This window comes from Gossypium raimondii, chromosome 9 (genome assembly GCF_025698545.1).
Source record: "Gossypium raimondii isolate GPD5lz chromosome 9, ASM2569854v1, whole genome shotgun sequence".
Classification (NCBI taxonomy): Eukaryota; Viridiplantae; Streptophyta; class Magnoliopsida; order Malvales; family Malvaceae; genus Gossypium; species Gossypium raimondii.
The window spans coordinates 30,734,382-30,806,470 of NC_068573.1; the positions used below are offsets into that span (position 1 = coordinate 30,734,382).

At 31.5% G+C, this 72,089-nt stretch overlaps 6 protein-coding genes and 1 long non-coding RNA gene across 13 annotated transcripts in view; 1 reads left to right on the forward strand and 6 right to left on the reverse strand.

Moving 5' to 3' along the window:
* Nucleotides 1–465: 465 nt before the first annotated feature.
* Nucleotides 466–4,116, reverse strand: LOC105798954 (uncharacterized). The gene is made up of 5 exons (XM_012629223.2): nucleotides 3,777–4,116; nucleotides 1,997–3,332; nucleotides 1,590–1,859; nucleotides 1,134–1,289; nucleotides 466–833 (listed from the first exon to the last, which is right to left on the reverse strand). The coding sequence occupies exons 1-5, from the start codon at nucleotides 3,782–3,784 to the stop codon at nucleotides 714–716; spliced, it is 1,890 nt and encodes a 629-aa protein (XP_012484677.1). The 5' UTR covers nucleotides 3,785–4,116; the 3' UTR covers nucleotides 466–713.
* Nucleotides 4,117–18,255: 14,139 nt separating this feature from the next.
* LOC105797895 (hypothetical protein) lies at nucleotides 18,256–18,897 on the reverse strand. The gene has a single exon (XM_012627777.2). The coding sequence runs from the start codon at nucleotides 18,895–18,897 to the stop codon at nucleotides 18,256–18,258; it is 642 nt and encodes a 213-aa protein (XP_012483231.1).
* Nucleotides 18,898–36,293: 17,396 nt separating this feature from the next.
* LOC105798955 (F-box protein SKIP27) lies at nucleotides 36,294–37,676 on the reverse strand. The gene is made up of 3 exons (XM_012629225.2): nucleotides 36,977–37,676; nucleotides 36,819–36,893; nucleotides 36,294–36,736 (listed from the first exon to the last, which is right to left on the reverse strand). Exons 1-3 carry the CDS (start codon nucleotides 37,262–37,264, stop codon nucleotides 36,524–36,526), a joined length of 576 nt encoding a protein of 191 aa, XP_012484679.1. The 5' UTR covers nucleotides 37,265–37,676; the 3' UTR covers nucleotides 36,294–36,523.
* Nucleotides 37,677–48,120: 10,444 nt separating this feature from the next.
* Nucleotides 48,121–48,778, reverse strand: LOC128032693 (uncharacterized). Its single transcript, XR_008188964.1, has 2 exons — nucleotides 48,633–48,778; nucleotides 48,121–48,201 (listed from the first exon to the last, which is right to left on the reverse strand). It is a non-coding gene; the product is annotated as an uncharacterized LOC128032693 (long non-coding RNA).
* A 3,551-nt stretch (nucleotides 48,779–52,329) lies between these two features.
* LOC105798957 (vacuolar protein sorting-associated protein 28 homolog 1) lies at nucleotides 52,330–53,938 on the reverse strand. 5 transcript variants are annotated; one of them, XM_012629226.2, is made up of 2 exons: nucleotides 53,771–53,938; nucleotides 52,330–53,287 (listed from the first exon to the last, which is right to left on the reverse strand). In XM_012629226.2, exon 2 carries the CDS (start codon nucleotides 53,143–53,145, stop codon nucleotides 52,516–52,518), a length of 630 nt encoding a protein of 209 aa, XP_012484680.1. In that variant the 5' UTR covers nucleotides 53,146–53,287; nucleotides 53,771–53,938; the 3' UTR covers nucleotides 52,330–52,515. The 5 variants fall into 5 exon arrangements, with proteins under 5 accessions (XP_012484680.1, XP_012484683.1, XP_012484684.1 ...); XM_012629229.2 differs by having other exon boundaries at nucleotides 52,330–53,173; nucleotides 53,771–53,932; XM_012629230.2 differs by lacking the exon at nucleotides 53,771–53,938 and adding an exon at nucleotides 53,587–53,764 and having other exon boundaries at nucleotides 52,330–53,173.
* Nucleotides 53,939–66,532: 12,594 nt separating this feature from the next.
* On the forward strand, nucleotides 66,533–68,922 carry LOC105798959 (endonuclease 4). Of its 3 annotated transcripts, XM_012629231.2 has the most exons (9): nucleotides 66,534–66,729; nucleotides 67,242–67,422; nucleotides 67,530–67,640; nucleotides 67,711–67,766; nucleotides 67,866–67,949; nucleotides 68,084–68,176; nucleotides 68,297–68,364; nucleotides 68,455–68,528; nucleotides 68,667–68,922. In XM_012629231.2, the coding sequence occupies exons 1-9, from the start codon at nucleotides 66,631–66,633 to the stop codon at nucleotides 68,786–68,788; spliced, it is 888 nt and encodes a 295-aa protein (XP_012484685.1). In that variant the 5' UTR covers nucleotides 66,534–66,630; the 3' UTR covers nucleotides 68,789–68,922. The 3 variants fall into 3 exon arrangements, with proteins under 3 accessions (XP_052476629.1, XP_012484687.1, XP_012484685.1); XM_052620669.1 differs by having other exon boundaries at nucleotides 66,533–66,729; nucleotides 67,530–67,766; nucleotides 67,888–67,949; XM_012629233.2 differs by lacking the exon at nucleotides 67,530–67,640 and having other exon boundaries at nucleotides 66,533–66,729.
* LOC105797630 (secretory carrier-associated membrane protein) overlaps nucleotides 68,858–72,089 on the reverse strand; it is a 6,821-nt gene continuing 3,589 nt past the window's right edge. Inside the window, exons 9-10 of the mRNA XM_052620670.1 lie at nucleotides 69,142–69,207; nucleotides 68,858–69,050 (exon numbers count right to left, since the gene is read on the reverse strand). Coding sequence (XP_052476630.1) covers nucleotides 68,961–69,050; nucleotides 69,142–69,207 — 156 coding nt within the window. The 3' untranslated portion in view covers nucleotides 68,858–68,960. The remainder of the gene's footprint in view (nucleotides 69,051–69,141; nucleotides 69,208–72,089) is intronic.

Sequence of the window (72,089 nt, forward strand, 5' to 3'; positions counted from 1 at the left end):
AAAAAGGAAGAAGAAGAGCAACAGCAAAGGCTGTTAGATTTTTATGCATGGCGTTCGATGGTGGCGTTGGAACGATATTCCAACTTCCAGTACTATTGAATCAAAGTGAATATATTTCTTTTCATTTTTCCAACACTGAGCAGCAAAGCGATCGCGGAGCTCCACCCCCCTCAGTATATCGTCAAGACTCCTCAACCCTGCAGCCTGCAAAATTGTTTAAACCATGACGGTAATACTTGAACATAAGAAGCTAGTGTATTCAAAGATCTTGTGCCATATCATATACTGGCTACAATAGTGAATTACAACACGTGCCGGAAAATTCAGTCATCAATGGAGGGATAGCAGACAAGCAGATGGAAGAGTGGAGCATTACCAGCCTCAACCGTCGAATCCTACCAGAATGGTGATCCATTTTCATTCAAGGAGAAAGATAATGGTGCTTCAATGTGATAAAACAAATAATTTGAAGAAAAAGAATAGCTTTCTACACTTCATTTTCTCCGGTTTAGCCCTTTCTTCCACTGTTCTCTGTTATGGGAGACTAAGATATAAATATAACAGCAATGAATTGTTGAAAGTAACAAATAATTACAGAAGAGGATGACATTTCAGATTAGCTCAAAAATTTGCTTTTCAACACTAGGTATATTGTCTTAGCTCTATCAAAATTGTTTTATAGAAACAGAAACATATGAACCTAAAGATCTCTTTCATGGAGCCATCAGCCCATCGATGGTGTAGGAAAGAGATTTTGCCCAGTCCGCTTTGAGTAGCAGCGTCTGTAGTGTTTCCATTACGTCATATCCTGGATCAAGTTTCCTTTGCCAACCCTACAAATTTAAACGAGCATCGAAACATGATATAATGGAATTAATTAACATACAGACATTTCAGCAAGTCAAACCTAGGAGCAGAAGGAAACAATCCCGATATGGGAATACATTCCCATTCTTAACTTCCAGGCTCAACTAGTCATGATTTATTTTGTTTCCCTCAAGAAGACATAAAGTACAATGCATGACATGCAGACAAGGAATTCTCACAAGGGGAAACGGAGTTGAAAAAGACATCTCAATTGGTTGGTCAAAGGCTCTAAATGAAAATTTTGGACTTGCATGAAATGGAGTTACCTCAAGAACCAACATGGTGACCAAAACAGTGCATACGTTGCCATCAATATTGACTTTATGACGCCTTACTTTCTCAAGCAGTTGTTCCATGCATTCAGCTGGATGGACTAGATCACCCTCCGGGGTACCCCAAAAAGTGAATGCTTCATCTACTTCCTGTTAAAACAAGATATTAGAAAACTGAGCAGAGATAACACAGATATAGAGATGAACAAATTATATGGAAAACGAAGGGAGGTTGGATGGTAGAATAAAGATGTAACTTAAGACTTTAGAGGATAGATTGTTCAGAATTCATCTAAACTGACAAACCAGTATAGATAGGGAGCGTAAAAGAAAGCATTTGAAACGGGTAGACTAAATGGGAAAATAAGAAGATAACAAAGAAAGCATTTTCCAAACTCCTCAACGTCCTAAAAGCCTTTAGGACAACTCAGATTATGTTATTCACATCACCTCAATAAAAGCCTTTGGGTTTGGGCAGTTTTGTCGCTGTGATAATCTAAGTGTACACTCAGCAGCAGTCTGACCGTCTCTTCGAGCAACAGCCTTAAAAAATTCCAATAAATTTATACGATCACTTTTAGAAAGTTCAGCAGTCATGCCTACATCAAGGAAAATGATATGAGGCTTTGACTTAAAGAGCCGTTTTCGAGAAGCCTTGCTATGAGACACCCGAACAAGGATATTTCCAGGATGCATGTCAGCATGAATGAAGTTGTCGACCTGGAAGAAAAGACATAATCTTTTGGTTACCAGTATCGAACCATACTCTTACTTTTCAAATAAACAACACAATGGGAACCAATAATCATTAATTAAAATTTTACAGAAACATAAGTAAACCAATTCAAAGCAGTTACCAAAAGCATCTTTAAAAGCGCATGAGTTCCAATATGAGCAAGTTTGGCCTTAACCATATCATATCCTTCAAATTCATCAACATAGCGTGCAACACTTTCCCCTTGTTCGTACGTTTCCACTAAAACAGCAGGGTGCACAAGTGGATAGACAGGCTTAGGAAAAGAAACATCTTTCCAGCTTCGGAAATTATATATAAAACGGTTCAAATTGGCAGCTTCCCTGGCAAGATCAACTTGAGACATCATGAAAACAGCAAATTGCTGGACACTCTCATCCAATCTCAACCAGTTAAGAGTTGGAATGAACTTTGATAATTTCGCCACCAAGTTGATAATCATAAAATCTCTCCTAATTGATTCACCAACACCAGGATGTCTAACCTTTACTGCCACTAACATGGGCTTGACCCTTTTACCAGGGTAACGGAATCTCAAAGAAGCCCGGTGCACCTGAGCTATACTTCCAGAAGCCACCGGTTCCTCTTCGAAACTGTCAAATATTTCAGAAAGCTTACGGCCAAATGCTCTTTCAATAGTTTTCTTTGTGAAAGCAAAGCTGTGTTCAGGAGCCCTGCTGTGAAGCTCTGAAAGCTTGGTGCATAAATCTTTAGGGAAGAGATCTGGTCGCGTTGCTGCCCATTGACCCCATTTTATGAATGCTGGACCTGCCGTTTCAAGTGTGCGATGCACGACTTCAAGCCATATTTTCCTGAATTTGAGGCCACAAGAGTCGGCAAATGGTGCCATTATTATACTCGGAGAGAACAAAATTGTAAGATAGATAGCCCTCACTAGCAAGATAACACCTTCTATCACTGAAAGTAGTATAGAAGAAACAAAAGCATGACCATCTTGAGCACGACTATACAAAGAATTTGGTGATGGGTAATAATTTGTCTCTACTACCTTCCTCTGCGCCAATGCCAGTCGTCCGCCTCCCAAGCCAAAAATACCAGGAACTATCAAGTGAGAGCGGGACAATGCTAAGCTTACTGCTTGAGCCATCCTTATGTAAGGGAATGTATGACAACTCGAAGAACATTTACGGGTGAACTTTTTCCAAGCAACTTGTGCATGATGAGTCACTGCACTACTCGCGGAAAAGAATGAATGGTTCCGGGCAAAATAACCTCGAGATATCCCTTCCTTGGTATTCTGCAATACCCATGGAGCCTTTCCTCCAATGTTGAACCCATAATGGGAGTGCACTCTATACTGCGGCAACTGCAACCCGATAGTAACAACTGTTCCATACTTCCTAAATTCCGAATGGCTCGTTGTTGGGTTCGAAATAGCATATTGTGCAGCTTTCCTAATATTGGCAAACGTCAAAAATCTGCATCCCAACGATTCTCTCATCATTTAACAAGTAAATTCTATAAACCCTGGAAGCATTTCTAAATTCTTAATCAGAAAGGGCAAGTATTCAAACTCCAATTATCAAATTTCAGACAACATTGCACCAAGAATTAATCTTTCTTAATTTAATTCTTTAAATTCAACATACCAAGCTATTGAAAACAGATTTTCCAGAAGTTCAAACCCTCGATGTAACAATTCACTGTGAAATCCATTAATTAAGGTGATCATCACATAAACCCTAAACTCCCAGAGAAACCAATCGCATAAAAAGCTTCAAAACACATAAACCCTAAACTCCCACAGAAGTCAATCCCAGAAAAAAAAACTGGACCCAGGAAAAGTAACCCCGGCAAGAAAAGAAACCCAGAATCTTTTAATTAAAGAAAGCTAAAAAAATGGAAAGGGAAAAGAGATGAACCTGGACATGGAGATATAGGGAAATAAAGGTAAAGAAAGGTAGCTTTGAAGACGCTAAAGAGCGAAGACGTTGAATAATAGAATAGGAAGACGACGAAGAGGAAGAAGAAGCTGTTGAATGCATTTTCTCATGGATGTATCCCTTTCTAATTAACAGTCAAAGGTGGCACGCGTTTTCATATTTGCCCGAAATACCTTCATTCACTTTGCTTTGAATTTGGTAAAACCTAGCGGCGCGAAGAGGAGGAAGAAGAAGAAGAGATCGCGGCAACAACCTCAATGGGCTTGTAAGAATATCGAAGAAGAAGTAAAGTGGAGTACTTTTGGACCTAATTTTGATTGGTTCTTGTTTGGGCTTCACGCCATTGCTGTTATTTTGTCCAGCCTTGTCTTTAATTGTATTAAAAGCTAAAGTCTCTAGAAAGGCCTAGAAGGCAGATATTATATTTAAAAGGGTAAACTACCTAGGTGGGTCACCCAACTTTTAGACACTTTCATTTTAGTCCTCCAACTATTAAATTTCTAATGGTTGTTAATTGTACACTCACATTATGTTCACACTTTCATTTTGATCACCAAAAAAAATTATCTTTTAAAGTATTGATTGGGGTTAAAAAATTAAGAGTTAAAGTGGTAAAACTAGAATAATGCATTAAAAATTATCAAATTTGAACATTGTCAAAATTTTAATTTTTTTCAAATTTGAAATTTTAAATTTCAAAATATAAAAATCAATTGAATAAATTGTTTAATTTTTTATCCCTTGATAATGTTAACCGATTTGTTACTGTAATATTTAAATTAATTAAAATTTTACTTTATGTTTCCATATTATTTTAATGAAATCAACTTGATAACTCATATCTAAATTTAATAATTTTCCATGAAACTTAAATTTCATTTGGTTATATAATCCCGAATCTTCCACACTTAGTTAAAAACAAAGAAAAATCATTGCAATCAATTAAATTAATATCTTGTTTGGCATGGAAGATAAAATTAATTAATTTAACTAATCAATAACTTATTTAATTGATTTTGATGTTTTGAAATTTAAAATTTCAATATTGAAAAGAAAGAAATTTAGATTTTAGGCAAGAGGGTAAAGAAGTACAATTTGACAATTTTAATGTATTATTTTAGTTTCTACCGCATTTTCACTTTAATCTTTAATATTTTTACCCTAATCAATACTTTAAAAATAATTTTTTTGGGTGTTCAAAATGAAAGTGTGAATATGATGTGGTGTGTATGCGTAACTATCGTCAGAAATTTAATGATTGAGTGACTTAATGAAAGCATCCTAAAAGTTGAGTGACGAAATTGCAAGGATTTCATTTTAGGTGACCATCGTATTTAAAATTAGTTTTTTAAAAAGTAGATCGGTTTAAAAATCCAGCTTGATAATATAAGCCCAACATTCTAGATTTAACTCTAATTTAACCTGATCCATTTTTAGTTTTATGATACATTTTGACAAAAATATCATGGACGCCCTTATATTATGAGTTAAATTGTATTTTGCCCCATTTATTTAAAAAATAGACAAATTAGTTATTGTATGTTAGATCAAAGAGTAAATTGGTACTTTCTGTTAAAAATTACATCCATTTCTATTGTTAAAAATTGGTGTGCCTAATAGAATAACTAGACAGTTACAGGTAACGTGTCATGTGTACCTCATTCTGACGTATAGTAGTAATGGATGGAATTTTTATCAAAAAGATCAGTTTGGTCTTTAATCTAATGTACATGGATTGGTTTTGTTCTTTTATTAGAAGAATGACAAAATGCAATCCGACTCCTAGTACAAGGACCTCCATAATACTTTTAACGATATATTATTTATTTTATGTATCAAGTAATTTACATAATTTTAATTTTACATTATTAAAAAATTAATTTATTTATTTGTGCATTGTAATGATTGATTTTGATTATAATTATACATATAAATCAATTTTAAGCTAATTTGAAAGCTAATTTTCATTTCAATGAAAGTTTAATTATTTGGGATAAATCGTAAAATTATACCTAAATTTTAGTTTAATATGCAATTTTATATATGAACTTTGATTTTGTGCAATTTTATAAATTAAATTTTGATTTGATCCAATTTTCACAAATTATTAACACAATTATTCATGTAACTTCATTTTATTTTTATATATTACGTACACATATAATTATATTTTATCTAAAATAAAAAGTAAATTGATATATTTATTTGAATGTGTATGATTTAATTAAGATTTAAACTATAATTAAAGTTTCATGTGTACAATTAAATTAAATTAAAATTTATACATTAAATTAAAATTTATGTATAATTTTAAGATTTTGAGAGAAAAATTGAGATATATTAAGCCGTTGGAAGAGAAAATAAGGAATTTTCAATATGTAAACAATTGAATTTAATTAAAAATCCAACAAAAACATAATTGTTGTGTTATTGGTTAAGACATATGTAAATATAATTGGACCAAACTCTGTTTCAGGACCAATCTTATCAATATAATTGTTAGTCTTATTTTCAGTCGAAGAGGACACCGACATGGTGGTTCAAGCGACGGCGATAGTGGGGGGCTTGAAAAGATAAAGGAGTTTTTTTAGAAAGTGGATGGGTTGTCATTAGAAAAAGAAAAAGAGAAAAATAATTTTTATTTTTTATATTTTTATCGTTTTTAATCTATACTAAACTTTTAGAGTTTTATTAATTTAAAAAAATTACATTATTATAAATTCAAAAAAACGATTTTTATAATTCAAAAAATAAATAAAGAATTTTCAGATTCTTTTATATTTTTATAACTTTTTCAGAATTATTATTAAAAAAATTATAAAAGCCTGTCATAGTTTACGGTGAAATTAGAAATTAACCTTCTGAGTCTACACATCGTTAATAGATTTTTTGAGAAAAACTTGGTTAGAGTAGACATAATCCACAACTAATCTGAAATCCAATTGATTTAAAAGGCCATGCAATCCAACAAGAATTGGGTGGATGAAGTTTAGCTATATTCAAAGCATTCAACCTCAATAAGATTTTTAAGATTGAAATGATAGCTTGTTAGGATAAAAGCTTTGAAAAAGTCTATTTCTCCTTTATTCATCTCATTTGATCGGTATAATAACAAATTTGATCCTCATAGTTTACAAAATTCTATAACTTTGATCATGATTTTAAACAATACAAAAAGTTTAGCTCTCATTGAATATCAACAAATTTAGAATTAAAACCAAATTGATAAGATTTATAAATGTTGAGGGTTAAATTTATTAAAAAATTAAAATTAAAACTAAATTAATAAAATATATAAATATTGAGTAAGATAAATTATGAAAAGAAATGAAGACCGTCATTATTCAATTTCTTTGTCTCGATATCTACGTTGCAATTTAAGAAAGTGAATGCATGCACTCATTCGAACTTTAGTCGTCGCCTTCTTGGGCTACTTTTTCTTTTCTTTTTTTTCCTCCAAAATAGTCTTTGCTTTGGCCTAATGTTGGGTTGGTCATCAAACTTTGCTTCTATACCCAAAACTCTACTCATACTGAAATTCATCATTAATTATTATGTTTTTGTCTTTGTTTTTTTTCATATGTCCCTAAGAGTTCTTTTCATGCTGATTTAACATTTCATCATGCTTGTAAAAATTGACAATTCAATTTTATAAGTTGAATGGAAATTTAAAAAAAAAAATTAGTAAAAATTTGAGAATTGGGAATTGAAATGTCTAACGAAAACAACTGATGTTGGGAGTAAACAACAAAAGTAATTATTTATATATAGTTTAAATTACATTTTGATGATTAAATTTTATAAAATTTTGTATAGCAAAATCCTTTAGAACATCTCGAGTGATCATTGTTGTTGCATTAAATCTTTCAACAAAATCTCTCAAAGATACATCTTCGTGCTTCTTAATAGATATCAAATACCCTGGCAATGTTGCAATGTTTTATTTGTCAAAAAACTACTCATAAACAAGCCTGTCAATTGCTCAAAATTCAAGATAGAGTGTTGTGCGAGTTACAAATACTATGCTTGTGTTGAATCTTTCATATTCATGGAAAATACCTTGGATTCTTCGCTCAGGCTTCTTTTGTTTGAATGTAAAAGTTTTCACCAAAAATATTTTCACCCTTTTCTGATGTTTGTTTCATGTAAAATAGGATGGTCAACGTAAAATATTTTCCAGTCAACGTAAAATTATCCCTTTATTCCTGTAAAATATTTTACCAATTTTTTTTTATAAGATATTTTCCAAATTCATAAGGCTCTATTTACTGTAACACCCTCGATTCAAGTCAAGTCAGGTCAAAGCACCGGGATGTTACATTCTCTACTACATTCTTCACTTATCAAATATTTTTATAAACTTTCATAACTTTTCAATTGAGTCCCTTTTTGTCATAAAAGTTCAATATTCACTAATTAATCATATTAAATCAATTTTCTTTCTTGTTACACTTTAATCACATAATTCATCTCAATATCTTGTTTCACATATCAAATTTCTATGTATTTCACTTCTATTATTTCATTCACATATTTTCCCAAGTTTAACAATTTATTCCTTGTCATCATAAAATTTCATATTTTTCCACAATTTCACTTTTACAATACTTTTATGCATATTTAATAATCCCATAACACATTCATTAAACTTTTATCATAATTTCCTTATTCACATATTAAATTTTTGTACATTTTTCAATTTAGTCCCTATTGCCATGTAATTTATTTTTCACTATATAAGCACTTTAATCAAATAATTCATTATAATATCTTATTTCACATAAAAAATTCATGCATATTTCTTCTCTTGTTTCAATTATAAATTTCACATTTTACAATTTAATCCTTAACATTATGGAGATTCATTGCTTACTGTAATTTCACCTTAAATATTCACAACCTTTCATAAACCTCAATTGTATGTTTGTTTAATTGAAAACAATTTTTATGAAATATTTTTCAGGAAATCTGCCAAACAACAGAAAATATTTTACACAAATTCATCCAAACACCAGAAAATATTAGCTTTTCCAAGTCATTTTCTAGAAATCATTTTTCGGAAGCCATTTTCAGTGAAACAAATGGAGCCTTAATCTAAAGCACCCAAAATTTTCATGTGGTTTACATAATGTGCTAGGTGATCCTGAGGGTCAACTCTTCCATTATACATCACTTTTGGAAATTTAAATGTTAGTGGTACACAATGATATAGTCCCTCCTCAGATAAATGTTCAATTTTATACTTCTTAACTAACCCTGATGAATCAAACTTCTAAAAGTTATGCATTTTTTTTTCTAATCACTCTATTTTTTCTTCTAGTGTGTTCTTACTTAAGTTCCAACTTTGACTATCATTATCATTATCCTCTAAAATATCATCAACATCATCATTACCTCTTGTTGCATGTTGATGTCTGTATGTAGAATGGACAGTTTCTAGCTCCTCTCTGTAACGAATCCTACCCTTAAGTAACTCTATTTGCTCTCAACTCTTCAATAAGCTTATTGTTCCTTGTATTTCTCTCGTCTCCTTGTCTCTTTCTATCTATTTGTTATTGGATAAAATTTTGTTACTCTTCGTATCTCCTTTGTTTCTAATATATTTACTCTTCTATAGCTTTCATTCTCTCTTGCATGTCATTTTATTGTTGAAATCTTGACTAACAATGTTCTGAACTCTGATCAGCTGATGAAGCTCTAACATTAGGTTGGGTTGGAGGATTATAATACCACAAGGGTGTCGAAACCGTTTTTTGAAAATAAAAATTTTTAGTTGTCGACTTAAAAAAACAAAAACTGGAGTCGCCACCGATCCTTTATTAAGGTGTGATCGGCTCACCTTAAAATGATTTTGGTCTATGAAATTTGAGAAAATGAGTCCGGGAGTCAGTTACGCACGGGGAAGGATTAGCACCCTCGTAACGCCCAAAATCGGTACCAAATTGGTTCTTTAATGTCTTGGTGTCGAAAATTTGAAAAGATTTTAAAAAAACTTTTTATCTCATGAATGAATCAAAATAATAAGACATTCTTATTTCAAAGAAATAAAACACCACACCCAGTGAGTTAGGGCACAATATTTTTAAATCTTCAAAATACCGAATATTGCCTTTTTGCTTTTGAAATTTTATTTCGGGATAGTAAAATGTCATGACCAGAAGTTAGGACCCAACATTTTGAATTCGAGAATAAGCTTTATTTGAAATTTGTGAATTTATTGCAAAACAAATACTTGATTTCTAAATTCATCGAAAAATAATCGCAATCCAAAGAAGTTAGAACACGATCTTTCTCGAGAATCATGAATGCCAAATATTTTAGAAATTTATAAAATATGATGATTTTAATGCTTTGACGAAACCAAAATATACATTTTTAAAAAGATATGCTAAAAAGGGTTAATGTATAACATGAAACCAATATTCTAATTTCAAGCATATATGAATAAACATTTACAAATATATATAAGTATAATATACAAGTAAATTTGCAAACAAAAAGAAGGAATGAAATACATCAAATAAAAATAGAAATACATGTATTAAAAATAAAATAAAAGTATAAAAGTATGCATATGTATATATTTACAGAAATAAAAAAGTATACATGTATTGGTGAAACTTGAAAATATATATGTATATACAAAAGATAATAGAATATGTGAAATAATGAAAATTTTATAATGATTTTTAAAATGGGAACATGAGTATATTAAAAATGCCCATGTTATAAACCCTGTATGTATATATATATATGGTATAAAGTATAAAAAAATAAGGAAAGTAAAACAAAAACAAAAAGAGTATGTATATATGTAATATATGGGCAGAAAGCTTAGAATATATATATATATATATATATATATATATATATATATATTAAAACATATATTATATAAAGAGCATGCGTGCTTAGGAATATAGTAATAATATTGATAATAAATGAATAAATGGTATAATGATAATAATATAAAAGACAAAAAATAAAAAAATAGCTTGAAATGGACTAATTCGAACTAAACAAAAAAATGGGGCAGATTTTGAATGAATTAAAAATCAGGACCAACTTGAATGCACGCATAACAGAGGAGGACTAAAAGGGAAATTATCCCCTCCTTCCAAAACGCGGCGCAGCGATGGGCCAAATTAAAATAAAAATAAAATCTGCGGCTCAATTTAAAAAAGAAGCAAAACAGGTTTAATTGAAGCGCGTCGCAAAAGGCAGGGGCTAAATGCGCAATTGTACCATCAAAAGCAACAACGCCCGGATCCTCCCCTTCAGGTCGGGTCACCGCGCGGGTCTGCTTTAGTGAAAACGACGTCGTTTCGAAAATATTATTTAAACAAAAAAATGTTAAAAAAACAGTTTACAGCACACTCAAAAAAAATAAAAAAGAAAGGGTTGCCACCCCTTTTCCTCTGCTAGGGTTTCAGCCCTAGCCCCCTTTTGCGCCGCCGCCGTAACACGCCTCCGCCGTAATTTCACCGAGAATGGTGATTGGAGAGGTGACACGACGGGCTTTTAACTGCCCTTGAGCAGATTCAAAACGGAGGTAACCCCTTTTTCCCCCTTTTTCTAATTTTATTTATACAAAAACAATCAAAAAAAAAAGAAAAAACGTAAGATGCAAAAATGAAAAGAAAACAGTGGTGCGATTCACCTCTTTTCTATTTTATTGTTTTTTTATCTTCTTCTCTGTGTATCTCTCTGTTATTGTCTATATCTCCCCCCGCTTTACAGTGCTTGAAATCGGTCTTTTATAGCCGAAATAGAAAAGAGAAAAAGAAAGAAATAAATCTAAATAAATCTGTTCTATTGTTTGTTGGCCCGATTTTTGCTCTTCTGTTTGTGTGTGTTGCTGCAGGTACTAGGCGAGGCGCGAGTGGAGGCGCAACTCATGTGAATGGCTGCCATCTTATTATGAGGGGGTGGTCTTGTAGGTCAGTGCAAGGAAAACTGCTAGGGTTTTCCATTTTGGGGCTAATTGGGTCAGAAAATGGGCCTATAATTTGGTTATTGGGTCAGTGTGTTATTGGGTTTGTTTATTGGTTTGGGCCCGGGCATTATTGGGCTTGTACAAAGGGTATTGGTAAAATTGTATGTTATACCCCTTGCCTCCTAAGCACGTGTCGGTGGCATAGATAGCATTGACCTTCTATTGGCCTTACTTGAAAAGATGCCTTGTTTGACTACCATCTTTAAACAAGGACACATTATCTTCCTCGTATTTTTAACCACACACTGTACCAAGAAGGCTCCTAGCCCTCCGTTCTCCTCAGAATGGCCAAACGTTCAATTTCTAAACGTAAGCACTCCATCAAGTGTGAATACGCCCTTGAATATATATAGGACCTACTTGAGCATAACAACCTTGTAGTGATCGAATGCATAAAGGATTGGGTCTTATGGTGCATGCCCTTCACATATAAGATGATGATAACTTCCTTTATAATGATTTGCCACATCACACTATTGGGCAAAAAGGTTTGTCTTATAAATACCTTTATCAACAATGAAAATGGGATCAACTTTTAGCACCCTAAGGTTACTTAGAACAATTACTTCCTCAAACAGTCAGCCTACCATTTTATTCTTATTCTGATTCTCCGCCTCTTTAAGTGAATTGGCATGTATCACCCAGTTTTAGCGGGTCTTATGTTCTAGCGAGCAGAGTGAGTAATCTGTAAGATGTAATCTATTAGCCCAAATTATTGTTTTGAAGTATAGATTGGGCGCATAGTAGACACCAAAATATTGTGCAATGAATTTTCTCAGAATGTATTAAGTTGTAAAGAAGATGATATTGGTAAGAGTATAGAGAACTTTGTAAGTCGGGATTATCGTCAAAAGTATCGTGCGTATAGTTTATTTAGTTACTATACTAGTCGTGCTCTAATGAGGTGGTTGGGAATGAAACAAATGGACGAACCAAGAAAAAAAATATAAATATATATTGGATTTTCATAGCTATAAACCGTTTATAAAGGTAGTCTTGAAAGTTTGTGACACGTGTCAAGTTCCAATGGGAACTTAGGTTATATATATTCATGCTAAAGAAAAGGGGGAGTTTTCTTCTTCCTTCTTCAAAAGTGTTGCTATTTGAATCTTAAGGAACCAACAATATTTCTTTCTCCTTTACACTGAAGTTGAAATTCTAGATTTTACCAATGATTACTCCATGACAAAGTAAGTTTTATGACTCTGCATGTTAAAGTTATGAAAGATTAAGTCTATAAGAGTGCATGAACAATAAAATGAAGATGTAATGCTTTGTATGAAGCTTATCTATGTTTGAAATGATGGTAAAGGTTAAATGAGTGAGTTTTAATGGCGTTCCTATGTTTTATAAGCAGTAGTTGCTACAGTTCCTTGTTGGATGTTGGATTGGGGTTCAAGCTGCTACCTATAGTTATCAAGTGAGTCTCTAAATTGGCTCTTGCGTGGTACTGTTCATACTTTGATGTTTGTGGAACAAATCGAAAGGTGATGCCAATGTCATGAAAGGTATAGTAGGTAAAGTAAGTGATTCCTAAAGGATATCTATGATTGAGTGAATATTGTTGAGAATAAAGTGTAAATCTGGTACAGAGTCTGATGAGTTCAAGCAAGTGTTGAATGATGCATGAGTAATGTAAGGTGAAGCATGGTTGTACTTGAATTTTTGAAATGTAAGTTATGGGATGTGTGTGATATTGGTTGCTTATTATGGATTAAAAAAATTGAGCTTAGTTTGTTTTGATGTATGAAGTGTCTGCAAGTAAATATATTTTGAAACCGAGCTCTAGCATTTGTTGCGGACTCGAAGATACATGTGACACAGATTTAGCCTAGACTGGTAATCTTACATGTATATTAAGACATGACAATGACTCCTTCTAAAAAGGAACTAAAGGAAAATGATTACCCAATGGGGTTCTCTGCCTGTTCTAGGACGATGATGGACAGACCTCACAAAACATGAGTTTAGGAAAATCCATATCATAAGCATGTTAGGAAAAAAACTTTTGCGGTGAACTCTGAGAGAATAGCCTTTGTAGTGAACTCTGAGAGAATAGCCTTAATGGCGAATTATGAAGGGATAACTCTTGTGGCATACTACAGATAGAATGCCCTTGTGGCGTGTCTTAATAGGACTCTCAATAAAGAACTTTGAAGGATGTTCTTTGTGGCGTACCATGATAAGGCCTTCATGTCGTATTCTAATGAATTTCCCTTGTGGTGAGTTCTATATGGCTCATAAACGTAATTAGTGAAATCAATAAGGACGAAGTATATCTATGGACTATATGGTAAAATATTTCATAAGACTAAAACACAATAAAAAATAATTGAAGGGATATAGAGAAGTAATGGGTTAATATTGAAAATGTATGTTGAATAAGGATGTGAACTTGGTATATTCGAACGAAGTACTTGTCATCTATGTATGTGCTACTTCTTGAATCACGATGAGGTGCTAACTCAGAGTTTGAAGGATATAAGTGATGTATCGAAGACATTGAATGAGAAGGAAGTGGTTTTAGAGTGAAGTATGGTATCTAACGTGTATAAAGGGATAAAACTTGAGGAAGCATTCACAAGAGACAAAGTTGAAGGTTAAGAATGATGGAATTGTTTATATAAATTATCAGTTGTAATGTGCAGATATGACTCAGGTAAATGATGTTTTCCTCGCTAATTTCTTATAAACTTATCTGTGTGTGTTATGTTATAGGTGAGTTGATGTGGGATTGCGCCAGGAGTGACAATGCTAGAAATATGCCAAGAAGTGGCGTATCGGGTTATTATGCATACAAAGTGAGTTTGGCGGCATGTCCAAAGATTGAAATGTTACTTAGAGGTTCATACTTTGAGGTATCTATAATTGTTAGGATTTTAGTTTAGATATTATTGTAATTTAATTACCATGTTTTGTAGTTGTATTTACTCTTTGTATATACTTATATGTTTTAGTTTGAAATTTTGTAATTAAGATGTAATTATCTGTAAATTGTATAAGTATATTAAGCTTGTGTCTATATTCGTGTGGTAATATCTAAGATTCAGATTTGATTAATCGGATCGGGTTGAGGGTATTATAAGTTTGGTATCAAAACACAGTTTAGTCGGCTCTTGGACCGTGAAAAAGTGAAGAAGTTTTGCATAATACGTTGGTTATTGTAAATCTCGATCTAAATCATAATTTAACTTAGTTATCTATTGCAAACATCATTTAACAGCATAATACAGTTATGTGCCAATTCAATTTCATCTATGGAATAATTTATCAAGTTTTGCATTTATTTTAATTTATTCTCTAAAAAAATGTCATAACTTTCAAATTTGAGCTTTGATTTCGAATTCGATCTCAATTTCATCCTTCTATAGGCCATTAAAACCTATGTTTATAGAAATTTCATGCCAAATTTAAAATTATTACACACTTTAGTCCCTATGTTCAAAACTAACAACTTTTACTTTACAAACTAGTTCTTTTACAATCTAAGCTTCAAATCTAACCAAATAACAACAAAAGCTTCAAAAACACATCAATGATAGCCTTTATAAACTTTAATAGTTTCACGAAATAGTCCCTAGACTAGCTAAATCCAGCTCCTAGAATCTAAAAAAGATAAAAATTACAAGAAAATGACTAAATTAAGTTTCCCAATCAAAGACCGAAAGTTTTGAAGCCAAACCCTAACTCCCCCTTTTGTTTTCATGAGAAGAAGATGATAAATAAAGATAAATGAAATGTTTAAGCTTTTGTGTCTTTTTTTTTATTTAACTATTATACATATAATAATATAAATATAACTTAGCATATTTTATAATAAAAGTATCATCACTAACCGTCCACTATCAATAATATTGGCCAAATTCCCACTTTGGTCATTGGATTAATACTAATTAACCCTTTTAACAAATAAAAATCATTAGTGATTAATTTTTACATTTTTTATGACTTAGTCCTTATACCTTAATTAATCATTCAATCAACAAAGTTATTGCACCGAAATTCAATATGACATTAATATAGACTCATAAATATTAAATAATAATATTTACTGACTTGGTTATCAAAAAATGAGGTTTCGAAATTGTCATTTTTTATACCACTAAAAATGGGCTGATATAGAGCCATTGAAGACATGGTAGTCTTTGGAGGGTTGAGTTGAGAGAAAGAAGAAGATGTAGTGTGTGTATGTAGGAAGTGTCCTGTGAGTTGTTGCATAGGCCATTTTATAGTGGGGGACAAGATTAACTACGTGTTTAGATGCTATTGACATTGAGATCTGATCTAGTTTCCTGACAGTGACGATGATGTGACATTCTAAGATATGACGTCTTAAGACAGCTGGGTAATCAATAATTCTGAACTTCCCACGTGCATCCTATGTAAGTTCAATAAAGGTATGATGTTGTGTGAGGTTTGCTAGGTTTAGGTTTGCTTACGATAAAAAGTGAAGGTATAGTAGCTTAATTAATACACATGGCTTGCTAAGGGATCAACTTCATTGGAAGACACGTGTAGGGGTGTGCACTGTAGGTATAACAAATTTTTTTTCTGTAAAATAGATCACAATTATTTTTAAAAAAAAATTATTATTTATTAATATGAAATAATTAAGTTAAATATAAGGTTGATTTTTTTAATTTATTCTTCAAAATAGGCTTGCTTTGGCATGATGTTGGCTGGCCATTTGCAAACAAGGTAAGAAAAAACATCAACTTTGCTTCTATAACAAAAACTCAATTTAATATTGAAACTCATGGTCAACTATTAGGTTTTTGTTTTATTTTGTCGTGATTTTTTCATCTCCCTAAAAAAATTTTCATTGTGGTTTAATATTTTAGGTAATAAGATTTCTTGAGTACCTTTCAATTTCAAAATTGAATAAATTATTTTTAAAAGAAAAATCAGAACAATTTAATCTATGTCAATTTTGAAAGTGAACAATTAAAGATAATTAATCATAATGTTAATTTTTTATCAATTGTACATAATTTTGATTGGTATATTAAAAATTTAGTGCGAAATTTTACACATTTTATCTATTTGGTCTTAATTTAACAATTTATCCTACAACATTTCTACATATGTGTAAATGTTGAGGCAGAATTTGTTAAATTTTTAGAATAAATTTTATGATTGATAGAAAATATTATTACCATAATTAATTATTCTTAATTATTTATTTTGAAATTTAACATAAATTAAATTATTTTAAATTTTTAAAGAAAAATAATTTACCTAATTTTAGAATTGAGAGATACCGGATAAATCCTTTTACCTGGACTGTCAATTTCAATCGACTGAATAAAAATTAGTTAGTCCAGCAGTTCAATTACATAAATTGAATCTAGAAATTAAAGAACCAACCAAAACGAATAAAAAATCCAGATTTGGAAATTGGGAAAAAATTAACAAAAAGTTTGAGCTTTTTCAGTATATTTTGGTTTATTGAGTTGGTGTTACGGGTTAATCGGATATTAATTTGGTTAGAAAATTATAAAATATCCTCTTATCATTAAAATAAGTCATATATTTGAGAGTGTTTTAATCCTTTCATCTTAACAAAAACCAAGAAAATATACATATTGTAGGACTCAAACCCGACAATTTGATTAATAAATTTTAAATTTACCACTTAACTAAAGTTTTATTTTGATACTTTTATACATTTTTAATATGTACGATTTATTATCTCCCCGTTGTATATATATACTATTAATAAAAACCCGACGATTTATTATCTCCATCAGTTATATAATTAATTTCAAACCATATGTTTTATTGTTTATTGTATGTTACTTTTAAACAAGCATTTGTGTTTTAAATTTGTGGTTTCCACACGTATACACAGTGTGATAGAATTTTTAGTATTAATAATATATTTGATTGAATTAATGTCACAAATTAACTTGACATCAATTCAATATTGATGTTTACAACATAGTAAACAATTTAATCTAATTTTATCATTTTAATAACCTATATGTTATTAATAATTGGTTTTAAAACTATTTTTAAATATATGTTTGTGTTCCAAATTTGTGATTACTATATGCAAGTGATAGCATTTCTAGTATGAATTATTTTTAGAGTAAACTTTTGCGAAAATCAACTATTGATTCAACAAAAAACTAAAGGTGTACTAAGTTTGACTTTTGTCTTAGTTTTTCTTTTTAAATAATATTAATTAGATCCGTTGAATACGGTTTAGAAAAAGAGATAAAGATCAATTAATTTATGAATGAGTACGAATTGATTGAGTCAAAATTTATAAATTTTTAAAAAAATTTAATAATTGATTTAGTTAAATAGAATCAACCACCTAATTGATAATTGATAATCTAATTGTAAAATCTTTTTTTTTTTTAAGTATGCATTTCATGCACTCCTTTTAAACATAAAAATAAGTTTGGCAAACATCTAATCACAGCTTATAAATGGAACAGTAATACATTAGGGAACCTAAACCTTAATGGAAGAAATATCAATCTCTATCAAGCTATCTTCTTCTCCATAAAAATCCAAAGCTATCTCTATCAGTCCTTCTCTATCTTCTTCTTCCTCTTCTTCTTCTTCCCATCTCCAACACCTCTTCTCCGACGAAACCCACTCTCTGATCACCGGAAACCCCATCTCCGAGAACAAGCTATCTGGTTCAGGTTCCGAGTAGCGACGCGACAACGAAGTGTACCTCTCAATACCACGATCCAAAGCTTCTTCTCCTTCATAATCTTCATAAATAACCTCTAACGGAGCTCTCACGTCCCACTCCACAAACCTTTCTTCGAAACTCATCTCTTTTGGTGAAGAACCTGTTTTTATTGCTTCAACAAGGCTTGTTTTTGCTATGGTTTCTGTTTGGATTCTTTGTATGGCACAACAAAGACGAAGGAGAGAAAGCAAGAGTGAAGCACTTAAAAGTAGAAGAAGAGAAAATTGGAGATTAAGAGAAAAGCTTGGAGGGAAATAAAGAAGGATTAAAATGTAACAAGTGATAATACAAGAGAGAAAAGAAGGATCTGACTTTGTTTTCCAAATGGTAACAATTTCAATAGATTTCAAACACTCCCATGGATTCCATTTGCAATTCTTAATTTCTTCCATGAACGAAGACAAGCACTATGGCAAAGAAGAAAACTATGCTGAAGCAAATATCAAATAAAGAAGTTTAGTGGGCTGGTTATAAAGTGGATTGCGCTTTTTCTTTTTTTCTTTTTATTTATGCTTGGTTTTATTGTAGGTTACCTATATTAACATGGGTTTTTTTGTTTACGTGTATGTTTTAATACTGCATCCAACACTATGATTATCAAGTGTTAGTAAAATATAAACGACTCAAGGAAGAAGTATTAGTATAGAGCATATAATGATTATAAAGCTTATTAGACGTGCAAAAATTCTAACCACCAACTCGAGACATGTATGCCACTTACTTGCAACCATGAGATAACCTGAAGAGAAATATTTAAAGTCGATGAATCCCTCACCAAAATTAAAAATTTTTGCGGGTAACATTTTAATTCTACAAACGACAGGGCAACCGAGTCCGACAAGCTGTTTTAAGTTTCAATTGCTAATTTGGTGTATTGTTTTCACAATTAAGACCTTTATATACTAGCTTTTTTATGCATGCATTGCACGGAATTATTATATGTATACCATAAAATTTATTTTAAAGATATATTATAATTTTAAAAATTATTTTAGAAAAAATTGAAATCTATGAAAGAAAAAAATATAAACAATTTTAAGAAAAAGTATATTGTGTTTAAACAGTTTTATTCTTAATTTTTATTTTAATTAATTTTTACCAAATTTATTTTAATTTTGATCTTCACACTTACACATTGAATAATATTTCAAGTGTGAAAATTAGAAAGTGTAAGTTGAATAATTTTCGCATAATAAATTAATAAAACATTTCATTTTAACAAACATCAAAAATGCTTGCGGTAATATAAAAGACACATTCCTAATGTGTATGTAATATATTAGTTTACATACCCTTTAATTATATGAATTGATTGTATTTATTAATTTGTACTTATATGGTTAATAGTATCCCTACAGCAGCGGTTGAGAAGGATGACCAGATTTGACAGAAGGGAGAAGAAAGGTCTATTTCTGAGGTTTCTGGAATCAACTTTTGCTCAGGCATCGCTTCATTTCCAAAACAGCTTTACCAAATAATCTCTGTGGGTTTTTTAATTGGGCCGAATTATGTTTTTTCAATTTGCACAAGCCCGAGGGAGTCCCTGTTCCCTGTTCCCTATGACTCTTTTAGTGCTTTATAATATTTCAGCTAATTATTTAAAAAAAAAACACGAAAAATCAATCAGTCACTATTACAACATGGCTAAAGCATTAAAGATATCAATTAGAAAAAACTTTATCAATTAAAAAATTTTAATTATATTATTGTTAACAAATTTAATTAATTTAAACACAATTTAAATACAACAAATGGAAACCACACTATTATTAAAGTCAATTTATTAATATGTCTGATACTCAATAATAGGATAAATAATTTAGAACTAAAATTACCTTAAATTTTTCAATATGCCGCTTTAGATATGTAACGAATCAATTCGTGATGGTGTTGACAACTTTAGTTTTAGATAAAATTAATTAAGTTAATAAATAATTAAAATAGAATAAGTACGAGTCAAGGGTGGATCGAGAAGGTCAAATTATTAAGTCTTATTGAATTAAATCGATTCTTGAAAATAGTACAGGAACTAAAGTGTATAATGATCAAATGGCTAGAAACTAATTTAAGAGTTGGTCACTGTATCATGATAAGTAATACCTATGTATAAGATTTGAGAAGTGATAGAGTTTTAATCAAACCACCATTATTGAAAGCTTAGAGAATTTGAATGTTTAAGTCTTGCATGGGTGAAGCTAGTTAGATTAGGAAACAACATGATAGAAATGTGTTAAATGATAGTGAATCAAGCTTGAATTAAGTAGTAATTGTTTGATAAATTACGTTTTATTAAGGATTAAATTGTAAAAGATGAAAACTTTAGGATATGTTCATGAATAATGGTAATAGGAAGTCCTTGTACTATATTTATTAAGTTGGATCTAAATTCGATTGGATAAATTGTGCAATATAAATGTTTTGAATATTAAAGTAGCGAAGGAATAAATTAAATTAAATGCATTCATGTTTGATTTCGTTGAATTGTGTTGAATTATGTGATTAATGAAGTTTCTGTAATTGTATTATCGAACGTAGCCAAAGGCAATGCTGGAACTTCTAAGGCAAAAGGAAAAGAAAAGCCAAACGTCGTTTAGCTTTTGCGTTTTGTGCTTCTATAATTCAATCTCGATTTGCTTTCGCAAATTAATTATTTTTTATATTTCATACGACTATGAATTAAGGTAACGGTATCTTTTCCTTCTAACCTTTGAAATATGATTTTATCGTTAAAATTCAAATTATGTGATAAATATTCAAGATTGTTGATAAGCTATAAAATTAACATATTTTAATCTCATTCTTGATACGTTTTTGGATGATTAATTATGTAAATTAGTGAATTTGATGCTTTTAATCCTTTAAATTCATGTTTATATACTTAGGTAAGTATAAGAGAGTGAAATGAGTGAAAAATGAGCTAAAATCGGACAAAAAAAGCTATTTTCAGGATCCACACGGGCTGAGAATTTCCACTCAGGTTGGGCATACGCCTGTGTGAGCCACACGGGTTGGGCATATGCCCGTGTGAGCCACACGGGCTAGCCACACGCCCATGTGCCAGTCGGTGTCTATTTCGCAACCTACTTCCCAAATACGCAGAAAAACTCAATTTTTAGGCTTTTTCAGCATTCTAAAGTCTATAAATACCTTTTAGAAGAAGACCTAAGGGGGCAATCAGAGAAGATCGAAGAAAACACTTGAAGAACACCATTAAAATCAACTCGGAAGCAGATCTCCTTCAAGATCGAAGATCTCCTTTTAATTTGTTTTGAAGTTTTATTGAGTTTTTTTATGTCTTGTGGTTATTCTGACTTTGAGATGTTTTCATTCAGGATTATGAACTAAATTCCCTAGATACCTAGGGAAGATGAAACCTATGATGAATCTTATTATTTGATTTCTGATTTACATGATAAATACTTGATTCTTGTTCTCATTATGCATGCTTATTTCTTGTTTTAATATTTCTAGGATATTAATTCATGTTTAATATGCTTATTTCAACGGAGGAAAAGTCTCTGTTTAAGAGTAGGTCTAGCATAATTGAGTGGAATTGCATGTAATCCTAGAAATAGGATGACATAAATCTACCAAATTAGTGTCAAATCTAATAGAGGAATCCTTAGATCGAGTTAATGCGACGATAGGGGTTTTAATTAGAAAGAGATTTCAATTAATCAACCTAGAGTCAGTTATTCTTACCCTCGAAAGAGATATTAACATAATTTAGGGATTTCTACGGATCAAGACACAAGTGAATAAATCGTTTAATTCAAATTCATAATAATATGTGAAGTCTAGGTGGATTCTTTTCTGGGTATTGTCTATCTCATTGGTTATTATTCGATTATTTCATTGATTTATTCTCTGTTGCGTTCTTACATAAATTAGTTTAGTAATTTTAGATTAAAACACATCACCCTAATTTGTCGGCTAGATAATAAGAAGACGGTAATTACTAGTACTTTTAGTCCTCGTGGATACTATATTCCCTGCTCACCATAGCTATACTATTGTTCGGTAAGTGCACTTGCCTTTGACGTATTTATAGTTAGTTTAATGACCATCAAGTTTTTGGCACCGTTGTCGGGGACTAAAATATTAGGAACACTTGATTTCTATTAATTTAGCCATTTATTTTTATTGCACTTTATTTTTGTTTTTAGTTTAATTTTTATATTCTAATTTTTCTTTTGTTTGCTTCTAGCAGGTTCCTTTATTGAGGAGATGACACTAAATTATTATCAGTGGCAAGTAATGAGAACAAAGCCAATGAAAGTAGCCAGTGTTTTCAACTTGGATGCAGTCACCATGTTACCAAATCAAGTAGAACAATTAAGTAATAAGAAAATTGATGGTTTATATGTTTCTACACAGGTACATCTAGTGATGCAATGCGATACAAATGGAGGTGGAATGAACAAGCTAGAATGTTTACCCATTGCTCCTAGCACAGAGAATGAACAATTCAATTATATGGGTAAAAATTCTAGGCCTCAAAATAACCCTTATAGTAATTACTATAATGCAGGTTGGAGGAACCATCTCAATTTCTCTTAGGGTGGTCAAGGAAATCAGAGAGTACAAGCCCTTCTAGGCTTCCAACAACAACCTTACCAGCAAAAGAAGAAGCCGAACATTGAGGAGATGTTGACCAAGTTTATTTTGATGTCAGAAACACATTTTCAAAATACTGAGGCAGTACCAAAGAATCAGCAAGCATCAATTCAAGGGCTCGAAAACCAAATAGGTCAGCTTGCTAAGTTAATTTCTAAACGACCACAAGGTAGTTTGCCTAGCAATACTGAAACTAACCCAATGGAGCAGCTTCATGCAATTACTGTTCGAGATGAAGAAGGGTTAGTTGAATCTGAACTAGAACTGAGGCAAGAAATTGTAGTAAATAATGATAAGGTTGAGGTAAGCCAGAAAGAGTAAAAGTTGGTTACTACAAAATATAAAGCTCGAGTATCATATCCTAACGCGACGAAGAGAGACCACACGAATAAACAATTTGGTAAATTTCTTAAACTTTTAAAAAAACTACATATTAACTTACCATTTGTTGAAGCTCTTTCGCAGATGCCTAATTCTGTTAAATTTTTAAAGGAGCTTTTGGCAAACAAAAGAAAGTTAGATGATTCATTGAATGTAGAATTAAATGCAGTTTGCTCGGTCATTTTGCAAAATAAATTACCCAACAAATTAAAAGATCCAGGGAGTTCTACTATTCCTTGTTTAATTGGTAGTTTGAATATTAATAATACTTTGGCTGATTTAGAAGCTAGTATTAATGTCATGCCCTATAAAATGTTTAAGCAATTAGGTCTTGGGAAACCCAAACAAAATAGGATGAGTATTCAATTAGTAGATAGAACCATTAGATTTCCTAGGGGTATTATTGAAGCTGTACTTGTAAAAATCGATAAATTCATATTCCCAGTTGACTTTGTTATTTTAGACATGGATGAGGATAGTGATGTACCTTTAATTTTAGGACGACCATTTTTAGCAACTGCTAGAACTATTATTGATGTTGGCACGGGTGAATTAGTACTTTGTGTAGGTGATAAAATGGTTACTCTCCAAGCTCGTGATTCTGTTAAGACATCTAGTGATCAAGATGATTTTACAAGTTCTGTTAATATAAGTAACCATGTGGCTCAACCTTCTCTGCAGGAAACCCTTCGAAAAAACGTAATGGAGCCATGTTCCAGTCCATGCAACAGAAACAGAATGACTTATGAAGAACGAATGTTACAAATCGATGAAATAGAGGAATGGCGAATACATGTCAAGGAGAAATTGAGAATACACGATAAAAAGCCAAAGCGATGCCATGATGAGTATGTTGATAGAACAAACCAATTTAAGGTTGGGGACAAGGTAACTACTAGATAAAACGGATCCACTAATTGTCACTTCGGAGCTTGATGCAAATGGATCAAACCCTTTTATGGTACTGAACGTCTTTCCATACGGTACAGCCGAGGTAACGCATTCTGAGTTTGGCACATTTAAGGTAAATAGTACTCGACTTAAACCTTATTTTGATAATAGAATTGATAACGAGAAAGAGGAGCTTCGACTCTGCGAACCACCGTGACCGCGCGTCCATAAGGTAAGTCGAACTTAGACTTTAAATTTTGCTAACTCCTTCAAATCCATTGCATGCTAATTTAAAATGTTAAAAAAAGGGTGTATTTTTTACTCACATGCCTTAGACACATGGGCGTGTCGCAGGCCATGTGTGAAATAGGGTAATCGACAGTGAGTTACACGGCCTGGACACATAGGGGTGTCATTGGCCGTGTGAGTCTTGTGACTTAATTTTCAAAATTTGAAGGATACACGGCCTAAAATAGTCCACACGGCTTGGAGACACGGCCGTGTGGCACACACGGCCTGGACATACGGGTGTGTCCTAGGCCATGTGAATTCTAGAGCTAATTTTTTAAATTTTATTCCAAGTCAGAGAGTTACACGGGCAGGAGACACGGCCGTGTGAGAGACACGGCTAAGCTACAGGGTCGTGTGAGGTTTCACAGGGGCGTGTGAGAAGCGAAGGAAAACACACACGACCAAGCCACCAGACGTGTGGGATCTCATATGGGCGTGGGAGAAGTGAAAGAAACACACACGGCCTAACCACAGGGGCGTGTGGGATCTCACATGGACGTGAGAGAAGTGAAGGAAAACACACACGGCCTGACACACGGCCGTGTGAGCCACATGGCCTTAACACACGGGCATGTTTGAGGCGGTGTGAAGATTGGGCTTAATTTTTAATTGCACACAGGCTGAAAATACTCCACACAGTCGTGTCACATGGCCATGTTACCCAAACCTTAAAATTTCTTTCTCAATTTGTCTTTTTCTTCTTCCCCAAACAAGCCACCCCCTTTTATTTTATTTTATTTTATTATTCTTATACTTAGATTTTAACTTTATTTTAATTTTTCTGCTATTTCTATTATTTTTAGTATTATTTTTTACTATTATTCTTACAATTACCTTTAATTTTATTGGTATCATTGAGTTTTTTTCTTTTCTTTTTCTTTTTCGTTTTCGTTTTCGTTTTACTTTTGTTTTTGTTTTTGTTTTTAGTTGCTTTATTTTTATTTTATTAGACTTATTTCATTTATTATCTTTTGAACTATGTTTTTATTTTTTTATGGTTGTTTCTAATTGAGTTGTAACCTCTTAATCTTATTCATTATTTGTGTTTATTTTCTTCTTAGTTTGCACAGAATCATGCACCTCACTTTCAATTGCCTACAATTTCACTTTTCACCATTCTGGCGATTTCATCCAATATTTAGGGCAGTTTCAGTTTTCTCCTACTCTTATGATATTTTGCTTATACTTTGATTATATCTGTTTGTACATTGAGGACAATGTACATCTTAAGTGTGGGGAGGTTATTTATATAATTATTAGAAAATTCCTAAATTAGATTTTGTATTTAAGTAATTTTCTCATACTTCCATTTGAATGAATTTTTATCGATTTGGGATTTTTGTTAATACGTTTTAAATTAATTTGTAGATATTTGTGTATTGGTTGATTTAAACTTTAAGACATGAGAGAATCAAGCATGATAAGTTTATTTTCAGAATTAAAAATTTTAGGTTGTTTCCCTGATTTGAGGTATTATCTTGAAGTTTTAAATTTACAAGTTTGACATCAAAAATCATAATTTTTGTGAGATTTTAAGCCTTTAAAGCATGCATTTTTCTTGCTCATTTTATTATTGGTTATGAGAATGTCAATTTGATTTGTTATTCTAGAACTTGCTTCGATTATACATGTCGAGATTTGATATACTGAAATGATAAAGGCACTTAGGTTTTAACCCACTTATCCCATAAAAAGCCTACCTTTTTAATTATCCCTTAGTGAACCCCGTTGAGCCTAAAACACCGTTTCTTGATTTACCCATTAATGTTAACCTATAACTCATTTTTTTGTTCGTTGAGAATTTTTTTTCTTCTATTTTATTGATTCCCTTTTTTGTCGAGATTTGATTTGGTTAGTTGTTTAACTATGCTCTTTTGCTTGATTTGCTAAACTATTTCTTATTGTTCAACAAAAATCGAAAAAAATATTGATTATAATTTAGTTCTATGATTGAGCTTGAACAATTAAATTAATATTTTGAGAAAAGCTCGCTTTCTCATTATTGAATTGTTCTTAATTTATTCACTTGTTTTTAATTCAACATTTGTTTATTTTGGTAATTTATCAATTTGATCTTGATTTTAACAAACTTTTTCAGCCTTTCTCCACACCCTTAACCTAAACATCATTACAACCTCTTAAAGACCTTTTTATTTGTATATCATATCTTTTTATATTGGTGGAGATTTGATTTTCATGCAAGCCTATGGTAATGACTTTTCTTATTTGACTATTGGGTGCTTATTCTTGAACCTTAAACACTTTAAGTGATTTGAGTGAACCTTTACTGAGGATGTTAATTCTTACTGATTTTGAATTAAAGGTAATTACTTAGATAAATGGAAATATCTAAGTTTTCGTGCTTTTAAAATTTTCGACTTGGATTATTTTAACCTTTAGTACTCTTTTAGTTGAATTATGATTATTTGTGAATTATTTTGAAATATTATTGATGAGAATTACAATTTGAGAATGATTAATTTTAATGTGAGTTAAGAATTTTGCTTGAGGACAAGCAAACGCTTAAGTGTGGGGATATTTGATAAGCTATAAAAGTAATATATTTTAATCTCATTCTTGATGCGTTTTTGGATGATTAATTATGTAAATTAGTGAATTTGATGCTCTTAATCCTTTAAATTCATGTTTATATACTTAGGTGAGCATAAGGGAGTGAAAGGAGCCAAAAACGAGCCAAAATCAGGCAAAAGAGCTGTTTTCAGGATCCACACGGCCTGCGAATTTCCACACAAGCTGGCCACACGCCCATGTACCAGCTCGTGTCTATTTCGCAACCTACTTCCCAAATACGCGAAAAAACTCAATTTTAGGCTTTCTGATTTTAAAGTCTATAAATACCTATTAGAAGAAGACCTAAGGGGGCAATCAGAGAAGATCGAAAAAAACACTTGAAGAACACCATCGGAATAAATTCGGAAGCAGATCTCCTAGATCTTGCTTTTAATTTATTTCGAAGTTTTATTGAGTTTCTTTATGTCTTTTGGTTATTCTAACTTTGAGATGTTTTCATTCAGGATTATGAACTAAATTCCCTAGATATTTATGGAAGATGAAACTTATGATGAATCTTGTTATTTGATTTCTGATTTACATGATAAATACTTGATTCTTGTTCTCATTATGCATGCTTATTTCTTGTTTTAATATTTCCAGGATATTAATTCATGTTTAATGTGCTTATTTCAGTGGAGGAAAAGTCCATGTTTAAGAGTAGATCTAGCATAATTGAGTAGAGTTGGATGCAATCCTAGAAAAGGACGACATAAATCTACCAGATTAGAGTCAAATCTAATAGGGGAATTCATAGATCGAGTTAATGCGACGATAATGGTTTTAATTAGAAAGAGATTTTAATTAATCAACCTAGAGTCAGTTGTTCTTACTCTCGAAAGAGATATTAACATAATTTTGGGATTTTTACGGATCAAGACACAAGTGAATAATTCGTTTAATTCAGATTCATAATAATAAGTAAAGTCTAGGTGGATTCTTTCCTGGGTATTGTCTATCTCATTGGTTATTCGATTATTTCATTGATTTATTCTCTGTTGCGTTCTTAGATAAATTAGTTTAGTAACTTTAGATTAAAACACACCACTCTAATTTTTCGGCTAGATAATAAGAAGACGGTAATTACTAGTACCTTTAGTTCTCGTGGATATGATATTCCCTGCTCACCATAGCTATACTATTGTTCAATAGGTGCACTTGCCTTTGTTTTATTTATAGTTAGTTTAGTGACCATCAATTGTGATTGCTTGCACATAAGAGTTGAATCGATTATATTATGATGATATGTATTACAGAGGTGATTATGATTTTAATGCCCTATTAAATGATGTTGGACTTAGTTCGAGTATAGTTGGCATGCCATAGGATCATTGATATAGTAGCCATTGTCGCTAGACAATCCAGGATGGCATCTTGAGCAGTACAGATAGATATATAAAAAAATCTTCGTTGTCAGGTAACCTGGGATGGTTGAATATACTAATTATAAAAGTCATTGTTGCCAGACAATCTGGGGTGACAGAATAAATTAGATCCAAGTATTCGTCCTAATTCTATCATCGAATAATAGGGGCCAAAATAGATTGAAACCTGTCTTAAGACAAGAAGCCCTTTGTCTCGAGACACATTAATGAAATGTGATAATAAAGATCGGATTCGAGTCCCAACTTTTAATTTTATTTAGTATCATCTTATAACTCGATGAATTAGATTATTTAACTCAATAAATATGAAAATTAAGATTGAAATGGATAATCATATTGATATAAATGATTTTGTGTTTTAAATAACTAGATGAAGAAGTAAATTAGCTTTAGTTGATTCAGCAACATAATGTGACATCACATACTTTGATCCAAAAATCAGGTCGGGTATGAGGCGTTACAAGATATATTATATAAATAAAGCTTATGATAATATCATTCCTTCAATATCGAACATTTTACTCTTCTTTTCAAAAGTATAAATATCTTTTATCAATTTAGCCTCTTTTTTTGTTAATTTTGATCCTAATTTTTTTTAAACAGTCGAATTTTATTATCAACTTTTCAAAAAGAGTTGAATTGTTGCTTTTTAACGGAAATACTAACTAAAACGCTAAATTTTTAAACATAACTACTCGCATGACAATCCACATGTACTACATGTTTTTTTTGGAATTTTTATTAAATTATATATTATTATTTAAAATTTTTCTAATTTTAAATTATTTATTGAAATGTCATATAATACAAATAGTGCCACATCAACATGAAGTACAAGTGGACTATCATGCGAGTTTCTACACTGATTGTAACACCCCAAACCCGGCCTAAACGTTATGGCCGAATCTAGCGATGTCACATGGAAAGGGATTTGAAGACAAGATTGTCGAGTTTAAAAATCGTTTCAGTAAGTTAGCTTTTATTTAATTCGAAAAAAAAAACTAGTTGATTTGCTTTAAAACTTGTCTCTTAGCGGAAGCTTTTGTAACCAATTAATTTAAGAAAAATCGTTTCTATTTACGAAAAACCTTAGTTTTTAGGAAAAAAACATGTTTTGTGGAGTTGCAATTTTAAAAAAAATCCATAAAAAAAACAGTATAAAGTCCCAAATTTAAAGCCAACCAGTCCATAGTTCAGAAGATACATCAAAAACCCCCAAATAAGTAATAAATTCTAGGCATTAACGAAAAACAGTCTAAATTTTACGTGTGGCCACAATCAAGTCCTCCGTTGCATCGACTCGTCAAGTCTAGGGAATTACCTGTACAGATTAAACAGAGAAAGGGTGAGTTTTTACAAACTTAATGTGTAATCCCCACAGAAAATATGCATACAAATAATCAACAGAATTTAGTTAGATATAGTCTGGAGCCTGTGCCCATCACAGAATCAGTTTGGCCCTTAGCCCATTCAGATACAGTCTGATAAATACATTAGGGCCTTGGCCCATATCAGATACAAAATGCAGATATAGTAAATCAGAATCCTACCCACCAGCCTCTACACACCATCTCCATCCAACCCTACACCATGTGAGGATTAAATCAACCCACCCATCCCTACACACTATGCTGTACCGAAATGCGGCACATAATTAGAAGGTTGCAGCTGAGCTGCCAGATAACAGGCTTAATAACCTTTCAGACACTTCCTCCAAAAATCATCAACCCACCCCCAATGCAATGCAACATACCAAATATGTCATGCCATTATGTAATTAATAGTACATACATTCGGATATCATAAGTCATGCTCAATATAGAAATCAGACAGACAAATCACACATATAGGGGTCTAAGTAAAGCTTACCGACCCTACAGTAGGTCCATAGTCGACTTGGGCGACCCGTGCAACCTTACAGAACTTTTCAGAAAAATGGGCTCACACGCCTATGTGGCCCACTCGGCCCAAATTGGCCTTGGCCACGTGATCTATTTTTAATGTAACCCGTGCTAGTTAATTATTCATATACATTTTCACTATTTACTTATATGTTCCTTTAAAGCTGTCTACTTGAGTCACTGTTACTAAATTATTTTTTATCTTGAGCTACATAATTTCAAATTAAGATCCGCTTGATGTCTTTGAAACTAGACTCAAATACCTTTCTACCATAAAAGTTTCAGAATTTTTGGTTTAGCCAATAAGTACAATAAAATCTTAAATTTACCCCTATTTTGCTATCTGATAGCTTCGTCCCTTCTTTGCTAAAAATTAATTATCTCTTAGTAAAAAATTTGGATGATGTTTCCATTTGTTTCTATTGAAAATAGACTCATTAATAATTTAAACATGTAAATTTTAACCCCTAATTATTTTTATCCAATTTTTGATGATTTTCCAAAGTCAGAACAGGGGAACCCAAATTCAATTTGACCTTGTCTCATAAAGTTTATTATACCTCACGATTTAAAATTCCATTACTTACATCATTTCTTCTATGAGAACCTAGACTCAATAAGCTTTAATTCCATATTTTGTTCATCCTCTAATTCGATTTTCACAATTTATGACGATTTTTCAAAGTTATCTTACTGCTGTTGTTCAAATAGCAAGTAATTTTGACATTTCGCCGAATCCCTTATTTTTTGCTTTTCGAGTACACACCTGGTTTTATTTGATGCTAAAATAGTCCCCGAGCACTTCAAAGCCTACAATAAAGACACTCAACATCAATTTAATGGATTTATAAGCGAGTTGACAACCAAGAACGAACTGAAACCAAACTTACCACCAAAGATAACCCTCCGTTTAACTATTGTTAAGACAAGAACACTGAATTCACCAGTCCGAGCCTCCCCCTACGCCCAAATCGCAGAGAAAAAACATTACCACTTTAGTCGTTAAGAGATTCATGACAGAAACGAAGAGAAACACTTACTGAAACTAAGCGAACACTAACCGCGTACGAAAACAAAGGAAAATAAATGGATTATGGAAAAATCAAGAAGAAGAAAAAGAAGAGAAAGATGGAAAAACTCAGAGAATTTTGGCAAGAGGAGAGGGAGAAGAATAGACGGCAGAATTTTTTTGGAAAAGAGAGTCAAAATTCGGTTATGGGAAAAATAAAATAAAATCTTGATAACCCCCAAAATCCCTTAATCTTCTCCCCTATTTCCCACTACACATCCACTACTCAGAATCCCTCTATTACACAGCTATATCCCAAAATCTGAGCAAAAAAAAATACTCTTACCTGCATAAGGATTCGAACACAAGACCTCCACCATAATAACATACCATTTAACCACCAGACTAGCACGCCCATTCTAATATAATTTACCCAACAATCAAATAAAAGTCTACTAAACAAGAGTAATGCCTAATTCATTCAAAATACCAAAATTTACCCAAGCGAAGGCTTGAACTGGAGACCTCCCAAACACTCCCAGAACACATAACCACTAAAGCTGACAGATATTTGTGTCATATTTTCACAATAACGAAATTAAATATTTTAGGGCGTTACACCGACATCATTAAAAAGTAATATTTTAGTCAACATTTCCATTAGATAAAAGGTTAATATCCAAAATTAGGGTAAAAGTACCATGGAGACCTTTAATTAAGAGTCAGATTCCAATTTGCCCCCTTTGTTGGATCTAGTGCCCTAAGTGTTTGTAGACTTGTATTTTTCGAATAAATTGGTTTAATAATATCCATTAATTACATTAATGCCTTTTGTATATTGTCCTCACTGTTTTTGCATGCAATGCAAAATGGAAATAAGTATTAGCTCACTGGCCATTTAATGTTTAACTAATACTAGACGATATTACGTGGATAACTCGTAATACGAAAAGACAACTTGTATTAGTAGATGAGCCTAAATATGTCATTAATCTAACCGAAAATGAGCAAACCGATTGAAAGACTAATATGTCATTTATAAAGTCCAATATGGGAGATGTTTTGTCTTAGGCATTAGAGTGAACGACTCCCAGAAGATAAAGATATAGATGTGACTGACTGGACTAACAGTACATCGGATAAGACCCAAGTAGAATAGATTCTAAATCCGTTTATGGATTTATTCACTTGTGACATTCACAGTGTAGCATACCTTAATCTTGAGTGGGTGATGGACCATGTATGCGTGACTTGTATACTTTGATGTAAATAGAAGTATGAGTTCAAATAGATAAGAAACTGAAAGTTGATGCCCTAGGTAAATGACTTCTGTAGTATGTGGCATCATTCACAATAGTGGAATTCATAGCCCAATTAATGAGTAAATGATATCCTCTCATCGACATTACATGATAGATGAAAAGTAAATGTGGTCACGAGTCGTTTGTCTTTGTGATAAATGATTTAATTACTATTTGATAGTAGTTGACTTTTCATGAAGGAAGATAGAATGGTTGTCATGAGATAAAATAGGATCATACCGGGAGAACGAATTTGTCCAAAAAAGATTAACAATATTTTATGAGGGTAACACACTGGAGACAAGATCATTAGACAAACATTGATTAAGTAGTTTTCCTAATGATATGTAATTAGGGAGAGCTTAGTCACGATACTATAATGGAATGATTCGTGACTAAATAAGTTTATAATTAATAAGCGAAAAGTTAGAACTTAATCATAAATTATTTGCGTCATATTTACATATGGCAAATCGATCCCTCCATTAACTCGTTGAAACCATAAATGAATTGCATGTAAAACCAAATGAACAGAAATGGATGGAAAAGATGAAGTTAGAGAAATGGGTCACATTCATAAATGAATGTGTTTTCTCACTAAGTATAGAAATGATTTGAGAATTAATTTAAGTTTTTCGAATTATTAATTAATTAATTAATTAATTGAAGTTCGCAAATGAAATTAAATTAATTAGTCATTGTGAATCCGTTGAATATAAAAATTAAATATATTTCCTCATAGATTCTTTTACAGTAAAGTTACCATGACTTTAATAGAATTAGAATTAGGTTGAGAAAATTATTTAATTAAATTTTAATTTATCTAATTAAATTAATTAATTAATATTTATTTTGGGAAATAGAAAATATGTATTAGGTTGGATTAAATTATAAAATATTGGATTAAAAGTTCAAGAAACACAGATAATTGGACTTAAGGTAGGAGAGATCCAAATCCCCTCATCATAAGAGAGAGAGGCAGCATCCCTATTATTATTTACTAAGGTGTGCCGCCAACCCCATTCTACTTAGAGAGAACTTTTTTTTTCTATTAAATACATATTATTTGTGTTTTACTAATTCAGTCAGGATTCTCTTTTTTGTCCCTATAATTAGATGGCACTGGTAGAGTTATTGACACACAAATTTTATATAAGTTTGATTTTTATTTTGTCATAAAGTAGTGAAAATTTATTTTCTAAGAATAAATTTTATTTTTTTTGGTAATAAATCGTTTCTAGTTCTGTGTTTGGTTTGTGATTGTTCTAGCCCACACTCGAAGCAATTCGTTGTACAAGAATAGCGAAGAAGGTCATTCGGTTGAAAGCCAAAAACGTCTAGAATCCGTATTGCTCAAAGTACAAGTACTTTTCAGGAAAAGTTTATTGGTATAAATATCACAATCGACTCGATTTTCAAAATATTAATTTTCTGCTATGACTGAAAATCATTTTTCTAAACCAGATTTTTTCAACCTTTACTCAAAAGATGAGAAAATTAGGCCATGTACATTAGATTAAAGAGTAAATTGATTATTTCTGTTAAAAATTTCAACCATTTCTACTGTTAAAAACTGGTGTGTTTGGTGGAATAACCAGACAGTTATACACAAGGGCGGATCTAGGGGGACTAGTAGGGGCCTCGCCCTCCTAAAATGAAATTTTTTCCATTTAGGCCTTTTATAATTTATGAACTTTTAAATTAGTAATGATAAAATTACACTTTGGCCCCTCTAAAAATGATTAAAAATGATTTAATCCTCTAAAAATTATAAAGATATAGGTTATTAAAATGACAAAATTGTATTTTTACTATCATAAAAAATATATAATTTAATTTTGATCCTCAAAAAAAAATTTGACTTCTCCCCTGCCCCTAAGTCGTATTTTTGGATCTGCCACTGATTATATATGGTGTGCTACATTTACCTCATGTTGACGTACAAAGATCATATTTTAGCAATAGAAATTAATGAAATTTTTAATAGAAAGACTCGTTTACTCTTTGATCTTACATACATGGACTAGTTTGCTCATTCTTTTAGTAAATACGGCAAAATGCAATCTAACTCTTATTACAAAAACTTCCATAACACTTTTACCTCAAATTTAACTTTAAAAAAAGAGAATAATAACGAAATTAACAAAAAAAAAAATCAAAGATTAAAGTTATCATAATACATTTCAAAAATTATGAAGAAGCTGGCGATTACAACATTTTTCTATTTACTTGCGTTGTCTAGATTTCGTAGTTTCGAATGCAAATATGTATGACAAGAACATGAAGATAACATGAAAGACGACAATTTCAATTAAATAACGTGGTATCTGCCTAAAATCGAATAGGAGGTTTACTAAAAACAACATATATCTAACGTTTTTCATGCTTCTCAAGTTCCACTTTCCAGAAACATAAGGGTCATGAATCATGATTTGAAATGAAAATGCATGCATATTTTTTTAATATATTTAGGAAGTTGACCTCGAGATAAGGTAGACATGTTTTTAAAATGTGTTCAAATTGGTCTTCACATCAAATCTAAGTTTTTAACTTTGAAATTGACGGTTAAACTAATATAAAGATAATATGATATTAATATCTTGTTGAGGATTAATTAAAGTACGACAAATTTGTGTATGTGGTTTTTCGATGGCGTTGGGTAAGAAGATGCCTTTTAAAATTGAAGCTAAAGCTGTTTTAAAGGGACTTCGCTTAGCATGGGAAAAAGTAATAAGACAAATTGAGTTGGAATGCGATAATACTCTTCTAGTAGAATCTCTGTTGACAGGTGGAGTTATTAATAGTTCGATGGCTGAACTACATTTATTACATTGTCTATTAGGCAAAAATTGAAAAGTACATATTCATCATGTTCCAAGGGCATATAATGAAATTGTAGATTATATGGTTAAGTGTGCGAATTCTAAATTTATGAATTTATATGTGTTTGATGAATCACCATTATCTGTTTAAGGGTTCTTGTTAGTTGATTGTAACAATCCTTGAAGGGCATGTTGTTTGATGTAATCGCAGTATGTTGTTACTTTCTATAAAAAAAAGTTCGAGGAATTTAAAACTTAGGAACGTCTAGTGAAATTAATCCAAAAATTATTTTGTATATTTGTACATGACCTTGAGAGTTTGGGCTTAGGTTCTTGATTGATTTAATGGTCTTTCAACTCGAGACATTGGATTCTTCTATATATACACACATTGGATTCTTCTTTCTAGTCATGCATGTATGTTTTGTCATTAAGTCATGCATGTAATCATTATATAAAACTATGGATCCCAAAATAAATTCTTTAACAATGTCAATACACACCAAAATTAGAAACAAAAAGTTATTATTTTTTAATATTTTTCATGTTAGGTTAACGTGGAGTGAATAACATAGTTTTCTATCTCAATAATTTCGTGCAAATTTCCTCTTAAGAATAATTCAGTTAAAATTGAGAATAATTTCGAATAAAAAATGAACAATTCTGATTTCATTACATCAGAAAGGGTCAAGAAAACCCTCGGAAGGAATGCATAATCTCCCCTAAAACAAGCCAAAAGAACCCAATCTTCAATCTAAACATTTTGAAGAAATGGCTTGTAATCTCACTAATATACCCCTTTAAATCTACAACAACAACAAGAATTAAGGTATTTTATACATAAATGAATCAATTTTCGTGTGAAGCAAACAATGCCACTGAAATACCAGCCAGCTTCTTCCTGTTTATTGACCTGTAGGACCGCCATTGCCTCGGTGCATTTGGAGCTTCTTCAATGCCGTCTATTAACTCACTCCGTTCCTCCAAATCAATGGAGGTTCTAAAGGCCTTGACCTTCCTTGGTGTACTATAAGCAAAATGCATCTTCTTTGCAATTATAGTCTGGAAAAAAAAAACAATCATAATCAGATTCAATAATCAACCATCAATGAACAATTTATAACTTAAAAAAAATTATACTCACAATTTCTCTAATTGATTTAGAAACCTTAAAGAGTTGCTTCAAATCTTCATGATCCACACCACAAATTATCTTAACCTGCAACAACCAAAATAAATAAATAAATAAACAAACCCCATATTAATGAAACATCCAAATTTGGGATTATGGGTAGTACTCACAAGAACATCTTGAGGAAGTGATTCAAGAACAGATTTTTCATCACAATCATCAATCATCATCATCTTCTTTATTCTCTCACTGCAATGCCTTTTCAATAACGGAACTTTTGTTGGTGAATCAATTGGCGAAAATTCCTCAATCTCGTTTGATATTTCAATCCTTTTCCTCCCTAATCCACTATTGCATCTCACAAACCTTCTTAACCCGGATTCTTCCCCATCATTCACAACCCCATGGTTGAACTTCAATGAAGAGCTACGGCGTATTTTACCCAAAGCCATTTCCATAATTTGACCCAAAACTCCCCCACAAAAGTTGAGATTTTTCACTTTGAAAAAGGAATCTTTTTTAAAGAAGGAGCAAAACCCAGACCAAAACTGAAACTAAATTTCGGGTTTTCTTTGATTAAAAATGGAAACAATTAGAGCCAAAAGTGCCTACAAAATTTCAGATTTTTCACTTAGAAAATGGAATGTTTTTTAAAGAAGGAGAAAAACCCAGACTAAAACTGAAACTAAATTTCAGGGTTTCATTGTTTTAAATATGGAAATGACATAAATTTAGATGGAAGAGAAAGTGTAGTTTGTAGCAGCGGTGAGAAAAAGAAACAGAGTGGCTTTAAAAATGGAAACTTCTGCAGTAAAAAAGAATTAAAAAAATGAACGCGTTTTTCGCCTTTGGTTTTTTTCCTTTTAATTGAGAAAAGAAGGGATAAATTTTACATGGGATTAAATTGGAAATTAGCCGTTGAGGGCGATATGAAGAGAAATTAGGTGAGGTAGGAAGAAGGTTGGATGGTGCTGGTGATGACGTGGACATATGTCGGTCCATATTGGACTTTGTCGGTGTGCTACTTTATAGAACATGGTGGATTAGTTAATGGGGATTCAAACCATATAATTGCATTTCCATTGGTTAAGTTTTAGTTTGACGGCTGAACTTAAAATATTAGAGATTCTGTCCTAATCGGAAAGAAAAAAGTTTGAAATTTCGTACTTAATATTCTTCAATTGGATCCTTCTGAATCTCTATTAGGGACGGAGCTAGGGGATTGATAAGTGCTTTGCTCCCCTCTAAACTTATTCAAATTTCCTTTTAATCCATTTATGATTTATAAAATTTTAAGTTAGTAATAGTAAAATTACACTTTCGCTTCCCAAAAATGATAAAAATTTTGATTTAATCCTTCAAAAATTATGAAGATATAGACTATTAAAATAGTAAAATTACAACCTAATTCCACCCCCCCAAATATTTCTAGCTTTGCCCCTGGTCTCTATACTTTTCAAATTTTGAAAATTCGGTATTGATGCAAATGACAATCGTTAATCCATTAATTAGAGTTTTAATGAGTAATATGCGGAAATAACAAATTACATAGAAATACACATGTGACAATATATTTATCGCATCAAAATTTGAAAATATTGTCCGGTGAAGATTGAAACTTTAAGATTTGAAAAGTAAAATGATTAAAACTGATAAAAATAAAATGCAGACTTAAATTCATTATTTTCATAAAGTATAGAGACTAATTTGACAGAAGGGTTAAGACCCAGGCTTACCTCCTTTGGATTTGACCCTAAATTTAAAAACGAATTAAAAGCATATGTTTGCAGGATGGGGTCGTCAATACTCTATTTTTATGTTTCTCCAAAAAGAAATAGTTTTGCAATAAAATAAACAACGAGGTAGAAAGTGGAAAGTTCCCATACATTGAATGCTTCATTAGAGGAAAAAAAAAGGAAAAAAGGGCAAAAGGGGAGGAATGTTTTGATTTTTGTTCCATTATGAATGATTGGATAATGTGAACAGCTAAACTTAATTTGCATCCTTCATTTTAATATTATTTTCATGTGATTTTATGTACAACCCAGATCGATTTTTGGGTTTTTGTTTGTCACATTTGCATACCTAAATCGATTTTTGGGTTTTTGTTTGTCACATTTGCATGTTAGCCATTATTAGTGTTTTTAGCTCATACTTACATGATATAGATCTATATTTTGTCATTTTTCTTTTCCTCTAATATTATAATTCAATCATGCAACATAATTGGTGTAAGTGATCTGATCTATTAATAATACAAATTTTATTTATTTATATATTTTATTTTGGAGAAAAATTTACGATACTAGTTTCATACAAATACTTATTACAACTCTCAAATTTATATACGTAAATCTCATAAGTAATTATCACATGCCAAGACTCTTAATGATACGTTTGAAAAAATAAGTAAAAGTTTTCTTTCTTTTTGTCATAAATAAGTCGTATGTGAATAGCTAAAAATTACCAAATGTGATTAGTTCATAGCTAATCCATAACTAAAACATGTGGCAAAATTAATACTCCTATGATACGTAACATAAGTGGTTTATATGATATCATTAAACTGAATTTCAAAAGCACCTAGAGCTTCAACCATTAATTCTTAGGAGGAGGCAACCCATCTCTACTCAAGATATCAACTAGGATAACTAATTTTCAAAATTGATTATTTTGTAAAATACAAATTTATATAATGTTACGCCCGAAAATATCAAGAGGAGTGGATTGTGATTTTAATTTTTTTATCTATTTTTTTTAAATGGAAGGAAAAGGGAGAAAAGATGGGATCCTTACTCCAATTGCCTAACTCCACTACTTGGTATTCCTTAACTAAGGATTTCTCAATTCACTACTTAGAATTGATACCTTTTGTAGACAAGATATAAACTTTACAACTCTATCTTTTCAAAAGTTTAGATAAATTTTTTCCCTCTAATTTTTGTTGATTAACTAGTAACCCTCTAATTACAAATTAATGATTTGATGAAGTAAACAAACGAACCTTTACAAGATGGGTCTTTACAAGCTTTTGGCTCATGAAAAGCTAAAACGAGACCTATAAATGATTCAACAATATACTTCTAGAAAATATTTATAAGAGAAAATGAAAGAATGAATAGTTAAAGACTTTTCTCTTACTTTAGATGTTTGGATGTTCAATTCTTATGTCTTATAATGTCTTTGACTTGTATTTATATTAAAAAATAAATTTATGGATATTTGGAGCCATCGGAAATAAATTAGAGCCGTTACAATAATTAATTTTGGGCTGAAAAAGTGTCATTAAAATCTAGGTATAGATACTTACCAAGGGATTGTCAATACCTTAGCTAAAAGTAGATGTTTATATCCATTATAATTACAAGTCTCAATACTTAAATGGTAGGTATCGACACATTGCCCTACTAGATCGATATGTGCCTATTGGCTTGCAATATATTGAGATCTAGACCTCTAGTATTGATACTTTATTTATCAAAATGTCTTGAAAATATTTTAAATACCTTAGAACATTTTGATATTGACTCAAAATTTTTGGATAAGTTGACTCATTTAAAACATGCTTTTGAAATATTTTGAAAATGTTTGATGCTTAAATGACTCATTTAATAAAAAATTATCATAAATTATTATATTAAAAGCTTGAGACATCAAAGTTAAAAATTAATTTCTTTCATTTATATAACAAAAATTTTAAAAATATATATTGAAAAATTTTTCTCCCTGAGCTATTTAGACATTTTTTTTAATAATTCATATTTGTTATTTGTGACATAATGTCTAGAACTACCCATAACCCCTCCCAACTCATAGATAGGAAGATAATGTGGTTCAGAGTACTTGAACCCACATCCTCCTGTATTGGCAACAATATTCATGCCAATCGAACTAATACTCAATCAACAGACTTTTTAAAATATGAATTCCCCTTAATCAAACATTTCTTTAAAAACTTTTAAACAGATACTTAAACGAGACTTTAAATTTATTGAATTTGAATAGAAAATATATAAAATTTAACAAATAAATCTAAGAATTCATAAATGTGATGCATAAAACAATATATGAAAGGAAAAATGGTAGGAATGTTTAGATTTTCTCATATTATGAATTATAGTAAACGTGTGCGTTGCGAATTGCGGTGGTCAGTTTTTGGGATTTTGTTGGTCACATTTGCATGTTAGCCATTATTAGTGTTTTTAGCTCATACTTACATGATATAGATCTATATTTTGTCATTTTTCTTTTCCTCTAATATTATAATTCAATTATGTGTAAGTGATCTGATCTATTAATAATACAAATTTTATTTATTTATAGGTTTTATTTTGGAGAAAAATGTATGATATTAGTTTCATACAAATACTTATTATAACTCTCAAAATTTATATCGTAAATCTCATAAGTATTCATCACATGCCAAGACTCTTAATGATATATTTGAAAAATAAGACCTCTTCAAAATAAGTAAAAAATTTCTTTCTTTTGTCACAAACAAGTCTTATGTGAATAGCTAAAATTACCAAATCTGATTAGTTCATAGCTAATCCATAATTAAAATATGTGACAAAAATAATACTCATGCTAAACGTAACATAAGTGTTTTACATGATATCATTAAAATTGAATTTCAAAAGCATTTAGAGGTTCAACCATTAATTCTAAGGAGTAGGCAACCCATCTCTACTCAAGATATCAACTAGGATAAGTAACTTTGAAAATTAATTATTTTATAAAATACAAATTTATATAAAAATAATGTTTTACCGAAAATACTAAGAAGGATGAATTGTGATTTTATTATTATTTTTTACAATTTTTTTAAATGGAAGGAAAAGGGAGAAAAGATTGGATCCTTTCTCCAATTGCCTAACTCTACTACCTTGGTATTCCTAAACCAAGGATTTCTCAATTCACTGCTTAAAATTGATACCTTTTTTGGACAAGATATAAATTTTACAACTTTATCTTTTCAAAGGTTTAGATAATTTTTTTCTTTTATGGTTAAATTAAAATCCTCTTGTTTTTTTCGCTTAACTAGTAACCTTCCATTTACAAATTGGTGATTTGATAAAGTAAACAAATGAACCTTTACAAGATGGGTGTTTACAAGCTTTTTGGCTCATAAAAAAATAAAATAAAATGAGACTTATTGATGGAGTCTTAAGGCCCAATTTTAGATCTATGAATGTGATGGGCTCACACTACCTCAAGGCCCAACAACGATGTCAAAGGCTAAGCAAACCAAATTAGGGTTTGATCAAATACAAGGTTCGAGGAAAGGGAGGATGATACATGCACGGATGGGGTGAAATTTATTAAATTTAATTCACCAAATCTGCCAATTTTCAAGTTTGGGAAATCAACAGACTTGCGACGACTTTTTGGATGGGATCCTGGCATTTCTGGGTTGAGATTTCATGGCCTCATTCTTTATCACTTATAAACGATTCGACAATATACTCCTAAAGAATATTTATAAGAAAAAAAAATGAAAGAATGAATAATTAAAGGCTTTTCTCATACTTTAGATGCTTGGATGTTCAATTCTTGTGTCTTGTAATGTCTTTGACTTGTATTATACCAAAGAATAAGTTTATAGATGTTTGGAGCCATTGGAAGTGAATTAGAGCCGTTACAAGAATTAATTTTGGGCTGAAAAGTGTCCTTGCAATTTAGATATAGATACTTACCAAGCGGTTATCAATACCTGAGAACATTTTGATATTAAGGGTCCGTTTGTTTGGTGGAAAATATTTTCCAGAAAATATTTTCCACCTTTTCCAGTGTTTGGTTGGTGTAAAATGAAATCCTAAGGGAAAATGTTTTACAAACACGGGTAAAAAAGGCCCCAATTTATGTAAAACGTCTTACCGATTTGGAATCAGTAAGACATTTTCTGATTTTTCCAGCGTTCTCCCTTCTCTACACTCTCGTTCTCCCTTCTCCTCTCTACACCGATCTGGTTTCGTTCTCACGTTCGTTCTCCCTTCTCCCTTTTGTTCTCCCTTGATTTGGTTTCGGGCTCCTTTTCCCCCCTTGATTTCTTCTTCTTTTTATAAATTGATTTGGGGATTTTCTGCTTGTTTTTGTCTTAGACCTTGCTTGGGTTTTCTGCTAGTTTGGCTGTGGTGTTTGGCTTATCTTGGGCAGACTTTCTTCACAGACTTGCTTGGGTTCTCTTTCGCTCGCTCTATCTCTAAATTTCTTTGGTGGATTTCTCTTGGCGTGACGGTGTTGTTGTTGGTGTTCTCTTTGTGAACAATCTCGTCTTCTGATTCATTATCTTATCGATCCGCACCTAACTTGTAAGTCATTTTCTCTCAATCAAACCCTAAAATATCAATTCTGGCCTTCGATCTTTCTTAGATCCATAATTTATCTCATCCAGTTTTAATTATACAAATTTGATGATATATTGGGAACGTTCTCTTTACGATTACTTTAAAATGTCTTGAACTAATCTCCATCCTGTATTACATTTTTCTTGCTAGTTCGTTGGTGAATTTGATACGTCTCATTACTAGTTTTAGCCCAGGTTCTGTTACGTTTTTCAGCATGTCTACCCCATTGACGTTTTTCAGCGTCTCCATAAGCCGCTGCCATGCTCCTTGAAAGCCATTGTGGTGCCTTCAATTTTTGTTTCCATCTCCTTTAAAAAATTTGATGCTTTCCATATTGTGGTTGTCTTTAATTTAAAGCTGCTCTGTTTTTGATTAGTTCAAACCCCAATTTGTTGTTGCTTACTTGAATCGTGTTACAAGATGTTGCTTTGCTTCATTGCTAAGAGGTTAGTATCAATAAGGCTAGCTCCATATATTAATTATTTAGTCGAACGATGTTATGGTCAGTTTACATATATTAAAACATACATATATTAAAGAGTTATTCGACTTTTGACATCTAGTCTTTTCTTGTATATTCGAAACTATTTTGGTTATTTTTCAGTCGCCAAACGTGTGGTGGCTTCCTCAAGGTGATAATTATCCCAATGCTAGCCATGTTGGTTTTGGACTTGTTCTTGGAGAAGATGGCAAGCGTTTTCGAACCCGTAATAATCAAGTAGTTCGTTTAGTTGATCTACTTGATGAAGCCAAGAACCAAGTAAAGCAAAGACTTATCGAGCATGGTATGATATTGAACCTTATCTCTGTTGTTGCAAATGTTTTCAACTCTTTTCAACTACCTTATGTTTGTCGGTCTATTAGTGACGTATTTGTTATCGCAAGTCCTTACAGTTGTTAAATTGTGTAGCCTTTGAACTTTTCAACCTCTTGTATCCGAAATTGTTACTTTGTGTGCGAATCGTAAGGGTGAAGAATGGACCGAGGAAGAGATTGAGAGTACTGCTGATGCAGTTGGTTATGGTCTTTGTAAAGTAAGCTACTTATTATTATATCAAGTTATTTATGTAATCTAATTAGTATTGCTATGATCTTCTCAGTAGTTCTTGTACTACTTTGTTTTCTTTTTAATGATAAGGTGCCTAACAGTTTTCTTTTTTAGACTGCAAATATTGTGGAACTGGTTTCATTATTTTGGTCTCTAATGAACTTTTAATGCTAACCATCTAGCTCTAGTTTATTGTTTTTAGTTCTATGTTGAACATTTTAGCTTTCAAATCTTCTGTTTGTATATTCTAGATGTTTATGTTATGATCTTTTTATCTTGATTACTATAATTTAAAAATCCTTTTGGAATGTGTGTTTATTTTGCAGAAAGCAATTTGCAAGGAGCATCAAGAGTCAAAGATTCCCCCATCTCTTCCTTTTAGTGATAAATTTTGATTTTCTTGATGCAGTCATGCCATTTATACATTTCTGCGAAATTTTGAAGTTGTAATGAAGTTGTAAAATGTCTTGTGTTATTCAAGTTGTTGGTATTAAATTTTAGACTCTGAGTAATATTTGAATCCGCTTTACTTTTGTTGATAGGTTATGGAATCCTTTTTTTGAATCCATTTTGTTTTTGGGGATGACAAATTCTGATATACGAATTGATTAGCTACTTTACTTTTTACAATTTTTTGACTTGCTAAATTCGGATATTTTGGCAGATTCAGATCTTTGGTCTGTTTGTTAATGCATATTCAGACCGAGTCACATAGATGTAGTTAGTTTTGCCTAAGTTTTTGAGGGACTTGGTTCATATGTTCCCTTGCTCAATTTACAGCTGAAGATGCATATGTATTTCTGGTTAACTGGTTTGAAAGGTTTCCACAGTACAAGCATAGAGATTTCTATATGTGGATAATGGAAATTGAGTATTATTATAAATAAATCATTGTAATATATGTAAAAACAATTTCAAATATAAAAATTTATTAATATATATTAATATAGGTAAAAACAACTTTTCCGAAAAATATTTTCAGGAAATCTGCCAAACAGCAAAAAATATTTTACACAGATTCATCCAAACACCAGAAAATATTTTCCAGTAAATTATTTTACAGAAAAGTAAAACATTTTCCAGAAATCATTTTACGGAAAACATTTTACTGGCAAACAAACGGACCCTAAGTCAAGAACTTTTGGATAAGTTGACACATTTAAAACATGCTTTTGAAATATTTTGAAAATGTTTGATGCTTAAATAGCTTGGTTAATAAAAAATTTGTCATAAATGTTATTATATTAAAAGCATGAGACATCAAAATTAAAAATTAATTTCTTTCTTTTATATAACAAAATTTTAAAATATATATTGAGAAAAATTCTCCTAAACTATTTAGACATTTTTTTGAATAATCTTATTATAAGATTTGATCATATCATTCTTTATAACATAATGCCTAGAACTACTCATAAATAGAAAAGATAATGTATTTCAGTGTACTTGAACTCATGCTCTATTGCATTAGTAGCAATACCTATGCCAATCAAATTAAGACTCAATCAACAAACATTTTTAAATATGAATTCTCCTTAATCAAACATTTCTTTAAAAACTTTTAAACCGATATTTAAACGAGACTTTAAATTTATTGAATTTCAGTAGAAAATATATAAAATTTAATAAATAAATCTAAGAATTTATAAATGTGATGCATAAAATAATAAAAGAAAGGAAAAATGGTAGGAATGTTTAGATTTTCTCATATTATGAATAATGGTAAATGTGTGCATTGCGAATTGCGATGGTCGAATTGTAACACCCCTTACCCGAGACCGTTTTCGGAGTCGAGTACGAGGCATTACTTAGCTTATCTTACTAATTCGAAGCATAAAAACTTGTTTTGAAAATTAATTTCACTATTTACAGCAATCTGTCTAATCGCGCAGCAGTTACTAAATTAATTATAAATTGAGTTACGGGACTCGAAATTTAATTCCGAAAATTTTCCCTGAAACTAGACTCATATATCTTACTACTATAAAATTTTCAGAATTTTTGGTTCAGCCAATTATTACAGTTTATTAGTTAAAGTCTCCCCTATTTCACCACTTGACTGTCCTGACCTCTTGCCACTAAAAATAAATTTTCTCATTATAGGATTTTCATATGAAGTTATTACTCATTTCTACAGAAAATAGACTCAATAAGGAATCTATAGATATAAACTACAACTCATAACCATTTTTGTGCAATTTATAATGATTTTCTAAACTTAGAACAGAGGACTCCAAAAACAGTTCTGACCCTGTCTCACTAAAATTCACATATCTTAAAATATAAAATTCTTTTTGCTAAACTGTTATTTTTATATGAAAATAGACTTAACAAGATTTAATTTAATATATCATTCACTCTCTAATTCATTTTATACTATCCTAGGTGATTTTTCAAAGTTACGTCACTGTTGCTTCCTGAATTCTGTTTCTTTGCAAAGTTTACCCTTTCTTGATTTTCATACTTAACCATTTTAAAAGCCAAACATTATCACATACTCACACATCTTTCTTTAGCAATCTCATAGATACAACATTCAAAATGACTAATCCCTATACATCACTTAGGTATATACATTACCTAGATACATGCCACATTATCAACAGAAAGGTACATCACTAAAATGTCTCTGAGGTCGGGATTACTTTGGATGCTGGATCGAACACTGGTTTTTTTACTAACTCGCATGACGGAAACAACCGACTGCATTGAGTATGGGTATACTCATTGGTATTACCATAATTCAAATTAATAACATTAATCGATAAATTATATATATTTTATTTATGTCTACAATTATTCATTAATTATCTCATACATTAAATCAACTTGATAATTAATAACAATAAGCAATAATTCAAATCTTATATTTAATTGTATTCATACATTATTTCACTATCTCAATTCCGTGGGATTTTTTTCTTTACATCTCATTCCAATAGTTCATTTCAATTCATATACAATTCATTTCATTTAATTTATATTCAATATCAATTTTATTGCAATTTTACTCACTAATATCATATAACAAAATTTACTCTTTATCATATTATGAACTTTGGGTTCATATATTAAAATCTCATATCTCGATTTCCAATTCACATATCAATTCACAATTTCACTTTCTCATTTCTTTCCATATCCCAATCAGTCACACTTATTCAAATTTTCTCATTTCAATTATTTACCCTATTAACAAGACTCGGACCTTGGCGGATACACGGATCCAACCAAACACACCAGAATGGCACCCAGTGCCTCATCGGATAGTTCGAAGCAATAGTTGACACCAGTGTCTCATCGGCAAAGTCAAGTAAGTTGGTACCCAGACCTCATCGAATCTATCCGAAGAAATATAGTGACACCAGTGTCTCATCGACTCGAGGTCAAGTATCCTGAACTCTTCCAATCCTATGGCATGCCAACTATATCCGACTCACCCGACTAGTTAATAGGGTTTCGAATCACATTTCAATTCAATCACTTTCTCATACTTTCAATTCAAATCATTCCAATTTAATCACCATTTGATTCAATACATTTTCTATTTCAAATTCACTTCCCACTTTCAAATCAATGTACGATTCAAGACCAATACATATTTCACAAATCATACTTGATTCGAATCAAACCACTTTTCAGTCAATACTCAATTCACGTATTCACACTTATTCATAATTTAATTCACTTTTATTCAATTCATATTTTAATTCATTCAATTAAATATCGATATTCTCCTTATTTTTATTTACTAAACATATTATTCAAAATTCAACAATTACTATCAATAAATTCAATATCAATACGTATATATATATATATATTTCATTCGATTCAATCATGATACTCACCTCAATTTTCTTATCATGTATATTAATTTAAATTTTAACGATTAATAATTAAATTCGAATTATGGTAATACTAACCGGAATTTCTCTCGAGTCACTCCTTGTCCACTTTCTCCTTTCCTTTCTCGGCAATGACTCTTGCACGACATTAGCTACGTAATTAAACAATTAAAAATCATTAATACACAATTTCATTAAAATATTTCCCGTATACCTAAACTTTACCCAAATTCTAATTTAATCCCTTATCAATACTAATTTTATTTTTTCATTTTAACTCTATATTCTCTCTTAATTCTTACTATAAACTCAGTTTAATTCTTCAATTTCCCATAAATCCCTAATTTCGGGATTCTTTCAATTTAATCCTATCAATTCAAAACTTATATTTTATTTTACAAATCAATCTTTTACTAACTTCTAACTTAAAATTCAATCATTTTAACCTCTAGTTCATCAATTAATTCAACATAACTCATGTCTAACAATCTACTAACTTTCAAAATATCAACATAAATCAAGTAGTATTTATCTCTAGGATTCCAAAACTCAAAATTATAAGAAAAGACTTAATTTGACTTACCAATTGAGCTTGGAACCTTAAAACCTTAAATTTCCCTTTTTCTTTTTCTTTCTTTCTTTCTTTCTTTCCTTCCTTCTCTGCCCGTTTTGCTCTCTGTTTCTTTCTCTGTTTCGTCTCTTCTATTCTGTTTCTTTTCTTTCTTTTCTATTCTTTCTTTTGTTTTATGTATATATATAATATAATATAAAAACATAATCATTACTATAATATAATAATATTTTTTTAACACATAAAAATCTCAGATTTTTATACTTATGCCGCCTCAACTTTGGAAAAAGGCATAATTGCCTATTTGGTCCTTTTAACTTTTCTTTAATCTATAATTAAACTTTTATCCCTATTGCAATTTAATCCTTTTTCATAATTAACTATCGAAACGTTAAAATTTCTTAACGAAACTTTAATATTATCCTATTGACACTCTGTAAATATTTATAAAAATATTTACGGCTCAGTTTATGATATCGAGGTCTCGATACCTCGTTTTTGACCCAATTTACCTAATAATTTCTTTTAAATCACAAAATTCACTGATTCAAAAATATTTCTAACTTTTTCATCGAATTTAGTGATCTCAAATCATTGTTCTGACACTACTGAAAATTAGGCTGTTACACGAATAATGTTAACAGGTCACCTTAGGTAATTTACATTTTGCACCATTGAATTTAATATTATTTTTTGTGAGTCACACAATTTTTATTTCAAATTATATTATTTATGTTAATTCCTTTTAATTTTTTTACTTAGTTAAATATGTTTACTCATTTAAATTGGGGATGGTAACGTGTAAATTTCAATGTGGTAAAAAGTGGATTCAAATTATCAATTCGATTTAATTTAATAATAATTAAATAAAAATTCATAAAATTATAAAATTATTTATAATCAATTGAATTGCTGATTTTTTTAATCATGATTTTCGATTTTTTACCTTTATTATATTTCATCAGTTAAACTGATCAAATTATTAATTTTCTATTAAACCAATTGATTTAATCTGGTTCTCACAATACTGAACATTTTTAATTCATACAAATTGAAACTTGAAATATTTAATTCTCAATTGTAAGTCAAACTTTCAAGGGTAAAAAACACCATGAAGGCCTCTATAGTAGGAGTCAGACTGGATTTTGCCCCCTCTACTTAAAAATTAAACAAATTAGTTCTTGTATATTAGAACAAATCGATTATTCTGTTAAAAATTTCATCCAATTCTACCGTTAAAAACTAGTTTCTGTACATCAACATGACGTACATGTGACACACCATGTGTCACTGTGTGGTTGTTCCGTTAAGCATATCAATAGATGAAATTTTTAACAGAAAAAACTAATTTTCTCTTTGATATAATGTATATAGACTAATTTACATAAAAAAATAAAATAAAAAATAATTCTTAATATAAAAACTTCTATAATACGTTTACCAACTTTGAAGCTATGTAAACCCAACTCGATCAAAATTTGGACAAAAAGTAAACAACATTTAAGACCTGACCCATAAAGTCTCTTTGCCCAACTCATCTAAAGTTCTCTGCTAGAGTTTTATATAAGCTCAAAGGCAAAAAAAAAAACAGAGTTTATGCTTATCCTTTGTTAAAAGTGTGGATTAAACTTTTGTACTTTAAATTGATTAATTTTAGTTTATGTATTTTTTAATTAGTTAATTTTAATTTTTGTACTTTTCAAATTTTGAAGTCTTTGTCTTAACCTAAACAGTAACAATTATAAATTTAGTCTGTATTCTTGGTTGGATCATTTTTAATCATTGTACTTTTCAAAATATAATATTACTCGTTAATTCATTAACTGAATTTTTAATAAGTAACATGTAAAAATTACAAATTGAATAATATTTTTGTCCTATAAAATTTGGTTAAATTAAACTAAACTAATAGGAGAATTTATAAGCTATGCCAGCAAACAGGTAGCTTTGACGGTTTTAAGCCATGTAACTTATTCAATAGGCCATTGGTGTTTTTTCTTGGAACCCAAACATTTTGATGGGCCTTATCTCTCTTCAGTAATCCATGATATTGAAAAAATCTTACAGTACATAGTCTGGCACAAATGTGGGTTTTATTCAGGCATTTTATGAAATAATGATGAAAATCGTAATGAAGAACGAAAGTCCAAAGATTATTCACTTTCTGGGTCTTGTAGTAAGCAAAACTAATGTCTGTTTCTCTTTGTGTCAGGGAAAAGATTCAGTGGGCTCAATGTGAAGATTGTTTCAACTTTTCAAGTGGCATAGATTTGCCTGGTAAAGTACTGGTTTGATTATCACCTTCTCTGCAATAATGCAGATTGCAATTTATACCCTTGTCAGATGATGATCATAACATTACAAAATCCTCAGCTTTCACCTTTCAAATGCCAAATCTACTCGAATATCCAGCCCCAGTGAGAACTGTCACCTGGACCAGATCCTAGCAGTATATGAAAAGATTGGCATATATAGTACATTACGTTTTAAAAATCAATGCTGATATTGATAATATGCGATAATTGGTCAACAACCCCCTCGACATCTTTGCTTCGGAGAAGACGGTTATAGAAAAAGTCAGCACCAGTGTCAACAACCTTGGAGCTAGTTATCAACATGCTGAGAGGGGACCATTCAGCAGTTTTCTCTATTAAAAACATCAGCTATTGGCAACGTACCATGTTACATGGACCATTTTAAGCATTTTCAAGGTCTAAATCTCAGTTGGATTACAAACTGGCAGCTTGGAGATGGAAACAGAGTGTTGTGATGGATGTTGATGGATAAAGAAAGGATGACCAGGGTCAATCAAGCTATCTTGGTATCCAAAGGGCTTCATTTTGTTCTGAAATTAATTGAAAGGGTTTCATTGACGATATCCAATAAAAATAAAATTCAAGTCCCATCGTGAACCGATAAAAAAGTTATACTTGAATAAAAAATATTCAAGCCCGAATATGTGAATAATTCAAGCCCACCATTGTCAAGTTCAAACCTCAAATAATACATTAACATTGGCTTTTTTTGTTATAATCCCTAAGGTTCCTCCTAGTATGTCAATAGCAGCTCATGAAGAGAGAGACAAAGCCAGAAGTCTCCCAGCAACTCCAAATAGGTAAAAAAGTGACATTTTATATCAAAGTAGTTCATATCATCATATGCAGCTTCATCAACTTCATAAGTATTTGGTAAAGTAGCAATTCATGATTGAATTGATCACAAGTTAAAAGAAAAACACAAAGGAACAGCCATACCTGATCAACGTGTAAGATGGAAATAGGACTATTCATCTCAATAAATTCTTTGAAAATGTTGAGAATGAAGAAAGCAAAACTGTCCACAATGCAAACACCGTGAAACAACTATGTATTGGAATGTACAACAATGCCACGCATGTTCCTCAAAGGGCCAAAATCATTAAGGTTAAGAAAGATCCAATGCAGCTAGTTGAAACATTCTATGTTATGGTACTGGATCATCTGCAGGTTGAACCAGAACCTCAGTGGCCACTGGCTTGGACATATAAGCACTTGTTGAGGCTCAAGACCACTAACTCAACCACATTGAAAATGGCACCGTTTGACATTCGTAAATGAAAATGAATGCCAGCCCTTGAATGGAATTACCCTGGATTTCAAAACTGTCTGCTATATATTGGATAAACAATTTATATACAAAACAACAATCAAGGGGAATGAATATATTAATATTACAAAACCAAATTAAAGCATATATTCATTCTCATAGACCGACAATCAGCAGCACACAAATAGCATCTTGAGCTTTAAACAATCCAAGAACTCTCAAAATGAATACACTGTTTTACCAACTTAAAACATCCGTTCTCACCAGATTGAAGCACTAAACAAAAATATGGAAATATTGGATTTTACTTTCAAGTACCAGCATTAGGCAAAGCTGCCATAAATGAATTGTATGAAGATTCCAAGTCAAAATGGAGCTGCCTAGCTTGCTGTTCTGTTAACTCATCCGCTGCCCCCATCTTAGCCAACCTTGAAATCCATTCCCTCATTTTGATCTTTCCCTCGAAATCGGGTGGCAAAATACCAAGCTTATTGAGTGATGCTGAGAGGTCAGACAACAATGGGTACACTTGATCAACAGCCACCATGTTGAGTTTCAATGAATCCATGGCAGTAATAAAATTCTGCACACATTCAGCCACAATGGCAGCCGAGGTAGTCGCTGAGGCAGCCGCCGCGGCCCGGTGCTCCACCGTGGCTGGAACCCCAGAGGTCACCAAACGATTTATAGCAGCCGGACAGTCCATTTTATATGTATCTGCAAAACGTTCAATACTAGGGACAGTATCTTTGAGTGTTGAAGCCAAGGTCTTGAAATGGGCAATAAGCTTTTGGCATTCAGTCTCATATTCAGATGATGATATAATATCCCTCACATAAGCTTTTTCAAGTTTCTCTGTTGCCTTGATAATGGCATACAGCTCTGCAAAATTCTCATACATTTCTCTCTCGCGCTTGTCGTTCCAAAGCTTAACCTCCATTTAAGCAAAGGCTTGGTATATTACTATACTGAAACAAAAAAGGGGTCAACTTAGGGATCAACTAAAATGGGGTTTTAAGTTCAAGTTTTGGAGGATTGGAGAAGAGAACGGGACACGCGCAAAGAGAACTAAACTTTATTCACTGCAGATTAAAAAAAACACTGAAATTAGATTGCTATCCATTCTTCATTAATAAAGATTCTATTTTTTTCTCCCCATAACACATAAATCCAACCAAAATCAAAATCATTAAGAACAAGAAAAATACCCAGAAATGAAAACATGAACTTCATGACATCTTCATCATCAAAAACTAAAAAAAGATCAAACTTTTACTTCTATATGATTTCCCTAAGCAAACAACAATGAAAACACTAAAAGGGCATAGAAAAAAGATGATCAAGAACCAAAAAGTGAAACAACCCCAGAAACTTTCCTTACCTTAATTCATCCCAAAACGAGATAATTGCCCTAACAAAATTCTGTGTTTTCACAGATCAAATAATTATAGGAAAAAAAAGAAAAGAAAAAAAAAGGGTTGCTTTCTTTTCATTAAATTGATAAAAAGAAACAAATAAATAATAATAATAATGGGGTTGGGGGTCCTGAGGGTGGGATGACTTACGATACAACAATACAAAGGAAATGAAACGCGGCTTTGAATGTCGTGCAGAGGTGTGGCGCTGTTTTGCAGCAGAGAGAGAGAGAGAGAAGGAAGGGATTGCGTGTAGGTATAGAGGATGGAATTATATTATTATTAGGTGCTTACGGCATCTACGTGTAGCAGTTGGGAAATGACCTGAAAAGTAAAACACTTCCCTCTTCCCTGCTATTATTGTGTAAAGTCTTTTACTTTGTGCCATTTTTTTTATTTGATTTGATTGATGTTGATTCAAATTTGAACTTAGGAAGACTTCAAGAACTTAGATAGTTCTTTAATTCGAGTAATTTGTAAATTTTATTTAATTATTTGATTTTTTAGATTATGCTTTTGTTAATTAAAATATAAATTTTGGAAGAAAAGTTGGATTAGAATTTCATCCCCTTGCCACCTCCAAACTCATGGTGCAGATCTCAAGTGTTGTTTGAGAATATTATGTGAGAGAGGATGCCATTAAGGATAAGTGTTTTCGAAGACCATCAGGTGTGGAGGGAAGCCTTCAAGGGTGTGAATGATGATCACCAAGGGTCTAAAGAGGCCCTTGAGGTGCAGTAAGTTTGAAATGGTCCAGAGAAGATGGAGTCTAAAAAGTTTTGAAATGTGTCAAAACTTCTAGTATCACATATTGCGAGTTAAAGTCCGTAACAAATATACAAAGAGTATTTTATGGAGGTCAATTGATAAAATAGGATTCATTTAATCCTTTTGAATTGACTTGATTTGTGGAACATATGAAAAATTTATCTACTTGAAACTTTTTGTGGCCAAGTAAAGCACTTAAAAAAATTTAGGACTACCATGGTAAATAGGAAAACTAATATTAAAATATACTAATTTGATAAGATTTGATTTTGTAATATTAAAAAATTGAGTCAATCCCTTAAGAATCTCAATTATAGATAAACTCCAATATGTACCATTAGATTCTGAGGAGTTCAACTATAAATAGAGACATTTCTCCTGTTTGTAATCATTTAGTTATAATCCTTCAAAGTAATAGAGATGCTTTGAGAGCATTTACTCAAATATCTTGTGTGCATTGATTTCTTGTGGCATTTTTTGTTCTTTCCTTACTCTTTCATTTTGAGTTGCTTTTGTTTTATTTTTCGATGCCTTGAATAATTTCTATCGAGAATTCACCACATGGACTACGAGACTAAAATTATAACCCCGTGACACTAGGACATACAAAAATATTCTAGAAACATAGAAGAGTTCAAATGGTTGCCAAAGGACCAAAACCTAAAATAAGGTAAATGGTTCTAAAAGCTCTAAAACAATGTAGCCTAAGCTAAGGTAGAATATTTCAAAGATACATTATGGATCATTGGAGCCAATTAATCATAATTGTAGTATCAAATGGGCTTAGCTTATATATAGGAGGCACCCCTTCCTCATTTGTATGTAACTTGAGATTTAAGTGAATAAGACTCTTAACATTCTCCCAACGCTTTAGTCTTAAAGTGTGTTCAGGATTTGTTGTTGATGTGTCGTAAAACTAATTAAAAATTTGAATGAGACAAGTACACCTATCAATTATTAATAGTATAGCTATAGTGAGCAAATATATCATTTCCACGAAGACTAAAAGTACTAGTAATTATTGTCTTTATATTATTTAATCGAATAATTCGAGTGATTAATTAAAAATTAAAATAACTAATTTTATTAACTAACGAACACGAAAAAGAACAAAAAACACGAAAATAATCGATTAACAACCAAGAAGCAAAACAATACATAAGAAAGAATTCACCTAGATTTCATCTATCACCATCAATCTAAATTACAAAATTTCTTTACTTAGCACCTTGATCTATAGAAATCCCTAAATTATGCTAATATCTCTTTCGAGTATAAAAGCAACTAACTCTAGGTTGATTAATTGAAATTTCTGTCCAATTAAAAACCTCTATTATCGCATTAACTCGTACTATGGATTCCCCTATTAGATTTGACTCTAATCTGATAGATTTATGTCAACCTATTTTTAGGATTGTATGCAACTCCTCTCAATTATGCAATATCTAATCTTAAACAGTGTCTATTCAACCACCAAAGTAAGCACATCAAATATGGATCAATACTCTAGAAATATTAAGCTAAGAATTAAGAACACATAATTGAGAACAAGAAACTAAGTATTTATTGTGTAAAATAAAAATCAAACGATAGAATCCATCATAGGGTTCATCTCCCTAAGTATTTAGAAAATTAGTTCATGCTTGAAAATAGAAACATCCAAGATACAATATAACCAAAATAAATAAATAAACTCATGATAATCTCCTAAGAAATAAATTGGGAATCTTCAATCTTGACGGAAATCTACTTCAAAGTCTGCTTCAATGGTGTTTTTCGAGTTGTTTTCTTGAATATTCTATGACAACTCATTCATATCTTCTTATTTTTGTCATATATATGTATTAGAATGCCTGAAAAACCTAAAAATCGTGATTTTCTGTAGTTTGATGCGCAATTCCGTGAAATCGACATGACCTACCACACGTTCGTGTGGGTCACACAACCATGTGGTTTGGCCATGTGGCTCATGCAGCTTGCTCCGATGCTCCAATTTTCACTCATTTTTCACTTCTTTTGCTCCCAAGTGCTCTATTAAGCATTAAAACATGAATTGAATTTAAAGGATTAGGAGTATAAAATTCATAATTAACATCGGATAATCACAAAAAAAAGTATTAAGAATGAGTTTAAACATGTTACTTTTAGCACTTATTAGTTGTTGGGTTGGAAAAGCTTCACTCCAAAAACAATCTCAAACACCTAGCTTTGGGGTGGAAAGTGCGGTGAAAGAGTGTTTTTTCACCCAAATGCAAAAGTCGGGGTTTAGCTGTTTTTAGCTTTTGACTTTTGCATTTTAAAGTACAAATTATCAAAATACCCTTATTTGTATTAATCATTTAAAATGTATTTAAAATTTTTTATTAATTTATATTTTATGTATCATTATATTAAATTATATGAATATTATTTACAAATATAATTATATTAATTTATTTAAATCTTATTAATTATTATATTTAAAAGTTTAAAATTTTTCATGTATAATTAAATTTACAAATAATTTATTAATTATCAAACAATATTTTAAAAATACATTTTATGTATAATTATATTAAATTATTTAAATATTATCTAATTTATTTTATTTTTTAATTTCTAACATCATGTCTAAAATAGACATTTTAACTTCCCATTATAGTTTTTGAAAACAATGTCAAACACCTTAAATTAACAAACTACACTTTTTCACAATACTTTCCTGCCACACTTTCTAAAATCACATTTTCTAAACTAAGATTTTCAAAAGCACTTACCAATCGCAGTAGAAATGTCAAATTGGCCCTTAGTGTGCTTTAGAGTGCTTTCTTAGTGTCCTTATTAGATCCTAGAAGCTAGCTAGTGCCTCTTCAAGAAGGATTAAAGGTTGATTTAGGCAATGTTAGCATAAGACTCTTGTCTAAGGCCGCAAGTAACAACATCTCTGACATTTTTCAAGAAGTGGACAGTGTCAATTCAGGTTGAAACGTATTCCAAAATCTCAGAAATGACAAAAATAGAATTAATAATATTAGTAGAAAATATGATTGGACATTATAAGAAATTAAAAGGACTTTTGAATTTAGGAAAATTAATTCAAGGAATTTACTAAATTGTAGAATTGTGAGAAGTGTTAAGCTAAAGTGTAAAAACTAGAAATATGAAATAAATAGATAATAAGGATGGGAAAAAAGATGGAGGATTGGAAACATAATTATACCAAAAGGGAGTGATGTGAAAGGATGATGGATAAACTTTTTTTAGAAATTATTAAACTAATGGATTTTTATGGAAACTCGGAGAAACATCTCCATCACTCTCTTCTTCCATGCCACTATTATATCAAATAAGAAAAATTTGCTTTCTTCTTCATTTTGGTCATTTTCCTCTATAGCTAATAAAGAATGAAGCTTCAAACTTCAAATTTCTCCATAAATTGTTAGTAAAAATAAGAGGACAACTATATAGTAAGCTTATTTTCTTGCAAAGCTAACTAATAAACATTGTTGGAGAAGAAAGAAATGTGAAGAAAAGTTAGGGCTTTTAAGTAAATAATGTAAGGATGATGAAGTTTCTTTTAGTAATTTATATTTATTTCATCATAATGCATGGAAATAACATGTGGTTTTGTTTTGATATTAAATGTTGTATATGTCTTGTGATAATGAAGAGAAAGAGAAGAAAGGTGAACATCAAATGGGTGATAAAGGAAAAGATATAACAAAGGAGTGAAGGAAGAAGGAAGGGTTCAATCAAGCATTTTGTTGTAAGTATATCAAGAGTTTTACTTATTTAATCAAACCCCAAGTAGAAATTTGATAAATTAGTTTAGTATTTTATTTGAAATTTATTTACATAGGAAAATGATGATTTGATTCTATGGAATTATTTGAATATGAAATTGCATTTTATTATGAATTTGAAAGTGTATGTGTAGTGAATTTGATGAAAATGAATAAATTAAAAGAATGTAAAAGTTAGATAGGTGAAATAGATATTGATATAAAGTTTATAAATGAAAAGTTCATTATTGAATAAATAGATGCCAAGTGAAATTTTAGTGATTATTGACTTAATTTAGATAAGGACTAAATACAAATAAAAATTTTGACTTTGTTCTATTTGTTAAGAAAATGTAAACAAATGGCATATTTTAAATGCCTTTGTAGACAAAATAAGAGCTACTAGGATATAAATGACATGCTATTAGGAAAGTGACTAAGTGTGCAAGTGTTAGCGACACTTCAGTGTAAAGTGACATATGCACATTTGTACGAAGAATAGCGACACTTCAGTGAATCTTAACAACATTTCCATATATCCTATTATGTTCTATTAAGTCTATAATTGGGAAAATTAATAAAAAAGGTAATTAAACATTAAGTGGCAATGGTAAATGGTCTGTATATTATTGAATTGGTATTTTATTGTAGATTTTATTGAATTAAATTTGGGTATGATGATAAAGATTAATGATAGTATTATATAGTTATGTTTATACATAAGTATGTAACTTTGCATGTGTATGGAATGAATTTTATATAATTATGTTTATACATAAGTATGTAACTTTGTATGTGTATGGAATGAATTTTATATAATTATGTTTATACATATGATACACTTACTAAGCTCTCGTGAGCTTAATGCATAGGTGAAGATCTTGTGAAGTAAGAAATGAATATTGTCTCCAACTCATCTCATCACATCTCAAGCCTTGAAGGAAGTATGATTTTAAACTTTTGGGCATAGATATGGCATGTACATAGGAATTTATAAATAATGTTAAATTTATTATCTAAAGGATGAAATTGTTGGATATTGATCTTCATTGTAAACTTTGTATTTTGGATATGTTTGAAGTAGTTTCATGATGATTTGAGTAATGTTTAGGGTTGGTAAATGTATATTTGCAATGGTTATTGGTTGTTTAGAAGGGATATAGCCTATGAAAGTGGTTTAATGTGGTTAGGGAGCAAAATGTATAGGTTTTGAAGTTGCAGAATTGACATCATGGCGATGGGTTGTTGACGTCGTGACGAGCTTTGACAATTTGTCACGTCAAGATGTGGAGCCTAGTGACATTGCGATGAGCTTCCAATGGCTTGAGCCATTATCCTTTTGTCTAAAATTGAGCTCTGGCTACTTAGGAAGCTTTCGAAAGTTCGTTTTAAGCTCAGTTAAGCTAGAAAATCATGTTCTTAATGCATTATGAATGTTTGTTGATATGATATTATTATAGATGCTTCGACAATGAATGTGACATCCTAGCACCTTGACCCGAAGATTAGGTCGAGTAAGAGATGTTACACTGCACATTGGAAAAGTTAAAATGTCAGTCACATAAGAGATGGTATCAGAGCTAGTGTTATTCGTCGTGGTATGTGTAAGATAATGGTCAAGTTCGACAAGATGAACCAATAAGATGAGGGTATGGTTGAGACCAATGAGCTGTAAGATAATTGTCCCCAAAACTATTTAACAGAGGAATTAGGAACAAAAATAAAAAAAACGTCCTCTATATTCATATATTAATGATAGAGGGATGACTTCTATAATCGTCCTATTTTTATGTTTCGAAAATTTAATGTTTTTGTAGTGTCGATACTCCTTTTTATTTTGAACTCTTCGTGTTCCGAAAAGGTAACGAGTAGCATTAATAGAAAACACATATTTTAATTTGTTGCAGTTGTTGATCATAATTTCACCAGTTTAGGAAAGCTTATAGGTCAAAGATCTCCTTTTGGTTATGAAAATAAAGTTTGATCCCCGAAAAATGTACATATTTCAATTGTAGAAAGTTCAAAACAAACATCTATGAAAAGATATGTTTTAATCTCTTAAATTCAACTATTTTCTTCTGATGATATCAATTCTCAAATCAAATGTGTTTGGAAAGAAGATAATATTTTTTAAGTTTAAAAGTAGCAAACAAACTTTCAATATGATAAATAGGAATTTTTACTTTTTTTCTTATGCTTATTGCAATCAATAAAAATTGTAACATAACTTTAACTAGCTAAATTATTAATTGAGAGTGAAGGATATATCATTTTACTTGACAACTCCATTACAACAAGTTTCTTGACCAGTGACAAGCATGATGTTTTTTTTGGTAAATAAAGATAGATAAGTTTAAAGAACTAATTACAGTTAGCCTGATGAAGGCCTATAACTTCTTATGTTCGGTGGGCATCATCTTCAAACACAGATCGTGCATGAGCAGGTAGATCTTCAAACATCGACAACCTATTAAGATCACTAGAAGCAACTTTGGTCATACAATTTGTCAGTTTATTATTGTCTCGTGGGACATGACAAAACCTGAGTTGCTAATCTTGCTTACATAAATCATATATCAATTGTAGCTCTGAAAGGTTGCTATCAGCCACATAACCACTCCTAATTAAATCAATCAACAAAGATGTTAACCTATATGTTTTTAACATCAATAATAAAGAAAAAAAACAAGAGATTTACACCAAATTTAATTATGACATAGGCAAAGAAAAAAAATTGAAATTGAAATTGACAACCATGTTCTACTAGCATTTAGATGACAGCTTGAACTTGTGTTATTCCAAATATTCATTTTCCTTGAAGCATTAATGTTTAATACATGTTTAGACATGGATATGGGAATCTCATCCTCTAAATACATGAAAAAATTTGAAAAAGTTTACCTACCTATATCAAATAATATTAGAGATCAAAGTGAGAAAAATAATATACTATAGGGATTAAAATATGCATGAAACTTAAAAGAATCTTAATAAAGAAAGAGATTTGGGTCAAGTACTAGAATAGTCATCCAACCATACACTTCATTCTATTTTGGTCATCTAACTATTAATTCGTTTGGTTTAGTCACTCAACTTTTTGAAATTAAATATTTTAGTCACTCTCCTGTTAGTTGTCGTTAGCTAAGGGACAAAAAGCTGATATGGGCTTTTTATTAGTCTAATAACAAATTTAGCCCTCTAATGTTTACATAACCTATCAATTTGACCCTAAATCTAACAAATTCAATAAATTCTATCAAGAAACAACTAAACCCTCTCTCACTCTCAACAATATGCACCCCTGACCCTCTCGTCAACCACCATACACAACTAATCACCATATTTAACTCACATTCACTGTCCACTAGCACCACCAGCGATCTTTTCTCTACTTACTCTTTTCAAATGAAAAATAATAAAACAAATAGTTATTTTAATAACCATAATATGATGTTTTAAATGAAAAATAGTGAAAGAAACAATTATTTTAAAATCCATAATGTGATATTTTAAAAATAAGTAAATGGTGAGAGATAGGTGAGGCTTGGTGCACTATGGGTCTCGAGGTAGATGGTTGGTCAAAATGGTGTGTAGGAGTTGAGAGAAAAATGGTGATGATAATAGTGTCGGGCAAAGGGGTGAGATGGTGAGTTTGTGAAATTTGTGATTGTTTCAATTAGATTTGGTTATTAGTTTTAGGTTGAAGGAAGGGTGGTTAGATGATGGAAGCTTCAATGTTTGTTGGTTGTGGAGAGAATAGGAAATGATGATGGCGAGAGTGAGTTTAAGATGATGGTTGACTAGAAGGTTAGAGGTGTGTATTGCTGAGAGTGAGAGAAGGTCCAATAAAAATTTATTGAATTTTTTAGATTTAATATCAAATTTATAAAATGTGTAAACATTGAAAGGCTAAATTTATTATTAGGCTAATAAAAAAAAGAGCTCACATTAGCTTTCTATCTCTAAGCTAATAAGAACTAAGAGTGGCTAAAATATTTAATTTCGAAAGTTAAATAACTAGTTCGAAAAAATTAGTAATTAGGTGATCAAAATAGAATGGATTGTATAGTTGTATAACATCCTGAAAATATTAAATTCTGTTTTATTAATTTTTTTAATCACTAAGTGTTGCTTCAATGGTTAAGGGTAGAGGTGATCATGGCCAAGCCTGGGCCAAACAAAATTTTAGGCCTGTTTTCTATGCCTGGGCCCGACCCGACCCAAAATATAGGCCTAAAAATTTATCTAAGCCCGGCCCGAAAGAAAATTGCTAAGCCCGACCCCGAGCCATATTAAATTTTACAACATCAAAATAGCTCGGGGATTTTGAAGCTTGATTTTGGAATTGGGAAAAAAGAGAGGGCATGATCTGCTGATGAAAGTGAAACATGAAAGTTAAAAAGTATATTTGATTAAAAATAAAAAAATATACATTTAATATATAATTCGGGCCGGGCTAGGCTCGGGCCAAAAAAATTTTACCCGAGGCCCGGACTGTTTTCTAAACAGGCCTCTTTTTTTTGGCCAAGCCCATATTTCGGGCCTATATTTTTTCCCGAACCCTCCCATTTTTCAGGTGGGTCGTCGAGCCGGGCCGGGTAGCCCAACCCATGATCACCTCTAGTTAAGGGCCTTGATATTGTGATAGGGGTCTTTGGTTCGAATATTTGCGTGGGTAATGGGATATATTTTTGGTTCGAATTTGATAAAGTATAGTAATCGGATTAGTGGGTTAGTTGGGATATGGAGGTTTTGGCTTTATTTTATTTTATTTTTATTAAATTTTATTTGAAATTAAAGAGGTTAAGAAGTAGGCAAAAAAAAAAATCTGCTCCCATTTTGCACTTTTTTGTGTTTTTCCACTTTTTTTTATTTTCTTTCTTTTGTTTCGGTTCTTGCGGCTTCATTCTACTATATTATTTATCTTCTTTCTAAGCTAATTCAAGTTATTGTTGGAAAAATTACATTTTTTGGTAACTTTGAGGCATATTCTCAATAGGTGAAGATGAAAAGTTGAATCATAATTTTATGGTTTCATATTCTACTCCATGAGACCTTTACAACGGTATATCATATGCTCAAAATGGATGAGTGATGAATGAGAAATTGATACTCAAAGAAAGTTACTTGGAAATATTGTTGAGGAAAAATAAAAGGCTTAGATCCCACATTGGTTAAATATCAAGTGTAGGATGTGTTTATATATGTGAACTCTCTTAAAAGGTAATTGAATGATTAAGCTTGTAACCTTACCTTGCGCACGGAGGGTTGTAGGTCCAAACCCGAAATGTTAGGATCGGTTGGGTCCATATGGGCTTGTGGATATTTTAGCCCAGCACGAATTTCTCAAATACAAAATTCTATTGTTCTAAAAAATCTCCTTTTTCATCTGAAAAAAATCATTGTTTGTTCAATTGATCGTGGTAGAGGTGCTACTACTTCAATCACTACTGTTGTTGTATCCAGGGGGACTTTCGACCAACGTTACTCAAAGTACCGTAGGAGCGGACGAATCTGTGTTAAGGAAACCGTGTTTCACGGGCCTCAACGTTTCGTAAAATCTCAATTCTCCTTTATTTCAATTGTTTATTATGGCTTTATTTCATTTTCATATTTGATAAATTAACTATAAATAATTCTGTTCATATTTTATTTTATTTTATATGTGTTTATTTATAGTTAATTATTTTTGTTCGCTAACGTGTTTTGTCTAACAGTTACATCTTGATTGTTTTTTCTTCCCTTCATCAATTCTATTCTGCTCGTAGCTTGCTACTTTATAATCCATTCTTATTGTGTTGTTTCGGTACATACTCGGGTAGGTAGAGATGTTAATTCCAATAATTTGTTGAGTAAGTTGGAGTTTTTGTTTTGGTTGTCATGGTAGTGATTATTGATGTTGATTAATCCATTACATTTAGAGGAAAATCGTGATACATTTGCCGTCCCTCCATCAATTGATGAATCATGAGGCCGCTGTTCGTTTTAAGGTGAGCGTATGAATATGTTTGTGGAAGTGTTGGTTGAGTCCAATGTGTTTGATTCATGATTAATTTAGTGCCTCGATAATGAAATTGATCATGTTAAATATCGTATTTAGGTTTTGGATTACTCGTGCTTGAATCGACGTCAGAAAATACCCAAGTGTCTAACGAGAAACACGAAAAATAGTGAACGGCGATTTGGGCTAGGCCGTATGGTAGACCGTGTGCGACACATGGCTGTGTGACAAGCCGTGTGTAACACATGGTCTGGGCTATTTGGGCTGTGTGGACCATACGAGCATGTGTGAGGCCGTGTAGGCCAAATGAGCCTGTAAGCCGAAAATTCTAAATTTTTCCCTAGGGCCGTACACATTGTTTTAACCGGTCATAGGCCTTCCGTGGGGTTGGTGTGGAATTAAATAGACTATAAAATATGAAATCCGGTCATCTGTTAGTATAAATTCTAATATATGTTCATATATTTGAGACGTCATATGATAAGTAAACCTTGTAATAGGCTATGAGTAACCCGGAAAATATTACGTATGCTTTGTATCTGTTATCTTATGCATGGATAATCGTAGCATGTCTGATTTCTGTTCTGATCTATATTTGTGTCTAGCATGGGCTATGATACGTGGAGGAAGTGTTTTTGTGAGTGGCGATATCTCATCTATTACACTGGCTACTCAGTTACAAATATTCTGAAAAGTGTCATATCGACACTAACTGGTGTGTAGAGTTGGATGAGTGTTTTATATCCCAAACGGTGTGTTGGGATGGTCGGAGATGGTGTATAGCGAATTAGGGTAAAAAAATATGTCTGTATATGTACCATTCTGTTATGATATTGTTTCTGTTAAATCTGTCTGATGTAAATTAACTGTTTAAGTTATTTGTTACACACAGAGTTTTGAAAACTCACTTTCTATTTTTCTGACACTTTCAGGTAATTCTTAGATTTAGGCAGGTCGGTGCGACGAGAGCTCAGATATATTAGTAATCCATACATATTTGTTATTTTAATTTGAATTTAAGTGTTTCGTTATTTTTGGACTGTTTTTGGTTATTTTGGGAACACTTTAAATTTCTAGATTTTTCTTATTGATTTAAACTAATTAAATGTTTTGAAGGGTTTATAACATGTTTTGCGAACTGTTGGTTTTAAAACTTTAAGGCACATCTTTTTAAAACCAACTTAAATAAGAATTTTCGCTACAAAATATTCATTTTTTTAAGATAATGAAAGTAAATTTCATTTTCAACTAAAAATGTTAGATGTGTTTCCTATTAAATCAGGGTTTTAAGTAATAAAAAATGATGACATTTTTCGAAATTTACGAAAACTAGATTTTCAATCGTTTTACATAAAATTTTCAGATTTGGTCATAACGTTTAAGTCGAATTTAGGGTGTTACAAATGGGGTGACTATTTTTGCAATTAACCCAAGAAATTAGAAGTGAGGAAGGAGCGGAAAAGTTTGAGCAAAACTCAATTCGATTAAAAAAATCGAAAAAAATAAATTTTGAGTTAATCGAATTGAGTTATTCAAGTCAAATTGAATAAATTGATTCAATTTTCGGGTTCGAGCCGAGTTGAATTTCACAATTCGAATAAATCGAATAACTCAAATAATTCGAGTAATAGATTGATGTAAATACCCTTTTTGTCCCTATCAACTTTAAAAATAAACAAATTGGTCTTTTTCTCAACAAAAATTACAAAAAAATTCAAATAAATTTTAAAATTCAAATGTTTATAAAATTTAAAATTTTATATTTTCAATAATTCTAAAATATATATAAAAAATTTAAAATTTTAAAATTTTCTAAAATAATAATTTTGGGAGCTAAATAATGATTCAAAATTATCATACTCAACTATCTTGTTTTTTATTATATTTCTTTAAATTTTTTAAATATATATAGTTTCAAATTTATATGTTCTAAAATAAAATTAGTTATCTTGTAACAATATTCTTATTTGACATATTTAATTTTTTTAATTTAACTCGAACAATTTCACTCAATTCGACTTGATTCAAATTTTATTTCACTCGACTCAATTCGAAAAATTTCAAAGTGAATTAAGATGATAAAATAATACTCATGAACTCAATTAACTCAAAATTTTTTTATTTGATTCGATGACATTTATAAAATAGAAGCTAAGTCATGTTTGCTTGCTTTCCCGGTAATGGTTAATTCCGTTGTAAGCACAAAACCTTGATCAAGGTTTTCACTTTTCCTCGGTGATCTTATTAATAATAAAATAATTAAGTTATTCTTCAACTTCGTTTTCTCTAGGAAACTATTTCAAAAGAGTTATTCTTGTTCTCACTTTTCTTTAGACACAAGGAAAATACAACTTTTGGACTCAAAATGGGATTTTTCTATTCTTTTCCCTTCTTATCAACCAAACCAAAGAACCAACCAGAAAAACAAAACTTTCTTTGAACAAAAAAGCAGCCTTTTGAAACATTGCAGGATTCAGGAAATGGGTTGGATTGTAAGGCTATTTGTTCTTATGCAATTAGTTCATGTGGTATTTTGTTGGGGAAAACATGGTCATTATGCTGTTTGCAAGATAGCTGAGGTCAGTCTTCATCTCTCTCTCTCTCTTAATGCGTTTATATTATTTGAATTTTCAACATTTTGACCATTTCGTTATTATATTTACTCTAATAATTTATTTATTAGTATATTAATTATTATTATAATTATAATTATTATAATTATATATTTACATATTGATGCATAAATTGTAATAAAAAGCAAAAAAAATTTATTATAAATTGAAACTAAAAATATTAAAGAAATTAAATTTGTTAAAAATAAATTTTATAAAAGGATAATTTAGTGAAATACATCTCTATGTAAGTCTATTTTATGTCAACGAAACATTTAAATCTTTCATTCTAATCAAATGAACCAAATAATATAATGTAGTATATCGCCATAATCTTATTATCAAATATACTCTTACATTCCTTAAATCAAACCTCTCTTTAATGATTTTTCACGTATTTATAGACTGTAATTTTTCCATAAATAACATCATATGATTTAATTTTTGTAATATTCTCAAATGTTTCTTGATCCTTCAAGGGATATCTTTCAAAAGATGCCATGGCTACAGTGAAAGAACTGCTCCCTGATTATGCTAATGGTGAGCTTGCATCTGTATGTTCATGGCCTGATGATATCAAGTGGTATTACCGCTGGTACTGGACCAGTCCCTTACACTATGTTGACACCCCAAGTTTCAAGTGTAACTACAAATACGGCCGTAAGTTCCCATGTTACGGGTATTAGATATAAATACTTCAAGAAAAACGAAAAAGTCATAGCACGAGCTCCACATTTTCTGCCGACTATAATTAACCTTCCTTATAGGAGACTGCTATGATTCTGCTGGACGTAGAAATAATTGTGTAACTGGAGCAATTTTCAACTATACAAAACAACTATTTTCAGCTTATCAAGGATATAATCCCAATTTGAAATGTAAGTATTGTTCATATATATATACATATATGTACTGGTTTATCATATACTCTTCATCTGTTTGTGACAGACAATTTGACAGAGGCACTCATTTTCTTAGCTCATTATATGGCCGATGTTCATCAGGTTTGTTACTCAAATCTGATACTTATATTCGAGTCTGAGTAACAATGGATTTAGCGAGAAAATTTGTTACTTAAATCATCTTATCTTTTTTTATTACAGCCATTACATGTTGGCTTCACAGGAGATTTAGGTGGGACTATTCTTAAAGTTCGTTGGTATCGTAAGAAGACAAATCTACACCATGTGAGGACTTCTATCCAACACTCATACGAGTCCCGAGTTTATTGATTATGGATACTTGTATCCGACATGTGTGTTTGGGGTATATTTACTGTATCCATATGCAATTTTTATGCTGTACTTTCTCATTATTGCAGGTTTGGGATACATTGATTATTGATACTGCAGTGAAGACATTCTATGGCTCGGATCTTTCAACGATGGTTCGAGCTATCCAAAGGAATATTACAGTAAGACGAACAAAGCACTCAATATTCTGGTTTTTCTTTTTACCTCTTTGGGTTTAGAATTGTATATATGTTTTAAGTACACCTATGGAAACTATGTTAAATGTCATAATTCATCTATAGGATGCTTGGTCCAGTGATATAGCATCATGGAAATCTTGTAGACATCACGACAGAGTTTGTCCTAACTTGTAAGTACATATATATATATATCACAACGTATTATGGATCTGTGTTACTCAAATTTGGATTACATGTTTGACATGCGTTTCGATATACAGGTATGCTGCTGAAAGCGTTAGGTTAGCATGTAACTTTGCATATAAGAATGCTACACCAGGAAGCATCTTAGAAGGTATTTATTTTTATCTGCAAATAGCTAACTCGATACAGCATTTTACGTAAGCAGTAATGGTTGGCAAAGGCTGAGATAATGCGATATACTTACATGATCACCACCTTTTAACACATTCTTCATAATTTTGTACCATAGATGATTATTTCCTCTCTCGGTTGCCTGTCGTGGAGAAGAGGCTCGCTCAAGGCGGGATTCGCCTTGCCGCTGTGCTCAACCAACTACTTAATTTCGAAGTGAAAATCGGACAATCATTGTGATAAAAAAAAATCAGAGAAGCATGTTTAAATGCTGTAAGCACCATTGCAATATATGTTCATTGCTCATACAAAACAATGTATTCAATGTAAATTTTTTAAATTCAACATTGAAATTGAATGATAAACTTGCAGAATAGTAATGTCCCTTTTCAATTGCAATGGCATGCTTTGATTAACTTTCTGCAGCCATTGCTATTCCTCTTGCAGCTCGGCTCTTCGCCTCTGCGGCCTTACCGGTACCTCGGAAAAACCTATATACTCTCTGCAAAAGATGAAAACATGGTTAAACACTAATTGTTAGAATGGACTAAGAAAAGTCAAATAATCAAGTGGTTTAAACATCGAAAAGAGACCTGAATGACCCAGATGCTTAACAGCGCCTCGGCATAGAAAAATCCGAACCCGACAAAGTAAAAGATCTGTACAAAGCAAACATCAATCATGGCTTAAGTCATATAAGCTTTCAACCAAAACTGTTGGAGCTGAGAGCAACTAACAGCAAGTTTCAGCAAGAAACTTGAGCAGCAAGTGTCGTGACTTGCAGCAGAAACAAGCAGAAACAAAACAGAATTTTAAAGTAAAAGCAAGAAAAAATGGAGAGAGTTTGAATGAAAACTTGATTCAATTTATTCATTCATTTTTTAAAAAAATGGCTTTAAGCCAATACATAAATCAAGCTTCTAGCTTGTCAAAACAGTAGGTTAACCAAAACAATACCTACTACCACTAAGTATCCTAGTAAATTGGAATAATAACTTGTACAAATGAAGAAAGCTGGTAAACAGCTCAATCACTATCAAGATTACATCAAATATCATTATATCATGGTTCAAAATAAACTAGATTACATTACATAAACTAGAAAATCAAAATGAAGCTAAACATCCTTGCTTTCTCGTGCAAACTGCTGCTTCTGCATGGTGTCCTTTACTGCAGCATGCTAACCAGCCTTCAACACTCCTCCTTGGTTAGCATGTTGCTGACTCCCATCTTCATTGTTAAACTTTGAAACCTTGAAACATTAAGAGGTTTTGTTAAAATATCAGCTAATTGTTCATCAGAACTACAATGAACCAGTTTTACTTCATGAGCTTGTTGCATTTCTCGAACTGCATGAAGTTTGATGTTGAAATGTTTTGTCCTCCCATGAAAAACAGGGTTCTTTGCAATTGCAACAGCCGATTGGTTGTCACACATTATCTCTGTTGCTTCCTCTTGTTCAAGGTTGAAGTCGATTAGAATTTTTCTAAGCCATATGGCTTGATTAACAACTGCAGCACCTGTTACATATTCTGCTTCTGCAGTAGATTGAGCCACCAGTGCTTGTTTCTTTGAACTCCAACAAAATAGTGCTGAGCCAAGATTAAAAAAATAGCCTGAAGTGCTTTTCATATCATCTACCGAGCCAGCCCAATCACTGTCACTGTAACCAGCCAATTTCAAGTGTTTCCTTGGTATACATCATTCCATAACTCAGGGTTCCCTTGATGTATCTAAGAACTCTCTTGGCTAATTTAAAATGGCTTTCATTGTGGCAATGCATAAACCTCGAGAGTAAGCTCACAGCATACATTATGTCTGGTCTAGTGGCAGTTAGATACAACAAACAACCAACCAGACTCCTATAAGTTGTCTCACATACTGGTTCAAAAGTGCCCTGACTCGATAGCCTTTCTCCAACAGCAATTGGTGTGCTGGTTGCTTTGCAATTCTCCATTGAGAATTTTCTGAGAATCTTCATGGCAAAAGTCTTTTGACTTAGCCAAATTCCTTTCTCTGATTGTGTTACTTCCATGCCTAAGAAGTAAGACATCAACCCCAAGTCTGACATTTCAAAATGTTGTTGCATTTTGGTTTTGAAACTGACCAGCATTTCTTGATCTCCTCCTGTCACCAATAGGTCATCGACATATAATGACACAATGAGCTGAGTTTCTGCCTTGATCCTTTTGACATACAAAGTTGGCTCGCTAATACTCCTTTCGAATCCCAAACTGATCAAATAGTTGTCAATCCTGCTGTACCAGGCTCTTGGAGCCTGTTTCAAGCCATACAAGGCTTTGTTCAGCTTGTATACCATTTCTTCTTTGCCAGATACTTCAAAACCTTGAAGTTGTTCCATATAAATCTCTTCTTCAAGGAATCCATTGAGAAATGCTGACTTTACATCGAGCTGATGTATCTTCCACTGCCTTTGTGCAGTTAATGCAACTACCAATCTGATGGTGTCAAGTCTGGCCACTGGTGCAAAGGTCTCCAGGTAGTCTGATCCATACCTCTGATTAAAGCCTTTGACAACTAACCTTGCCTTTAATTTGTTTAAACTACCATTAACATTCTGTTTGACTCAATAAACCCATTTAACTTCAATAATCTTCCTGTTTGCTGGTATTTCAACTAGATTTCAGGTTTGATTCTTTTCAATCATGTTGATTTCTTCAATCATTGCCTCCTTCCAGCCCTCCCGACTTTCTGCCTCTTCAAAGCTACTTGGTTCAGCAATGGCCACTTGTGCTCTTTCATAAACATCAGCCAATGATCGAGTCCCTCTGACTGGTTCATCATCAACATCTATTTCAGATGTGTCCTGATCAGTTCCAACTTGGTCTGGTGCAAGATCTTCAATTACAGCCTCTGGTTCATTTTTATCCCAATTCCAGCATGCCTTCTCATTGAACACAACATCTCTGCTCACAAGGATCTTGTTTGCAGAGGGTTCCAGAATTCTGTAGCCCTTTTTAACTATGCTATAGCTTATTAGAATCCCTGCTTGAGCTCTTTTATCCAGCTTTCCTTTCTTCACAGTTGGAATTTGTGCATAACACATACAACCAAAGGTTCTGAGATGAGCCAGTGATGGCTTGAATCCAAACCAAGCTTCAAATGGAGTCTTTTGAGCTAGGGCCTTGGTTGGAAGTCTATTTTAGAGATAGACTACAGTGTTTACTGCCTCAGCCCACAAAATTTTAGGCAGATTCTTCTCAAACAATAGACATCTTGCCATGTTCATCAAACTTCTATTTTTTCTTTCACTGACCCCATTCTGTTGAGGTGTATACATATTGGTCAGCTGGTGTTTATTCCCTGCATTCTCACAGTAGGCTTGAAACTGAGCTGAGGTATACTCAGTTCCATTATCTGACCTTAGTGTCTTAAGTTTGCAGCCAGTTTCAGTTTCCACAGTAGCTTTAAACTTTAAAAACACATGAGCCACTTCTGATTTATGTTTTATAAAGTAAATCCAACAATATCTTGTATGATCATCTATGAAAAGAATAAAGTACCTGTTCCCATTGAGAGA

Bases quoted from the DNA above. Each gene is read 5' to 3' on its own strand.
- LOC105798954 (XM_012629223.2), bottom strand. The intron at 1,860-1,996 runs GTAACTGCTTTG...CTTTTCTTCCAG, and splicing joins CGCTTTTAAAGATGCTTTTG to GTCGACAACTTCATTCATGC. The intron at 1,290-1,589 runs GTGATGTGAATA...TTGTTTTAACAG, and splicing joins ACCCAAAGGCTTTTATTGAG to GAAGTAGATGAAGCATTCAC.
- LOC105797895 (XM_012627777.2), bottom strand. From the start codon at position 18,897: ATGGAAGAAATTAAGAATTGCAAATGGAATCCATGGGAGTGTTTGAAA.
- LOC105798955 (XM_012629225.2), bottom strand. From the start codon at position 37,264: ATGGAAATGGCTTTGGGTAAAATACGCCGTAGCTCTTCATTGAAGTTC. The intron at 36,894-36,976 runs GTGAGTACTACC...TGGTTGTTGCAG, and splicing joins CACTTCCTCAAGATGTTCTT to GTTAAGATAATTTGTGGTGT. The intron at 36,737-36,818 runs GTGAGTATAATT...TTTTTTTTCCAG, and splicing joins CTAAATCAATTAGAGAAATT to ACTATAATTGCAAAGAAGAT.
- LOC105798957 (XM_012629226.2), bottom strand. From the start codon at position 53,145: ATGGAGGTTAAGCTTTGGAACGACAAGCGCGAGAGAGAAATGTATGAG.
- LOC105798959 (XM_052620669.1), top strand. From the start codon at position 66,631: ATGGGTTGGATTGTAAGGCTATTTGTTCTTATGCAATTAGTTCATGTG. The intron at 67,423-67,529 runs GTAAGTTCCCAT...CCTTCCTTATAG, and splicing joins GTGTAACTACAAATACGGCC to GAGACTGCTATGATTCTGCT. The intron at 67,767-67,887 runs GTTTGTTACTCA...TTGGCTTCACAG, and splicing joins ATATGGCCGATGTTCATCAG to GAGATTTAGGTGGGACTATT.